This window comes from Actinia tenebrosa, unplaced genomic scaffold (genome assembly GCF_029948245.1).
Source record: "Actinia tenebrosa isolate PJP-AT-01 unplaced genomic scaffold, QUT_ActTen_1.0 PGA_scaffold2__45_contigs__length_23673736, whole genome shotgun sequence".
NCBI lineage: Eukaryota > Metazoa > Cnidaria > Anthozoa > Actiniaria > Actiniidae > Actinia > Actinia tenebrosa.
Window position 1 is genome coordinate 3,323,415 of NW_028292579.1, and position 61,632 is coordinate 3,385,046.

The window sequence follows — 61,632 nt, forward strand, 5'->3', positions numbered from 1 at the left end:
CAGTCAGGGCCACGACGCACAAACCTACCACAGCTTCTTTCGCTGGAATGGCCAAAAGTGGGTACCTGAAGCCATCCACGACATACCTCCGGTGATACTGTGGGACGAAATCTGTACCGTTCCTTTAGAAATCCTCAAAGAATTCGTAGAATTCCTCCGTGGAAAGTGTCAAGTAATATTCGCCGGAGATCCCTGCCAGCCTTCTCCAATAGCCGGAGAGATGCCCCACGAATGGCTAAAAGAAATGGTAGACCATGCGGAGGAAATTAACGCAGATTACCGCAGTAAGGATCAAATAAGAAACCTGAAAGCAGAATTAAGGGGCCTTAGCGACGCCGAACAATCTAAGGTGTTACGTAAGAGGGTACGAGCAAAGTCTTACGAAGACTTCCTTTACACATGGCACCCAAAGGATCTGGTGCTAAGCAGCAAACGCGCAGCACAGTCTCGCATACAAAAGGATTTGCTAAATATACACCGAGAGCGCTTCCCTACGCATTTGGTACCTGTTTGCTACAAGCCGCGTGACACCCGCATGCAAAAAAGAGACGTCTGGGTACCTGGTACCGACATCCAACTGCAGAACGCAGTAACGCATGATAAAGCCTGGGTACCCATAGAAAAGGTGGAAAAAATAACCTCCCATCCAGACTGGCGCTTGGGCTATTGCATGACAGTCCACAGCGCGCAAGGGCTTACCATAAAAGAAACCTTATGGATCATAGACCAGCGGCTGTGTTGGAGCAACCTTATCTACACCGCCGTAAGCCGTGTGGAGTATGCCAAACAGTTGAAAAGAGCCTGGGGTCCGCAACTGCGTTACGATAAGACGCCAGAAGACATAGCCAAAGAGAACATTGCTAAGAAACTCCTTCGCTACAAGCGGCACGACGAAGAAAAAAATATGACGTTCGACCTATGCGTGGACGACGTCTATAAGAAAGGGGCGCGGTGTGCCAAATGTAACATACCTCTACTATGGAGGTTCGACCCAAATGACGATCAGCAGTTCTCCGTGGATCGCATAAATAATAAACGCGGGCATTGCAGAGGCAACGTAAGACTGACATGCCTAGAGTGCAATCGGGCGCGCGGTGCAGCGCTACTCTGAGTCTTTAGGGACTATGAGCAGCTCTTCCATGACAAATCCGCGACTTGGGCCATTTAGGTAATACAACACAGATTGCCCTTCCTTGGTGACGGACTTTGAAATCTCATACGTTTCCAAAGACCAGTTAGGATCCGTGGCTCTCTTACTGCCACCTTCGAGTTCCCCCGGCTGATAGAGGTATCTGACCACTATGTCGCGGGGTAGCTTTTTTTCCTTCAGTCCGACCGCCCTTGAACTTCTGACGTAGGACTTGTGTTCCACGTGTTTCTTCTTCATAGCATCCTTGGGTTTCATTCCCGTAGCCCTGGCCGCCTCGTTGTTCAAAGCCACAATGACCTGGGGGAGCCTCTGTGTCCATTCCCTGTTGCGTTTGGAGGGATCTTCCAGCTCTTTCCAATACTGGTATCCAAAGAGGCGCTCGGCCAAGGTCTTATTGAATCTTTCAACAATGCTCTGACCCCTGTGGTACTCTGCTTCGGCTCTCCTAATTTTGGTGTCGTGGTCTTTCAGGGTTTTGGTAACCACGCCCATGAACTCTGTCCCCGCATCCACTTGCAGCAGCTTAGGCCATTTCAAGACGCGCTTATAAATCCTACCTAGGGCTTCTGCGACTTCTGCAGAATCCTTGCTGGTTATGGGTTCGGCGTCCTTGTATCTGCTTGCGATATCAACTACGGTCAAAGCGTACCTATAGGTCTTTTTTCTCACCTTATCGTGCGGCAAGAAAAGCAAATCCGCCTGATGAACTTCATTGGGGACATTTACGGTAAAGCTGGGCCTGGGAATGTACTTAGGCACGGGAAGATAAACCTGCCAGATGGTTTGTTTTCTTAGCCAGTTCTTAGCCGTTTCTTCTGATACCCTGGCCGCGGTCGCGAGTTTCTTGATAGCTGACGCTCCTTTCCAATAGCCTTCAGGTCCATAGTAAATCCTTTTGAGTTTGTCCTCCAGGCGGCCCATTATATGAATTCCAAAACAAGATTGATATTGCGTCCGTTGAAATCCACCGTCTCTCCGTCCACTTTAATGGTGACGTTTATGCTTTCTACCAAATTAGACAAGTCATAGCTTAAAGAAATGGGAGTGTATTCTACTGGGTCAAATGGATTACCTTTGGGCAGGAACTTGGACATAAGAGAAGACTTTTCTCCATTGTTGTAACTATGAACCAAGTCGCAATAGACTTCGTAAGAGGATGCGACTTTCCATTTTACGTCAAGTTGACCATTGATCGTGGTACTAGTAAGGCCCAGGAGTTCTACCAATGGACTGCCCTTTAAATTAGCGCTCCCATTATTTTTCTTGAATTTCATTTCATGGGGTAATCCTGTGGTAAGAGTATATCCATGCTTTGCTAGCTCCTTAGCCAGTGTTATGGGGGTGTAATGGGAATCTGGTAACTTTGGCTTTTGGGAAGTCACGACGACAAAGCCGCCAATCAAATTATACCAAGAATTGTACAAAGAGCAACTAACCAGCCGGACCCTTTCCGCGCGGATGGGAGGATTCAAATAAGTGGTAAAGTTATTCTTGTCGCTTTCCAAAAAGACGATCATTATATTAGATACGCCAAAGCCACGCCTCCCGCCAGCCCTGCAAGTCCTACAAATACCAATTCGCTATCTTTTTGTTTCTTAGAAGGCTGGTAGTAATTCTTAAACTGAGGCTTTCTTAACCCCGTTAATGCCGCGGGGTGCGCCTGCGCATAAAGCTTAAAGGCGTAGTCTGTATTTTCAAAGTTCTTATCCGCCTGCATCTTGTCTTGGTAGTTCTTATCCAACCAATCCCTGTAAGCTTGTCTTTTTTCATTCCAAGCCGCCACGTCCCTTTGATATTTCTCCAGCGCTAAATCGTGTCTCTTCCTCTCAGCGGCCAAATCTCCGCTTTTGTCGCCTCTGACTAATCTATCCAAATACTGACCGCCATAATTAGCTCCAGTGAATGCTAAAGCTGCAACAATTCCGCCTACGACCACGCTAGCCATTATATATTAGAAAATCACAGGGATTTTCATGAGTTACACCGTAGGCAGGTACTTTTCCTTTCGTAGGTAATCCTTTAGCATGATAGCCCCGCCTACGGCAGCGGTCATCTTAGCAAAATTAGCGAAGCTCTTGCTTGGGTCTTCAGTAAAGTCTTCTTTGAGCACTTTCTTACCTACCCAACCAATACCCGCAACGATAGAAGTAATAATAGCTGCTTCTTCAACAGTATTCAACAACGCGGTCGACATTATATTACAAAGCGAGAAGGTTATTCCATTTCAGGGATCTTACTCTTTCTAACAGCTGGTTCTTGCACGGGTGCGTGATATGTTGCGGCCTCCCACTTTACTTTTGGCTTCGTAGCCCGCCATTGTAAGTAGAGGCTGCCTGCTGCTATAGCAATTCCTATCGCGCCGATGACGTAGCCAGGATTCCAAAAGGATTCGCTTTCGTCCTCTACCTTTTCCTCCTTTTTTGCCTTGTTCTTTTTATTCATCTCTGCGAGCTTCTTTCCCGCGGCAACTCTGCCTGGAGATTTAGCCTTGGTAATCTTGGTATCTTCTACGGGTGGTTCTTCGGTGCCACTCATCTTATATCTAAGGACTTGAAGGACTTGACAATGACTTAAGGACGACTTGACAATGACTTGAGAATGACTTAAGTAAGTACTTGATGACGACTTGAGAATGACTTAAGTAAGTACTTACGAATGACCTGACTAAGTACTTACGAATGACTTAACTAAGTACTTGAGGTGACCTGACTAAGTACTTAAGGACGACTTGACTAAGTACTTGACAACGACTTGACTAAGTACTTGAGGCGACTTGATCAGGTACCTCAGCAAGTGCTGCCTGGAAGACCTTTTCGACTTCTCTGTCCTTCTTGAAGTCCTTCCAAGATGTTCCGAAGGAACCTAGTACCTCCTTCAAGTCGACGTGCTGAGCTACGTGCAAAGCCGCAGAGGCGACTGCCATTAACTTACCGCACTTCAAGGACAACCAGCCGCAGGTTATCTTAAGTTCTTGAGCGATAACATAGTCCTCGCTTATGTCCTTCCGCAGTTGCTCCACGTCGTCTATGGGCAGCGCAAGTCCAAGCAATTTAGTTGCAAGTCGGATAGCGGAGTCTGCTACGGCGTCCGTGGTTTTGCTTGCAAGGGCGGCCTCGTACCTCTTATGGAACTTTTTGACTTCCTCTTCTGACAACTTATTAACCTGCTCATGGGTTAGTTCCTTGCCTATCATTTCTTTACACTTCCCCAAAGACACCAGGATGTTAAGTTGTTCCTTGAGGTTACTTTCGTCTAACTGTGTGGGGACTTCATCTAAGAGCTGCTCAATATCCATATATGTTAACGGAATACGGAAACCTCAAAGAGAAGATCATCTTGGAATGTTGGTGCGTTTTTAAATGCCGCATGTATTCATGCAACTGTTCCTTGGATATCTCACCGCCGTAGTCAGAAAGGATGGTTTCCAGGTCAGACTTGCTGGGCGTGTAAAATACGACCAGGGAGCCTATGTTTTCCCTAAAGGGCTTAGAGACGCTGGTAAGCTGCTGCGAGAGCAACCAAACGCTGATATTGTCATGCCTGCCGCTAAAGGCAAGCTTCACCAACTCCGAAGTGCGTCTTTTTACGTCGTCCCCGCAGGCAATGTCATCCAGTATGAGGAGTGTCTGAGTATCTTTAGGGAATTGTTTGTGCCAGAACTTAAGATGCCCAGATAACTCGTTAGGATCTAAGATATCCACAAAGAAGTCGTCATCTTTCACTCCTATGCCTTCCCAGGTGCGGTTATTCACGTAGGTGGGACAAAGCAGCACTATGTAGTCGAAACGGTATCTAAAGGGTCCTAATAGCTGCTCCACGATGAACTGCGTTTTGCCGCAGCCGGTGGGTCCTACGATCAGAGCATTGCAGGGAATATGGTTCGGATCCATTATATATACGATGGACCCAGTGGACGCAGTAAGAAGGATTGCCGGCGACGCAAAAGATAAAAGAGACACCATAGAAATGCAAAGGGAGGAGATCGACCGCCTTAAAGAGCGCGTGCAGGAATTGTACGATGAAATGTGCAGTCTGAAGCGCGCGGAGAGGTTTGGTGCCTTGTTGACGATGGCCGGTTGGGCAAAAGAAAGCGTGCAGGACTTTATGCGATATCCCCTGTAGAGCTGCTTTAAAAGATGTCTTAGAATGTTAAGTGTAAGGTTGTTAAATTGTTAAAGATGTGTGCGTGTGCTGTTTAAAAGACACCTTAGAATGTTAAAGATAAGGTTGTTAAATTGTTAAAGATATACACATGAGTCATTTAAAAGACACCTCAGAATGTTAAAGATAAGGTTGTTAAATTGTTAAGGATGTCTGCATGAGTCATTTAAAAGACACCTCAGAATGTTAAAGATAAGGTTGTTAAATCGTTAAGGATGTCTGCATGAGTCATTTAAAAGACACTTCAGAATGTTAAGTATAAGGTCGTTAAATTGTAAATTGTTAAAGATGTGCTGATTTCATTAAGAATGGGATTTACACAAACCTTATTCTGAGACATCTCTTAAGATAGTAGTCTTAACAATATAACAACCTCATACTCAACATTCTAAGACATCTTTTAAATGACTCATGCGCGATATCCTATGTAAATTGTGTAAGTCATTTAAAAGACACCTAAGAATGTTAAGGATAAGGTTGTTATATTGTTAAAGATACTACTTTCCTTAAAGAAAGAAATAACCTTATTCTTAGGTATCTTCTTAAAAAAGTAATAGTCTTTAACAATATGATAACCATATACTCAACATTCTGAAGTGTCTTTTAAAAGTAGCATGCATATATCTTTAACAATATGATAACCTTATCTTTAACATTCTTAGGTGTCTTTTAAATGACTCATACACACATCCTTAACAATATGATAACCTTATCTTTAACATTCTTAGGTGTCTTTTAAAAGTAGCATGCATATATCTTTAACAATATAACAACCTTATACTTAACATTCTAAGACATCTTTTTTTTCTTTTAAACAGCATCCTTAACAATTTAACAACCATACACTTAACATTCTTAGGTGTCTTTTAAATGACTCATACGCATATCTTTAACAATTTAACAACCTCATACTCAACATTCTGAAGTGTCTTTTAAACAGCACACGCATATGCTCCCGTAGACCTATTTTAAAAGACACTTCATAATGTTAACAATAAAGTTAAAAATACGTTATATTGTGCTTAAGGTACACTTAAGTATAAATGAACTGTTCGATGTGTAAAAAGGTGTTCAGCACCAAACAAAGACTACAATACCACGTTCGTCGTGGCGTTTGCACAAAGAAACCAATTAGTAAAGTTTGTAAGGATTGTGGTAAAGAATTCAGCACCGTTCAAAAGATGCGACAACATCAAGACAAACGCATTTGTGGGCTTTGCAAGGGCTGTAATAAGGAATTTCCTAACACCTCCGAGCACCTGAAAAGGGGCGCCTGTGAACAAAGCAGACAGTGTAGTTTCTGTAATAAGATACTAAGCAGTCGTCAACGTTTACAAACGCATCGGAAAACACATGAAGTCAACTATCGATTTCTCTTTGGGAGCTACGACTTGGAAGGCGTGGATTGCTACCAATGTGCGGATATGATGAGTCGCTGCCCGCATAAAGAGGATTACTTAAGGAATCGCATAGATTACCATAAGAAGATAGTCCGTACTTTCCCCTCTTTTGAACGCGCCGAAGGCGTTCCGTGGACTAAAAGGGAGTACTGGAGGCAGGAGTGCGACCGCTGTGGTTGCATCAGAGAAGAGGAACATATCTTCAACTGTCTTAACAAATAAACGTCCTTAACAATATAACAACCTTATACTCAACATTCTGAGACCCTTTTAGAATGGGGTTTGTGCAAAGAGTCTCAAATCCCATTCTTATTTTTATTTATTATTATTAAGAATAATGAATTAAGGATGTTTAATAATAATAAATAAAAATAAGGACCCCCTTTAAAGGTATATGCTAGCCTACGCAGCAGCCTTCTTAGGAGGATTCCTAATCACCCTTTCAATATATGGACTGTATTACGTGCGAACTACCAGCCGACTGCATTACGCCCACTCCTGCACCGCGTAAAAAATACACCTGCCTTCATTGCGGCAAGGTATTCCTTGAAGGATCCTTTGTGGGGCATTGGTGCTCGGCGGATCCTAAAGCGCAGCGGACTTTAGCAGACATTACGAATGCAGAGGACTCTCAGGCTCCCAATTAACCACGTCAAATACCCACCTGCCATCCTTTTTACCATGACTCATAACATGGGTAACATCCTGCCCTTCGATGGCGTACCTTATCCTATCGGGCGCCCAAAGGGTGTATGTTCTTTTTTTATTCTTTAAGACCAAGCGCAGGCGGTCCAAGTCTTCAAAGACCACATAATTCTTTATCTCATAAATCTCCCCCACCTGCAAATCCCTCCAGTATGTTTGTATAAACTTTAACTCGTTAAATTTATCCTTGTCCATATATTCTATGAAATATCTTTAAGTGTGTTGCCAAAGTCTCCGAGGTTTTAAAGCCCTTACAACACCACCTGCAGGGAATTCGTAGGTGTTCAGCATACGCAGTGATCTCTCTGCAAATGACATCGTAGTCGCTGCTTATGAGCACCTTATAGCCGTTTTCTTCATACCTCTGTAAGAGTAGTTGCTGATCCTCAGATAACCTGCCATTGCCTTTTGGGGTCTTTAGCTCTATGCAGAATCCACAGTAATGCGTATGCGCGTTTAAAATCATTAAGTCGGGTTGACCGCGTTGATATCCTTTCTGCCAGCACTTTATGCGTTTGCCGTTCGAATCCTGCAGTTCACCTAGACCAGGGGCTAAAAGTATCTTAGGATAAAACCTGCGGATGTAGTCCACCACCTTTTTATGTAGGTCAAACTCATTTTCTATTTTGAATACCAACTTGTTTGGACCGTCAAACCGCCTTTCTATTTCGTACTTACCTGTCTTCCTTAATGCGGGAAGGACTTCCTCCAAAACCCAATCCTGGAATGTCTCTGCCGTTGGCATCTTAGAGCTAAATATCAACTGATACAACCCGGATTCGGTTACGTACAGGGAATCTGGGTGTAAGTTGGAAGGGAGGCGATTCACCTCCCTTCTAAGTTCACTAAGCCTTTTCTTATACTTTTCGCGAACGTGCACCTTAATTGCATCCTTAGGGTCTGCGTAACCCAGCGCTAGCGCCACTTCCTTTGCTTTGAAGTACAAAGTTTCGCCTTGCACTATGCATTGCAGTTTCGTACCGTTGTTTTCAAATATTTGCAGCATTGTATATCTAATGAATATTTAACCCTAATATGCAACACTTTTAAGTTGATTCATTTCCACACTCAGTTGCGCGTCAGACACGACGAAGATGTACGCGTTTACTTTGAAGTCAGTAGCGGTTCCTTTAGTGCGTTTGATTTCCAATGTGATGCCGTCCTGCGTATTTACCAGCCGCAGACCTTGCCCGTGCATGGTTTCATCATTCGTCGTGCGCATGTCAATCCACAGCGCGTACTTATCCTTAAAGAATTCCTCGGGGCTAATTTGATCGCCAAACTTACGCGCAACTTCCTGGTACATATCCGCGGGTTTTATTCCCTGGGAGTAAACCTTGTTTGGAACACCGTTTATGCTAATACCCACGTTGGTGATGTTAGGATTAAAGAACGCTTCGGAGTCGCGCTTACCGGCTTCGTATGTCTTCGCAAACACCAGCATTATACCAGTGAGACTTCTTCGGGGAATGTTAATGCTTTGGTTAATGACCTCGTCGCCGTTGTTTTGAAAGCTAAACGTCTTATACATCACCACGTGGTCGTAAAGGAATGCCTTTCCGGCGCTATATTCCATACCCGCACTTCGAGCCAGCTCCTCAGAGTAGACTGTCTCGTACTGTAATTCCAAGTTAGTTATCTTGTAGGGATCGACAGTCCCGCTAATTGCGCTGTCCATTCCTCCAATGACGTTCGTAGTGTCCGCCAAGGTTACTTCAAACTGTAACTCGGATAACTGCCTGGGGTAATACACGCCATGGTTCGTAATCACTTCAAAGTCCAAAGGGATAACGTACTTGCTACCATAGGCGGTCTTTACCCTTGTTGCGTCTGCTACTGCGGTCGATCCGCTAGCTTCCATAGGCGCCGGGTCGGTGTCGCTGCGAAGCTGACGTAGGATAACGCTTCCAATTCCCTGCTCTATCTTTTGTGCACGATCAAAGGCTGTTAGCCATAGGTCCTTATAGGTGGTGTACAGGTCGTACCTATTTAAGTCCAAGAGGGATTCCCCTGCGAACTTTACACGCAGCTTGGAAACCAAATTCCTGCCCACGTTATTGACGGTATAGCGCTTGTCCTTGGTCCTTGGTTGTATTGCTAGGTCAAACCTCAAAGCCAAGGTACCGGGAACCAATACTAGGTTATCCGTTAGGCGGGGCACGCCCACGTACAGCGTTTCTCCAGGTTTAGCGCTAGAAGGCGTAAAGGTGACCCAGTGAAAGGTGCGTTCTGCTTTCAGCCCGCCAACCTGCTTAGGTAATGCGTTGGGATTTAACTTTGAGCTTATCATATATAATGGAAGTAGAAGGAACAGATTTTGACCCCCTTACCGAAGAAGGCCAAGTTGATATTAATGACGAAGAATACGAGTCTTTACTTCCTAATGACAACGTAGACGGACGAAGTCTCTTTGAGAAATTAAGTAGTAAGTATGGCAGCAGGGCCCGCGATGCTATGTGTTCCTTGAGAGATAAATTCAAGTCTAAGAACCCCCACACGCCCATTCCAGAATACTTAGAAATGGAATCCCTTGGCGTGCGGTCGGACTTAATAGCGGACATCATCGAGGACCTAAGAGAGCGATTCCCAAGCCTAAACCTGGCTCTCTTAGACATCCAAATAGGAGATAAAGGGCAGGTTCAAGTTAGAGAATCGGGTAGGGGAAAATGGCACAACCTGTATCAAAGGAAGAATTCCAGCCTGCTTAACAACCAACTTCCAAAAGGAGTCACAAATGCGCTGGGAACGCCCAACTTGACCATGCTAAGCACTTTGACTCAAAGGGATACAGAAGTTGCCAGGGAGGCCTTTGTTAGTCGCCTTTCACCGCCGGGTAGCGAAGTTGCCCTCAGATCCGCAATCAGACTGCAAGAGGAGTGCCAGGAAGAACTTAAACGACTTGAAGAAAGCGATGCGGCCGGAGGCTCAATGAGTTACTTGCAGAGAATAAGTGCACTTAAGAAGGAAATACAGGAAAATAACATAACCATCGATGACCTTACGCGACAACTCGACTACGTAACCAAGGAAGAAGGCGGTATCACTAAGCTACTTGACGATTTTAAGGAGGATAACATAGCATTGCAGGAACGTATAAGAGAATTGGAAGACGAATTCATTAAACAAAATGAACTAACTACTAAAAGCCATGCAGACGAAATCGTAGACTTTAGGAATAGACTTTCTAAGGCGTTGGACGAAAAAAGCGACGCAAGGAATAAGTTAAGGGCTGCTTTGAATGAAGCGGCGGGAAAAGACACGGAACTACAGCGCTTGGGACAAGAATTAATGGAGTCCATCGACAGAGAAAGGCAAGTAATGCTGGACAAGGCAGTGGCGGAGGAACAAATGCGGCAACTTCAACAGGCCGTCGAAGACTTGGAGTACGAAATAGACCGACAACGGGAAATAATCGAAGATCAAACTCACCCTGAAGAAGAAAGGGAGGCAGCCCAAAAGGAAGTAGAAACCCTTCAGGAAAAACTGGCGGAATTACAAACGCAAATAGAAGGTAAGGAAAAGGAGCTGGGGCTTACCACCAAGGAAAAGATAAAAAGAGCCCTTTTGAAGTATGGCGTGCCGCTGGCATTTGCGATCGCTATTTCGAGCGTAGTAGGAGTTATCCTTAGCACGCTTAAGGCTACAGGCGCTGGCGTAAATCCTGGCTAGGTTTCTTAGACCTTTTCCTTTCATTAACACGAACGGATCCCAAGTGCCGGGGTAGTTCGTTTGAATTCTAGTAATTAATGAATTATTGCCCTTATCACCACCCATATCGCTAAACTCTAACTCATCACTTGGATATTCCTGATGCCCGTAGTCGGCTGGCTTCTCACCATTGGCACCCCAAACGTAAACTATACCCAGCCCATGCGTTTTTCCCTCCTTATAACGAAAATCTTTTTGTTGTGGTTTGAACTCATTAATTAACCTTTCCAGGGCTGCGGAGTCATAGCGGTTATTCATTGGATCAAATGCCTTATCTCCCGGTAGGGGTACGTTAAGCTCCTTCAACAACCTCCTTACCGTAAAGGCAACGTGAAACCGCATAAATGAAATATGAAACATGTCCGCGGCAACACCGCATCCTTTAGTGGCAGCCCAAATAGCAAAGTTTAACTGCTGTGGCCAATACCGCATGTTGGGTCCTGCTAACCATTCCCTGGCCTCTTTACCTGACGTATGCTTCAACATCATCTCTTTAAAGATATTCCTTACTACTACGTTAAATGATTGCTTACCCACTAAAATCTCTAGATGCGTTACCAATTTTTCAAAGTTGTTTACACCACCTTCAGCATCGTAAAATGGGTAATCTTCCGTGGTTAACAATAAGTTTCTAGGAAAATTGGGTGCTTCATGCTCGGGTTTTGGTGGTTTATGAACGGGGTGTACAATTGTCAATTGCTGCACCTGATCACCTACTTGCTCCAAGTCTGCATTGCTGTACATTCTGGAGCCGTTAAAGTAAATCCCATCGGATCTTCTTTCGAACTTACTAGGGTCTGCATGCGGAAACATCTTCCTAAATGCTCTCCAGTTGGCATAATCCCTGTTGTCGTGATGTGGCTGCTCCTGTATATCATTCCCAAAAGCGTCGTACATTAGTATATATAATGGATGTCATGCCTTCAGCACCTCCACTTTATCCTGAACTTCCTAAGGAACCTAACGAATTAAACGCCGAGAACTTCCGTTTGAATAAGGCAAATCTAATCCTGGCTTACTTAGAGGGGCAGACAAAACACTATGAGGAGGTCAGGAAAAAGTATGCTAGAGCCCGAAGCATATTACATAAAATCGCGATAACTTCCGGCTCCATGTCCGTGGCGTTAACAGGCACTGGCGTTGCTACCTCACTTACCGGGCCTGGAATAGTCGTTGGCGTTCCTTTGGCCGGTGTCGGGGCCGTCTGCAGCATTGTTTCCGCTGTTACGACAGGCATTATAAAGCAATTGTCCGGTAAGATATCCAAGCACGATACACATATAGCCCTAGCAAGAGCAAAGGCCAACACCATCGCCGACTTAGTCTCCCAAGCTTTGCGGGACCGCCGCATAGACGACACGGAGTTCTCTTTGATCCTCGCGGAGGAAAAGAAATACGGGGAGCTAAAGTCGGGCAATAAAAAAACCATCGTGAAAGATCTTTCCGAGGAATCTCGCAAAAAGATCTACCAGGAGGCAAAAGAGGAGCTACAAAGAAAACTCGCTCAGTAGACATTTGCTTTGAAAAAAGCGTAGGTGGATTTCGGCTGCACATTTCATCTTCTCGGAATCCATTCTAACAGCGGGTGCTGGGGGTCTATTTTGTAAAATATTTCGTAAATTACGTCAGGGTAATAAGGAATATCCTTATTCAGCCGACAAAACATCCACTCGGCTCTGCTCATATCAGAAACCTCAGGAATAGACTTACCGGTAATTTCAGACAAAAGATAGGGAATAGCTTCGTAATATTTCCCTAGTTTTAATTTTTTCAATGTCTTCCGCAGACTTTGCGGGGTTGGTTCTTCTAAGTGGTCTATGATTTTCTCCTTTACTTCATCGTCTAAATATACCGGATGCAAACCTTGGATATGACTCATCCAGTCTCGGAAGTATTTTATTCTTTTGTATGGGGTCTTCGTACGACCTCCATTGGCATAATACTGCTCTTTGGTAGCATTTGGTACGGCATTACGAATATTCTTACCACACTCGTAACACTGTGCTGACGTGTCGTCTTCTATTTGCATTTTTTTACCACAACACCAAAAGGGTTCTGGCTTAGGTACGATAACTTTGAATCTTAGACAAATCACACAGAGGTCATTGGCGAACTTCTTACATTCGTGCATCGTATATTTATAAGATATTTTAACCTCCGTTTGCGGTACCCCAAATACAGCAGCAGTAAGGACTTATCGCGCTGCCCCCGGATCGCGCAAGACCCCCTGTAGGGCCTTTAACCTACCTCCGAAACCCCAGGGGGGGCTGGGGTTTTTCGATATGTCATTTTTTCAAATGCCGGCGCTACGCGAGTCCCCCTTACTGCTGCTAGATGAATCATTACTTACTCTAAGTTTTACCTGTTTAAATGGTTGCAACAATACATGGAAATCTCAACCTTGTGACATTTCTCACTGTAAAGGAATTGGTAATATAATGCTGGTTTCTGCAATAGCACTGAGTGGACTGCCATTTGCTAAATTTAAACAGTTTGCCTACTTACTAAATCTAAACAATATATCTGAGAACTCTTTCTATCGTATAAGAAAGGAATATATTTTCCCAGAGATTCATAGAGCATGGAAAGAAGAGCAAGCAGTAGTAATTGAACAGCTGAAACAAAGGCAAGAGCCAGTAATGTTGGCAGGAGATGGACGGGCAGATTCACCTGTCCACAGTGCTAAATATGGTGTATATACAGCAATGGATTCTGAAACAGAAAAGATTGTTGATTTTGAGGTTGTTCAGGTAACAGAGGTACAAAATTCCAATGCCATGGAACTTGAAGGTTTTAAAAGAGTGATTACTCGAATTGAAGAAGAACATTGTGTCAGTGTAAAGGGGGTTTCAACAGATCGTCACCTTCAAATAAAGAAATTCATGAGGGAGAAAAAACCAGAAAAAGTGCATCAGTTGGACCCATGGCATCTTATAAAGAATGTTAGTAAAAAAATAAATAAGGCTGCAAAAAAGAAAAGCCATGCAATACTGAGTGATTGGAATCAATCAATCGTAAATCACTTTTGGTGGTGTATACAAACTTGTGATGGCAAAGCTGACATTCTGGTAGAGAAATGGACATCCATTGTACATCATTCTATTAATAAACATTCATGGCCAGGGTCAAAACACTTTAAAAAGTGTGCACATGGAAGACTATCACAACAAGCCTCTAGGAAAAAGAAGTGGTTAAAGCCAGGCTCCCCACCACATGTGTTTCTTCGCAAACTTGTGACAAATACCAGACTTGTCAATGATCTGAGGCTTTGTACACAATGTGTTTCAACTTCAATGTTAGAGGTGTATCACTCTTTATATTTGAAGTACTTACCAAAGCTACAGCATTTCACTTATCATGCCATGATTGCTGGAACTGAATTGGCAGCTCTTGATCACAACCATAATGCTAATAGGAAACAGGTACATAGTTTCTTTTTTTGCTTTTAGTACTTATAATTAAATATTTACTACTAATAAATGTATTGTCAGACAAAAGTATGAATAAAGAAAACAAAACAAATCAATTGCTGCCACTCTCATACACTATCACTACAATAAATACTCTGTGCATACATACTCTCTCCTCACAATTTTTACAAACATCTTTTTGTGGAGGGAGGAGATTAAACTATGTAATCTGCAAAAAACACTCGTGGCACAGGAGAGAACACATCAAACAAACTCCACTCACATGCTGGGCAGCTGGTGAGGCTCCAACCCTGAGTGTGAACTCCATATTGGCAAAAGAACAACATTAAGTGGTTTCCATTAACCCATGAAATAAATAGTACTAATAATTAGAGTGTAATACATTCAGATATACATGCAAAATTAATTTGAAGTAGTGCTAAATATTCTGAAGTGTATTAAATTTCATGGATTTCATTAGGATTGTAGACCTCATAAAAACACATATTTTTAGTATTGATTAACAGTTAAGGATTTTTCTAAATGCATGTGTAGGCTACAGGTCAGGGAGAAGAAGAAGAAGTCATTTTCCGGTACAGAATTGGATGGAGTAAGGTTTTCAAGAAATACACAGCCAAACCAGTACTTCAAAACAAAGATTACAGCTATCTTAAAGATATAACTGCAAAGGTATTAGTCCGAGTGGACAAAGGTGAATGTGGCCTTGAAAACACTGTTGTACCTCCACAAACCTTGGCACCAGCTGAAAAGCCTTCAAGAGAGGAAGTCATCGAGAAGAGGAAGCTATTTGCAAGATTCAAATAATTTAATTACTTCAATAAATTTTTCATAATTTGTGTTCAAAGTATTGCAAAAGGTTGATCAAAATTCCCATGCAAGATTCACTTCAGCCACTTCACTTCCATCTTCTTTAAAACCAGTATATTCCTCATTTGGGTTGGGGAAGGTAGATCTTATCTTGGATACCACACATGCTGGGATTACCCTTCTGATCTTCTTGCCAAGATAACCATGCACCCACCATGTAAATTGGCGATAACTAGCATAACGCAGAGAGCTGAAAAACATTTCAGCGAAATGAATATGTATTGAATGCAATTCAAAATAATAAAAAAAAACCTCACTTATTTGGAATATATGTATGGAACGTAATAGAAAATACCGAAAAAAACTCACTTATTTGGAATATTTGTTCGAGTTGGAAGAGATGAGCCTTCTCTGTCATGAAGAGAAACTAATGCAGTCCAAAGCACATCTCGATTTAGACACACACATTGGAAGCCTTCACTAGTTGTGATACATGTCGAGTCTAAAAACATTATTTTCAACATTAGAAAATTATGAAGTCCTGCGTGAAATAAATTGTTTCATTTACTTAATTACCTTGTGTATTGTCGTATTTTCGTGATTCAAGCTCATTACAACATAAACACATATCAGCTGTTTCCATCACGACACATTGTTGACAAGTACACCACTTATCGATACCTTGACGCCTTTCCTCGTTCGCCAATTCTTCTTGCTCACTTTCCTCGCTCATGCTTTCATCTTGTGTGTTATCCTCTTCTCCAGAAGCAATTTCCGGTTCAAATTGATAGGGAACAGCCATACTTCTATATTGAAATTTTGCTGAATCAACTCCGGCTAACCAACATGTTCCACTATCTGACGTCATCACACCACAGGCATCCCAAGCCATCAAATCCGCGATATTCCACAGGGAGCCCAGCTTAAGTTATTTCGCAACTTTGACGGACGATATCACCCCAAAAAACGCATTTCATGGAATCTTTATTTCGATTTTCAAAATCAACAAGATTTGATGTACATTTTAAGCTATGATGTGTCTGGCACCTCAGAGTCCCTTTAACTACCAATTTGCAAAGCAAATCAATACCAGATGCAATTTTTATACAGAATTAGTCTAATTAGAATAAAATTGAAATTCAATTGCCTTGTCACAAATACCAAAATGATTCCGTTTTCTTGAAACAAAATTCTTCCATTGTTTTGGAAAAATATTCAAGTTTAAGCAAGGATCCGTCCAAGAACTAGGAATACATCAATACAGCCGCGGCATAGGAAACCCTTAAAATGTTTATCAGTTAATCCCTTAATTCAATTACAGCTGGATATTTCATAGGCTACCTTAGCTAAAAGCGTGAAAGTCAAACTTCTAAGACTTTTTTTCATCGGAAAAACCATTCAACGCTTTTTAAATTTAAAAATTTCAATCAAAACGGATTGCTGGATACTTCATTAATAAAATACAAGAATTATAAAGAAATTCAAATTAGCATCGCGCAATACAAATAATAGATGTCAAAGTGATGGCAAACAGAACATGGACACATGGACACATGGACACTACCAAGAAAAGTTTATAAGCTCGGTCATCCATACTTATTACAAAATCGTGAGTCTAAAAGATGGCTAATTCAGAACTACAGATCTAAAGTAAAATATACCAATATCGATTTACGGATTACAAGTATAAGAAATAGTGAAAAAAAGAAACATGTTGTAAGATAAACTTGATGTAAGATCCGTGTATCTATTCACGGTCAGCGGTATACCACTGCATGCATATCATTATAAGTTTTCATTCTGGGCATCGTTCAGATTGGGTTGGAGAATTTACCACGAGGTATGTAGAGAATTAGCGTTTAATTTCGTTATGTTTGTAGCGAATGTATTGTAAAGTGATTGTAAATGTTTCAGAACCGTAGATGAGCTGTTATTGAAGTGTATATGAATCGCAGATGAATGTAGAGAAGTATTATTGTAAACGATCAGGAGTATTACAAGTAAACAACCACGTGAGTTCATCACGAGTGTCCGTGTTTCTCGCGCAAAGCAGTACGATGCCACACTTGATTCCTATTGACAACTCGGACAGAAAAATCGGAACAAGGTATGATTCATCTCCAGACGATTGTAGATGCAACTAGGTTCGACATCGGCGGCGTTTGTTACAATCAGGCTAATGCAAGCCGTTCTAGTTTTACTTTCTTTCTCAGGAAGTTCTCAGGCAAAAATTAAACAAGCACCTGTTCCGCAGTCACCAAGAAAAAAGAGTGAAACCACGACTTGTGCAGTGTAAAAGTGAACTCAGACCAACAAGAAATAACACGAAAATAAATCTGTGTGATGACGATCCCAAAACCACTGTTAGGGCAGTGTGTTTCACAGAGGACATGTTGAAACTAGACAACACCTACCACTTTCAAGACTACAAAGTCAAGATAGCTTTCAATGTACCAAACTCAGTAGAAATACGAATCAATCAAAACACTGTTTTCACTGAAGCTAAAGAACAGTTCTTAACAGAGCATCATACATTTACAATCTCACAGTTTGTAAGAGAACAAGCAGATGGTATGAGGACGATTAACCTGAAGGCCAAAGTCACAGCAATCGAGGATCCATTCCAAGCAGGTACATACCCAGACCACAAATTCAAAAGAGAAATTCGTCTAGCAGATTCAGAGATCTTCACAAAGCAGGCTATCCCACTTACCGGGCTGGCTTGCCTCCATATACACAGCCCCTAATTAACCAAATTATAAAGTACATAATGGTTGCTAAATCTAATGTGAGCTTGTAAGCTCCAATGTTAGGTACAAGCAGCTGGACACACCGTAATAAACTTCCTCTAAATGAAAAGAAGACTAAGACATTAATATTAACTGGTAAACGACTTGCAAAGAAACTACCCAATAGCTATAAACTATCTCTGAAAACAAGTAGTGGCGTAATGTTGGAGCAAGTGTCGTCTGCTAAACTTCTTGGACTTCACATTGACCATGATTTATCCTTTAACACTTACATCGATAGGCTGTGCAAGAACATCAAACTCTGTTTACCGTTAAACCAAAGACTTTCATTTTATAACGCTTTGATTAAGCCTATCTTTAATTATGCCACTGAAGCTTGGCAATTGTTAATTTCAAACGAATCACTTCTGAGAATTTTAAGGTTACTAAAAGGGCAGCTAGGGCTATTTTAGATGCCGAGCCGAGGAGCTCATCAGTTGAGCTTTTTAATCGTTTATATTGGATCCCTTTCTACAATTGCAGGTTCGGGATGCCTTCACTACAGCATTACGAATGGTATTGCGGAAAGTCTACGCAAGAAAAGTAGCAAAACATCTGCGCTACTACTGAATGATGTTCTCTTGATGCCGGAAGAATATATGTCCAGCCACATAAAAAGCTAAAACAGCTCCTCCGTCACACCAGGAAAACACTGGACATCGATTTACATAGATCTAGCCGTGAATAAATGCGTTTATTTCTGGATCAAGCCTTTAAGAAATTTTCAAGCCAATTGTAGCAGCCGTTTATCAAGAAGTGGACACCCCAACTATGTGGATACCTCGATATCATTCGTATAGAACTACGAGAGGTAGCGCAAGGAAAGATCTAGATGAATGATATAAAATTTTACACGTAAAGAAAGGCCATGCAAAGTCAGTAGATCAGTGGAGAGAGGAGATAGAGAAGTGGGAGAACACTGCTGAAGAGTGGAGAAAAAGTTATAATAGTTTAGAACAGTCTAAGAGAGATCTGTACTGTCGTCTAGTCGAAGAGTAAACAACTGTAAATTGTAAATAGAAATATAACTGTTAAAATCATATTCAACATCGTAGTTAATATTTACAGTGTCACCTGCCACAAGCTACGGAGCACCACCCAAACCCAGAAGATGGCAGATCTCCCCAAAGACAGACTGGAACCTGCACCACCGTTCACGTACGCCGCCGTTGGCTACTTCGGTCCATTCATCGTCCAAGAAGGACGTCGTTAGCTTAAACGATACGGCGCGCTCTTTAAGTGTATGGCGTCACGCGCGATTCACATCGAAGTAAGTAACAACCTTGACACAGATTCATTCTTTAATGCATACCGCAGATTTGTTGGACGTCGAGGGCCGATAAGGCAGCTGAGATCTGCTCAAGGCACCAATTTCATCGCAGCGAAGAACAAGTTACAGAAGGCACTCGCAGAGAGTTCATACCGAACTCCTCAAGGACGACTATGATTGGGTGACCTTCAAGACCAATGTTCCTCACGCAAGCCACATGGACGGCGTGTGGGAACGACAGATCAGAACAGTCTGCAGCATCTTGAATGCCATCCTCAAGAAGCAAGGTAGCCAATTTGACGACGAGTTGCTGAGGACATTGATGGTGGAAGCTGAGGAAATCGTAAACTGCCGACCGCTGACTGCAGAGAATGTGAGTTCCGCAGTGATGTTCAGAAGGAGCTCAACCTGATTACTTACTGTTGAAACAAATTGATGTAGGTCATATTTACAATTTAGTCAAATATAAAGTCAGATCAACAGAGATAAGCTTAAAATTTTGATATTTTACTCATTAATATCTGTTCTAAGTAACTGCAAATGGCCATTGAATTTGAAGTTCGGCCGTGCTAGATTTTCCCTTTCAAAGTAATAAAATATTCGAAGTTAGACATATTAATAGTACAGTCAACTATTGCTTGCTCAAATCGGACAATTATAATCTATATTAGATTTTAACATAAATTTATTTCATTGGAATTGTTCAGATGTAGTTATTACTACTTGAAAAATAAAATTCTTCATGATAAAAGTTATTCGTGGACGAGGAGACACCTGTTTCGAAGAGCTGGTTTAAAGGAGCGCTAAGACTAAGGATAAAAGCTTTCCTCAATGATGAAATATTGTGATAGGAAGGATAAATATCTTCTTTTACTTTGGAAATCATTTTTATGTATCTCTGATCCTCGAGCTAACCAAGTTCAATTCTTTAGTTAAAGGGTATTATACCAAAAACTCGGAAAAGACATTGGAAGATTGTCTTTAAGTTTGTTCTGAATAGGCTTCACATTTTCCTACAAAATATCAAAACTGACGTTTTTGTTCTGGTGTTTTTTTAAAATCTAAATTTAAAGTTTGTTTATTGAATTATTTTTGAGTGATATACTAGATCTGAAATGTCAGAAAATATTGATGGTGACTTTCTTTCCTGGTTCTGCCAATCTTGTTGATTCAAAAACTAGGTTTTGGTTTACCAATTTTCATAATAAAACTTTAAACCAGTTTTCATTATGAAACTATTTAGGCCCTTTTTGTATCATCTTGTCACAAGTGGGTGTTGGGTTATTCTACTATAGCTTTAACCTAGCTATTCTGCATCTATCTTGAGGGTGTTAGACAGAAGAAATTGTTTCAATAAATGTATATAGAAAAATCATAACCTGAAAGTGGTCATCATTAATTTTAATAAATACATACAATAAAATAAATAAACTATTTCTTTTTTATATTTTCAAAATATTTTCACAACAAAGATCTCACCCTCAGTATCACTCATAAGGAACATTTCAGTCCTAGGTTTAGAAATTGAAAACTGATTTAATACAAAAGGAATTAATGATGAACCAATTACCAGGAAGGTATACCCAGAGTGATGTAATCATTTTATGGGTGGGATACAAGTATACTCCAACCATCTTATAATTTAGTACTTTAGTGTTAGATCTGAAAAGTCTTTAATGAGTTTTTAGTGTAGTTCTCTTGTTCTCTTTGTCTTAGGTTTGTTTATAAGTGTTCTATAGCTTTTGTTTCACTCGTTTCAGTCTAAGTATTTTCGTCATTGTTTCGTCATTTAGTCTTGTCCCTTAGGAGTTTTTGTACGCCATATATACGCCCTCTATGTAAATACTTAGTTAGTTGGTGCTCGCAGTTTCGTCCCTTCGTACACAAATGTAAGTTATTCGTTTCTATAGTTCTTATCGTTTTGCAGTTTAATGTTTCGTAGTTTTTCCTATTTGTCATACGTACTAAGTTATTTATCTATTTAATGTGTTTATTCAGTCTTTACCGTACGTTTTACGTATGTGTAAGAAATAAAATCAAGAGTATGGGACAAGCAGTGTATCAAAACAGTTGAAAATTGAAAGATGAGGTATATATTTATGAAGCAATGCGAGAGGGAAATAACTGCTAGTAAAAAAAGAACATGAAAAACCCCAACATTGTCTTTAGTAATTTTTCCAAGACCCTTTAATTAAAATCTGCAATTGCGTATCATAAGGGTACTTATGGTATATTCCTTTACTTTATTAAAACAATTGTATCTTGGTAGATGGAAAATCCATCTACTTTGGTTTTTAACTTTGGTAATATCATAATTCTCAATTCTCAGAAAGGAACAAATGTATTTTAATTATGATCTATAACAAACAACACAAGCCACTAGGTGTGCTAAATATACAAGAACCTCCTTTTGTACCATGTGCGTGGGTAAAAACAGGACAAAACGGCTGATTAAAACTAACTAGAAGACTGCTATAAAAGTTTACTGAATGCAAATATAATGCTGAGGTCACTTACCCTTTGCAACCATAATGTTGCAACCAACAACATGTGATTGAATCAACTAACAAAAACAAGGAATATGATGTATACATTAAACACTACTACACTGACTGAGGGAATTAGCATTTTGGATGAATCCAATGTAAAGCAAGTGCAAATTATACCATATGGAAAGGGCTTCTAGTTAGTATCACAATGATGAAAAATTTCATTATATCTAAACTAATCAAAGAGGTAATAAAACCAAAGATTCTTAATATTGTTTCACCGTACTTAACTAGAAGAGTACCTGATTATAACATGTTTTTGATAAAACTCGGAACCTTGACAACTTTTGCTTTAGAATTAGGTGGATTACACTTTTAAAAGTTTTTATTTGTTTTTATTTGTTTTAATATTCTCCTGTGCATAAATCTTATGTTTGCACTACATTGTTTTTTTGTTGGTTTTTTTTTTTTTTCCACTTAGGAGACAACTCAAATCTCACCACCACCCCCAGGGGCTAGTTTTGTTCTTGGAAGATTCTTCTTCCAAGGCCGGCAGTTTTATGCTTTGAATCTCTTTGATTAAAAAAAAACAAAAGATAACTACAGATAATCCAATACAATATCAAGTTTAGTGAAATTTACCTCGGATGCCTTTAATTTAAATCGAAAATATGGAGATTTAGGACAAATCAAAACTAAAAAACAGACTTGAAAACTGGTAAGGTGAGCAAAAAATAAGGTTTACTTAATTAGGTCTTTTACAGTTTTCCAAAAACAAAGCTTACATTCATTTAAACTTGACAAGAACAACTGAAACAAAATCGAAAATAATGCAAAAGGCAAGCAAAAGGCAAAATACAAAATGACTAATTTCTTTGTCAGTAAATTGGCTTTTGCAAATGTTTTTGAATATTTTTTAGCTTTTTAAAGTGAAAGTCTAGGTCTTTATACAATAACATCTTTATACAATTTAAGCTCACTTTTATAATCATACTTCCTCGAAGAGCTTAATAAACAGTTGAATATTTGGTAAAAATTTATATTTCAGTCAAAAATTAAATAAGTTATCTGTAAAAGGATATAAAATTATTGAATGAAAGTCTTCTTTGTTTTGCCGATGAGACCCCGCGATAGGAAGCTTTTTTGAACGAAAAACATACGATAGTTGGTTAAAAACAACCGAATATTTAAAGATTTACAAAGCTAAATAAAGGACGAATATTTGTTGCCGTAATATGCTCTCCGTGTTATATTTCCTCCAGCATTAAAATAAATTAAGCTTAAAAGTGCTAAAAGTAAGCTCTCAAATAAAAAAGCTGTAGTCTGCAGTTTGTACATATAATAAAAATCTGTGTTTCGAAATGATATTGAATGACAAATGGTTAATTTACAGAATCCACCTCAAAATACATTGAAGCAAGCTTTAGCAACAATCCCTTTTGGTTCAATTGATGCGTCATGTTTGAAAACAATGAAAGCTGTTGCGGTTTACTCATAGAATGTCGTTCGCCACTTCTTCTAGCTCACTTTCCTCGCTCACACTTTCATATGGTGTATTATATTCTTCTCCTCAAGCAATTTCCGGCTCAAATTTATAGGAAACAGCCATACTTCAATAGCGAAATTTGCCTGATTCAACTCCAGCTATTCAACATGTTCCATCCCAAGCCATCAAATTCCGTGATATTCCACAGGGAGCCCTTTGACGGACGATATCACCCCAAAAAACGAATTTCTTGGAATATTTATTTCGATTTTCAAAACCGACAAGGTTTGATGTACATTTTAGCTATGATCTGTCAGGTACCTCAGAGTCCCTTTAAATTCTAAGATAAATTAAATTCTAAAATATGCATTAGTGAACAAAGAAGAACAATAGGCCATGTTTGAGATATTAAAATTCAAGCACTATACCTAGGTGTAGTCTCTCAGGAATAAAACGTCTAAAATTGTATGAAAGCTTAGTAGACATAGTGGGTGCGTTTCCACTAGGACATTTTAAACTAGTTTAACGAAAAAATACCGGAAACGCCAGTGGAAACGACTCCGAACTAACTTAAGCCGAGTTTAGTTGCTTCAACTCCGGAAATGACACCTTTGATAAGCGACCTAAAAAGATGGCTTAAGTTGGACTACCGCCGGCCGTGACCAATCAGAGCTCACCATTTGACAGTTTGCTGTCAAAATGTTTATCTAGATTAACTTGAAAAGCACCAGAGAGAAGAACGTGGGCTCTGTCTCTTTCTGACTATTTCTGTGCTATTGTGGGTACGTTTCTCTTGTTTTTTTAATATGGACAACGGCAATAGAAGCAATGATTTTACTCCTTCTTCGACTCCAAGGTACGTAAAAAAATGTCCTAAATTGTTACATCTGACTGTTGATTTTAATACATATTTGACTCTGATTTATAGAACTCGCTTCGTCATACCACCTCCGCGTGAAACACAACCAGTATCTACACGTGGACCGATTTTATTCCCCATGTACCAACAATGGACCCACCAAGCATTACCAAACCAGCTCGGCACAAATGCCGCATTGAATTTCCCTGGTATCCAACTATTGCCAAACCATACCAGCGCAACTGCAACATTGAATTTTCCTGGCTGACAACCATCATTGCCAAACCAGTCTGGAACAGCATTCAACTTGGAGTTTCCAAGCGAATATTCGGCTCGACCACCAGCTTCCACCGATATCTCAACAACGAGCAGTCAGCGCCTACGTAGCCCCAACTGGTCTGACGCCGAGACAAGATTTCTTCTTGAATTGTGGCGTGATAGTTTCCCTGTAAGCAAAAGGCGAAACAGCGTTGTTTGGGATGACATTTCGAGGAAATTAAACAAAATATTAAAAGATCAAGGTCTCAGCAACTTCAGGACTGGACCCCAGTGCAAATCCCGAATCAAATCACTCGAAGAGGAATACAAAAAAGTAAAGGACCATAATAAACGAAGTGGCAACAACAGGGAGACGTTCGAATATTATGACGATATGGATGTTGTCCTGGGGTGCAAACCCAACATTACACCGAAGTTGGTGATCGAAACCGGCCTCAGTGAGTCCTCTGCCTCCTCTTCAGAAACCAATACGTCATTTGATGATGGTGATTCTGAAATCATAACAGACATGGATGCAGCAGAAGAGGAAGAGAGTGCCAATGAAGATCAAGGTCAAGGAAAGACCACTGCCAAGAAAAAAAACACATCAAAGGGGAAAACTCCAGCTAAAAAAAGGGAAAGGAAGAGAAAGGCAAGTTCTCCTGACTCTTCTTCAGAGTTGATTAGTTATTTACAGGAGTCAACAAAAAGATCACGACTTTTTTGAGCGCCTTTCAGAGGCTGAAGGCGAACGAGAACTTAGAAGCCAAAAAATTATGATGGACACCATCACCCAAATAGCCAAAATTTTCAAAGGTGACAGCAAGAAGTGATTTTGTTATTTCATTAACTTTAATAATTTTGTTACTGTTCATTAACAATGATTTATGCTACTAGCAGTATAATTTGAAATGTTTTTGATTTATACTATGGAAGTTTATGCAAACAAAAATAATTTTCATAAATTTACATTCATGAGTTCTCTTGTATATAAATTAGTTACCCTTTTTGAAAACAGTCAGTATCAAAATAAAGCATTTTTTATATGATTTCTTAGACCTGCTCCATCTTGATTTATGACATGGCCTGGGAGTGGGTTAGCTTGATTGCCATTTCCATCATTCACAATGTTAACTTCCGTGTCATCATCTACATCTAAACATATGTTATATAAAATGCAACAGGCGGTGATGGTGTAAGCAGCCTTCTCCTCAGATTCGTCAAGATTATCTAGAAGGCATCTCCATCTCCCTTTTAAAAGACCAAAAGCTTGCTCAATCACAACCCTGGCACTACTAAGTGATCTATTAAAAGCTGTTTGTCTCGCCGTGATCCCTCTTGCCTCTGGGTATGGCTTCATGCACCAAGTAGTCAGTTTGTAGGCTGGATCGGCAACTAATAGAGGTTTTACTTCTCTACCTGCAATTCTGTTCGAGGGGGTGTTTAAAATGGAATTATGTTCAACTGCAGTGTAGAGGGAGCTCATTCTTAAGACTCTTGCATCATGGATGCTTCCCGCATACCCAGTGCTGACATGTAAGAATTTCTTATTGCTATCGGCAACTCCTTGCAGAATAATACTGTGAAATGGCTTTCTGTTGTAATACGCGTTTGGGTTTTCCCTTGGAGTGGCTATTGGGATATGCGATCCATCAAGAGCACCGACAACTTGTGGAAATGTGCTGATGTTTTGGAACCCCTGGATACATTTTCTTGTCTCTTCCTCTGTTTTTGGAAACTTGATAAAATCATTGGCTCTACGCATGAGGGCAGAGCAGAATGAATCCTTGATTTTCATTGCCGTGGCACGTCCAATTCCACATGTTTGTCCTATCGTTCTATAAGAGTTGCCAGTAGCTAGCCGCCATAAAGCAATTGCTACTCGCTTCTCTACTGATATTGCTTGACGAAAAATTGTGTCCTGCTTGCTCATATCTGGACCGACAATACCACAAATGAAATTAAACGTGTTTCTGTTAATTCTGAAGTGTTCCCGCCAAATATGATCTTGATTCTGGCCGTTTAGAAGTTGTTCAAACCAGAATTGAGGACGAGTGTAGACCCATGCTCTTGGTCGTCTGCGATTACGAACTCCTCTATTTTGGAGTTGATTTGTCAGAAGAATTGATAATTGACGTCTTCTTCTTCTTTGCAAAGCAGCTAACCTCAGATTGCGAAGAAATCGATTTCGCTTTCTCAAGAATAAAGCAAATGTTAAAAGCAGTGTTGTAAACACAAGCGCTTCTTCTCCCGCCATTTTTTTAATCTCGCGCTCTATGGTAATGTGATCTATCTAGTTTAAAATCACCTCAAATTACATAATGGAAACAAGCTGCACATTTATTCTAGTATAAGCTAGTATGTAAACAAACACCTAGAGGAATTTTAAACTACTAAAAATGTCCTAGTGGAAACGCACCCAGTGCCGTAAATTCGATTATAACGTTGTTGAGAAGTGAAAGCACTAGCACAGGTTGACAAATAAGAGAAATGGACGTCCACGCAAGATAACAAAGCGTGTAGAAAGACGCCTAATAAGAGTTTTCAAGGCAAAAAGGGAAGAGAAAAGTAACGTAACGGCAGAAGAAGTCATGGCTGAAAGTGATCTGGGACAAACGGTGTCGGTAAGAACTGTATCCAGGACTTTGAATTGGAATGGCTACTATTTCTTGCAAGCAAGAAAAAAAGGGCTGCTGAGTAGCCAGGATAAGAAAAAGAGACTGAGATATGCCAGACGCATGTATAAGGTTTTAAAGGAACATCCTACAGTTTTTTAAGTGGACAACTGTAATGACATTGTATGTACTTATTTAATTTTTTTTTTTTTTTTAATTTATCAAAGCATAGTCTAGGGTTACGAATCTAAGCAGAGGGCGCACGCATGCTTATCTACGAAACCGTAAGACTGACGATTGTAAGTACATTTTCTACATCCCTGATAATGGGCGCTCAGTCCAAAAGATCGTAATAAAACTCATACAAAAACTGTTGAAGAATCCTCGTTTTAATAAATATGAAACCATTACCTTTTAAGAATACAACACTAGAAAAGTATAAACTTTTAATACTATTTCATAATGTCCCAATTATGACCACCAATCATGACTGCAGTGACATAAAGTAATTAGAAAGCAATGCAATATATTTAATTTATTCAATGGCAATTTGATATCATTAATGAGAAGAGGGAAAACAACATTTGATTAATAGTAGAGGTCTGCAATCAATTAGTGATTCTGTTTTGATGCAGGCAAAATGTAACAAAGTAAGATTTTAAACATTTATCTAAAGAGAACATGTTGCCATGATTTGGTTCAATTTTTTGTTGACACTTTTTTCCTACAATGAGACTCCATGGATAACCAATCATTTTGACTAAAATTCTCTCACTAACTTTTATGAGGGTTCACAATAGGTTTCGCAGGATGCGGGATTTGAGCTAAAATCCGAGCGGGATGCGAGATTCGAAATCAGTGGCGGGAGCGGGAATTTGTGATTTTTAGGCGTCGGGATACGGGAAATCGGAAGGATTTGCGAAGGGTTACATGATTTAACTTCGCCTCGTGACCCGACTGATGTGATCTGATTGACATAAAAAAGCCGTCAAACATCTATTAACACTTAAGTGTGTTTACCTATTTCACTATGAGACCTTTGTTTGGTCTTTCGTGCTTATTTCCAGTTAAATGGTCTTAATCTGTACACGTCACGAGAAAAGAATATTGCCATATCAGATATCAAACATCACACAACGTTTTGCTAAGGCACAACACATGTTAGCGTGGTCCGCGACCTTTGTGACTACTTTGTGACCTTCGTTTTAAACGCTGTTTATCTCTCTACATAATTGACCTCAATGACTTCAAGAGCCTCGATAATTATTATCGACCCATCTACGACATCTACTCAGAATACTCAGGCAGTGGTTCAAGTCGTTCAAGGAGCAGAATTAGATGTCTTAGATGTCATAAACTGTGTGGTGGCGATATATTACGAAAAGGGGGTAAGCGGGAAAAATTTAGAGCACAAATATCCAGAAATATAAAAACCATAAAAGCTCTAAAAACAACAGTCAGGTATGTATAAATAATATTTGTTATCTTGAGTTTATCGCGTATTATTTTACCAACTTGACCCGCTTTGACTCAATGACGTCAATATAACAAAAGGGTTTCTGAAGATGCTAGAATTAGCTAGAATTACTACCAATTGCTTTAAACTGCTTTACTCAGATTTTCACATAAAGACCATAAAGACTGAACAGGTCTGAACATATGCCATCATTACATAACATAACAAAGTGTATTCCTTTTATAGTAATTTTGGAGGGATTTATGTTGCAAAAAATATTGGACTTGGGAACCAATTGAACATCAAACTTGCAAGACTGGATAAAAGCGATAACAAGGGGGCCCATTGCTTTGCAATAAATACGGATGACCAAATTGCACTAGAGATGCCTTCCATCAGAACCGGGTTTGATATGCTGCAGTGTAAGTATGCAATATTTTAATTTTATTTCATTTTATGGTTGGTATTGTTGCCTTGTATTTTGTATCCTTTTCGTTTACTTGTTTCTGTTCTATATTTCTTTCATTCGTTTTTCTTTTCTTTCATTCATCCAATCTTTCTTTCATTCCTCCTTTCTTTCTTTTTTCTACTTCTTTCACAGACTTTACGCCTTTCTTTCTTTCTCTCTTTCCTTTCTAAATTCTTCCTTTCTTTCCTCCTGTTTTTACAAGTCATTCTTTATTTATCAATTTTCTCATCTTTCATCTATTCTGGTAGAAGAACTTGGACGTTAAGTTTAATAGTGTCAATAGGATCTTAACAATTACTTTTACTTAATTTGTAGTAATTGTATATCCTATGGACATTGCCTTTGTATCCGGCTCCCAGAGAATTGTTGTAGAGTTAAAACAAGCGAACGGGACTGCAAAAACAACTACACCACTAAACCTTCCAGATAATGCTGTCAGCCTCACAGAAAAGAAACAAACCAAATTGAACGAAGGTAAAACAATACCATGTTTATACATTAGAATAACATTAATAATTAAAATAGTAGCTTAATAATAATAATTATGATGAGGAGGATGAGAACGACGATGAGTATAAATATTACATTAACCCTTTAGAGCTGAAAGGCCTTGGTGAAAGATATCTAGTTGAAGGGTCTCCCCAAACAGTTAAGATCAAAAAGAAGAAAGCGACTTGGTCATGGAAGATCAAGTGTGGCAAGCCGGCCGTATAGCCTACTTTAAAAATCGTAAGTGCAACTTCAGAAGTAACCAAGTGTTTATAAATTATCGATTTAAACCAAACGCAATGTAATTTTGCATGTTTTGATATTTTACGATCATTTTAAGTCTTGCCCAAGAAACAAAACCGCGATGAAAAGACCACAACGTCCAACAAGAGATTTCGTCTTTATTTGCACCAAAGCAATCAAAGACATCAAAGGATTCTGACATACAAGCCTGTGCGCCCGATTCCAATGTCGACTTGTCAGATGTGGAGATACAGTGTCTGGCCCAGTATCCTGCCGGCACCAGTATCCTGCCAAAAAAAATTCAACTTAAAATATCTCGTCGGCTTTATTTTTCTTCTTAATCCGAAGCTATCCAATGATTAGCCGAACACTTCCGGTTTCTGAAGACAGTTTTGACGGGATTTTTGGACAACGCATTCGGGAACGAGGAGAAGAAAAGAGCAGTTAGGTAAACTTTATCATGGCTAAAATTAGGCTTTTTACTGCGCAGTGAAATTACCAATGATTATAAATGAACTCAAAACATGCGAAACGCGACTGGGATCGCTATGATTTTTCATGTGATGAAAGAATAATGATGAAAACATTCATAAACTTAGCGAAAGGTCCATTAAATACGTTTTTGTTTGAATACTACGCTCTAGAAACAATTACAAAGGTTAGGCTTGGGGGGCCCTTTTTCCTGCCAGCTCATCGTTCGACTTCTTCTTTGTCTTAGAAATTGAATAAAGATCTGTATTCCTTTGCCTAGGAAGTTCTTATAACTATGTACTGATATTGATAAAGCAGTAGAAGGGCTGTATGATGCTTTGGCTGTTTTATTTCTTCAATTCTACGACCGAAGAGCAGGAGATGAATGAATTAAAACAAGATAGAAACCCCAATAAGCTAGTGCTTGACAAGTCATTCTCATCGTTTTGTATAGTAAATGAACAGCGAAATATATTCGTAATAAGTTGATAATGGCTATGTGAATAATGTATGCGATATATTAGCAGGATATGAAGTGTGTTTTAAATGAAGTAAATGTAATTTATCTAGTTGTTACCAAGCGAGACATTTGTGCATTTCGCGCGCGTTCGTGTTAATTATGCATTAATGTGTTCGTGCTGTTTATGCAGTAAATAGATAAATAAAGCGGACTCCTAACGCGCTTAATTTCTTAAATTTACAATTTTAAAATTAGAAATAATAATTTAGGAGTATTAAATTGATAAGAACTTTATTTCAAACTGGGATCTATTTGTTTGTGTCTCAGATTGTAATATCAATAAGCGGATCTTATAACATGAAAATTTTGTATTGCGAGTGAAAGTCACAAGAGCCGTTTGGAATTATTGCTCAAGGCGATGAATGATATCTAACTTGTTTTGCAATTTTTAATGAAAGAAACTATTTAGCGCGTATTTAGAAAGTGCCTTTTTGCTATTTAGCACCTAAACAACTCAGGGATCTCAATAAACCGCACGGTTGTTGGCAGTGGCAGGATTCTAGACCAGGTGGCAGGATACTGGACCTCCAAACCACTTTGTTAAAACTGCGATGCAAACCAAAGACAAAGGATACAAATGAAAAATTTGTTCTTATTGTGTTGCAGGATAATTGATTCATAATTTGATCGGGTTTCAATGCAGTAGCTTTTAATAAAAGGGAGTTACGGTGATTTTTAGCTGAAGTGGCAGGATACTGGGCCACACACTGTATTGGAAACCGCTGAGTAAGTTAACTGTTCGAATTTTTGATTGAAAGCCTTTTACAAAAATAATAGATTTCGTGATAAAAGCCCTAAAACTACAATTCTTTAAACATGCGCAAAACTGTGCGCAGTGCACAACTACGGAATTATCTTAACAACACGTGAAAGCTCAAGCCTATACTTTGATTTAAAAGCAGGTATGTACGGCCGCAAAAATGATCCCTGCCGCAAAAATGATCCCAAAATGTGGCAAAAATGATCCCCAGCGCAAAAAAGATCCCCACGTCACTGCAAAAATGATCCCCTGGAAATCGCGGAACCTGGACTGAATAGAGTTGTTATGACTCATGCATATTTGCCCAGAATCGCCGATGGCAAACATGACCATGTTTTCATCACTTTCTTGCATTTCACTTTAGCTTTGGCAAACCTTCTCACCAAAGACAAATATTCTTTTATTTATTTACCACTCGGACTTGCCAAGTCTTTTTCACTTCACAAAGAATTGGTGAGCTGACGATTTTCGTTTGCCGTAAAGGTTATTCCTGTTTTGTTTTGTTTTTTTTTTGTTTTTTTTTTTAATGTAAACTCGGAGAAAAAAATTCTTTCTTTCTTTCTTTCTTTCTTATCTATTTATTTTTTAATTTACAAAAGTATAATGATAATCTTTCAAAAATTGATAGCCTCTATAGCAACGAGAACAAGGTGTGACGTGATTTTGAATTGGGCAATTCCTTTACTGATAATCTCTTTACCTCGTGGTTTAGTTCCAAAGTATTTCATAATGAATCTCTTAAAATTTTACTGTCTTTTCATGGTCATTTTATGCACTCTTGCCGTTACCGCCTCGTTCAGTGATAACGAAGCATCAAATTCAGATGATGATTTTGTGGAAAATAAGGTAAGAATCTATGTATCATATTTTTAAGCCTAGTTTTGTGAACTGTTTATGTTCATTACATGCGTCCGCCTTATCATCATTGTCAAAACAAAAGTCATAGCATTAAATGGTATTGAATTTAACTGAAAGATAGATATTTGCTTATATTAATGTATTGTTTAGAAACTTTTACGTCAGCTTCAACCGTAAACAGTATGCTTATTCAATTCTACAACAATGTTCTTTAAGAGCAAGATATTTGACCTCTAGTACTAAGACATGGATTATAGCTAGTTTATTTTTAACGTTGTTAATTGACTGACTGACAGACGGATGAACGGACTGACTTACTGACTGAGTCAGGAATTTGCCAGAGCTATGGCTACATATGCAATGATTATCATCGGTTATTTTATCGTTGGCATATCTTATATCCTAAATATTTGTATAAATTTTCAAGCCGCGTCTAGAAAGAAAGGAATAAGAAGTAGTCTTCCTGATGAAGTATATGACAAACTTAAAGATATTTTAGAGGAGAAACAGGGATTTTCCGATTGGCCAAAGAAAGAACATCCATCCCTAGTGATTACGTCATCATGGCGGATGGCCACGTTTTATCAAGCTCTGTGATTTTAAGTTTTTTTATCCTGTTCTATCCTATTAATATTTCAAACAGAGGCCTAAATGCTTACTTATCAATGTCCTTAGTACAACTAAATGCTTTATTTGACTGTTATCCTGTACGAAGCCACCTGAGTAGCGTCTCACCGAATATTCCATTACTTTTGGATGGCGGCCAAATTGGCTGTCTATCAACACGGGCTTCGACTACTACAAGGAGCTTTCTAAATTCAAGAATCGCCAAATATACGTCTTCTTCTTCGACAGTTACTTTCCAACTTTTAAAGGAATCGTCTGTTCGGAAAATCTTGCTATCTGGTGATATCAAACTCAATCCTGGTCCCACGTGTAATCGGCAAGATGATTTACTTGACTTGCTATCTTCCCTCAGAAATAATAGAAACTGTTCTGCTATAGTTGGACATTCAAACATTCGTGGTCTTTACTGCATTCTTAACCAAGTTAGACTTCTCCTCAAGTATTCGAAATTGGATGTTCTTGCTATTACAGAAACTCATCTGAATGAGTCTACTGACGATTCTGAACTTTTCATCGAAGGCTACAGCCTCTGGAGGCTCGATAGAAGAGACACGAAAGGTGGTGGTGTCGCCTTCTATGTTAAACGGAATATTGACTGTGAAATAATCTCTAAATACGAAAGAGAAGATGTCGAGGCCCTCTGGTTAGAAGTAAAAGCTCGCTCACAAAGACTCCTTGTTGGTTGTGTTTACAGACCACCTGGCTACGATGGTTTTTTTGAAAAATTCAACCCAACTCTTGAATGTATTTGGAGATCACGTAAGAACGTTCTTATTACCGGAGACTTTAATGCAAATTTGCCATTAAACTCAGGCACCTATGGAAAAAAGCTCCGTCAGATTATGAATTACTACAATTATAAGAATCTGATAAAGAAACCAACTCGTACAACTGAAACCACAAACACTTTGTTGGACTTGATACTTGTTAGTGACACCTCTAAAGTTAAAGACGCTGATGTTATGGATTTTGTAATTGCCGTCCACAAATTTATTTATGCTGTTTATAACCTAATTCCAAAGAAACAAAATCCTTTGATACTGAAATCCCAAAGCTTCAAAAATATCAACTTAGATCAACTTCAAAAAGATATTGAGGATTTTCCTTGGTGGAGTTGCTCTACATATGAAGATATAAATGATACAACTTGGGCTTGGGAACAGTCATTTAAGAACATTGTTAATTCTCATGCTCCCTTCCGTGAAATCAAGAACAAACAAGATTCTTTACCATGGGTAAATAGGGACATCTGGAAGGAAATGAATACAAGATTTAAGTTACTGAAGTCCTATAAAGGCTCCCAATGCTCAACTCATCTTTGGAATAGATATAGAGAATCAAGAAATGAGTGACCTACCTCCTTAGAAAGGCTGAATCTAAGTATTGGAAAAATTAATTCTGTGAATCCAGAAATTCAAAATAATTCTGGAATATAGTAAAAGCCTGCACTAATAAAGTAAAGAAATCCTCTTCTGTCAGAACTCTTAAAGATAATAACAATACTGAAATATCAAATGACATTGACAAGGCAAATTTTATCAACTCATATTTTACATCTATTGGTGAAAATCTGTCACGGAATCACTCCATTCCTGACGATTTTAACATGCTGAATCACATTTATAGATTTCTCCTACCATTCAGTCTACGGAAATAAATGTTATCCAGATTGCTAAAGACCTTGAGAAGGTGAAAGCCAAGAAGGCCTCTGGTCCAGAAGGCATTTCATCTCAAGCCTTATCCCTGATAAAATCTTCTGCTGCTAATGGTCTATTTACAGTCTTCTACAAAAGCTCATGTTTGAACAAATTTCCTGATATATGGAAACAAGCCAAAATTACTCCAGTTCATAAAAAAGGTTCCTTCTCTGAAGTTTCAAATTACAGGCCAATTTCTTTACTCAGCATTCCTGGAAAGCTCCTAGAAAATCAAATTTGCTCTATCATTGATAGTCATCTACAAGATTGTGGCCTTCTAAGTAAGCACCAATGGGGCTTTAGAAAAGGACTCTCTTAAGAGGACTTACTTCTCACCATGACAGAAAAGTGGAAGCTAGCTATGGACAAAGGCCTAACTGTTGGAGCTATATTTATCGACTTTAAAAAAGCTTTTGACACTGTGTCACATGAAATCCTATCCTTAAAGCTCAATGCAGTTGGCATCTCTGGTCCATTACATCAGTGGCTAATGAACTACCTACTTGATAGATATCAATATACAGAAGTAAACAACAAAAGATCTGTCCTTCTTCCTATTAAATTTGGTGTCCCTCAGGGATCCTTGCTTGGCCCAAGACTGTATACTATCTATACTAATGACCTACCTGATCAAGTAAAAGATGGCTCTGTCATGATGTAAGCTGATGACACTACAATCTACTCAATCGGGTCAAGTGTTGCCCAAGTTATTTCATCTCTAAATGGTCTTATGGTACAGATATCTAAGTGGTGTTCTTTAAATAAATTGACAATCCACCCTTCCAAAACTGAAGCTATGATATTGAAAAAGCAACAGTTTATTGGTCCTTTGCAGCCTTTACACTTTGGCCCAGGCTTTGTGAAGTTTGTCAATTTCACAACCTGTCTTGGTGTTACAATTGATAACAGACTCTCTTGGCATGCACAAGTGGACGTAGTTAGAACTTCTTTTTCCAAAAAAGTTGGTGCTCTAAGAAAAATGTCACATTTACCTAAGTTAGCCCTAGTAGAAATATATTTTAAAACAATTATACCTAGTGTTACTTATGGAATATCGGTGTGGGGAAATTGTTCCCCATCACTACTTAATAGTTTAGATCATATACATGCTCGAGCATGTCGTATAATTAATCATCTTCCTTCTTCATTAGAAAGTAGTTTATGCTTGTCTCAATGTAACTGGCTTCCTATACATTATTTATATAAGAGACGCATATTACTTAAGATGCATCAAGTTTTCACAGGGGCTGCCCCTAGCCAAATTTTGGATTTATTTTCTAAATCATCTAGATCAACAAGATTCAGTAGTCAATTAAATATCATTCGGGTAAAGTCTGAATTAGGCAGGAGTTCTTTACAATATAGGGGTCCAAATATCTGGAATTTTATAAATAAGAAAGTCAAACTCACTAATACTATCAGTAAAGAAGGGTTTAAAGCAATCTTAAGAAAGCATTCTAAAGATATTCTCCAATTTTCATTTAACAAAGAAGCTATTGTTGTTTCAAATAAGAAGGATGATTTTATTTATTATTAAGCCTATTATTAAGTTTATTTTAGTATTTTATTTATTTATTATTTATTTAATTTACATATAATATGTACACCTGCTTGTGGGGGCTCTGTCATGGGGGGATGGTTGCCTGGATTGCTTGTGTCCCCTTTCTTCCTGTGGCGGCATTCTTCCAAGTAGGTGTATGTTCAGATTTTAATTATAATTAATTTAATCTTACACCAGTCCTTTACATTTTAAATTCTTTAGATTATAGTAGTGGTTATTATATTTTATCATATTGTTATATGTATATATATATAGCAGGTCCACATCAGCCGTTGGCTGTCGATGCAATATTTGTTTTAAAATTTTGTAAACCTAACCTGCTTTAACAAATAAAGTATTGATTGATTGATTGATTGATTGATTGATTGGTTTACCGAAAGTGGAAAAGCGGTCATTACGAGTTGAAAGAAGTTTATGATCCTAGAAGTGAAGGCAATGTCATTAAAATAGTCGAGAGGGTTTCAGAAAAAATAGCGCTTAAGAAATAAGAAATCGAAAGTCTGGTTAAGAGGTATTATAAAAAAAAAAAAGAAAGGGAGAGGGGACAAAGAAGATTCGAAGAAATATGCAGAACATTTATTCTGGCATTGCAGAAAAGAATGTGCACAAAATTTTGAACAAGATGAAAGAAAAACAAAAAATAAGGCCTCTCTTTAAAAACAAGGCTCCCTTTTGCCCTATAACCGCTAAAAAGGTGCAGGAGCGGAACCAGGTCGACCTTGTCGACATGAGTAATTTGCTGCTAACGACCGAGGGCAAAACCTACAAGTATATTCTATCTGTAATAGATATCTTTAGCAGGTACTTACACCTTTGCCCTCTCAAAAGCTGGAATCTCTGGTTGGTGCACGTGAGCTCATAAGTACTTATTATGATTATGGTGTACCTGAAATCCTTCAAAGCGACCAAGGGGCCGAGTTCAAGGGGACATTGGAAAATGTCTGTAAGGAAATGGGAGTGAAAATTATTCGCAGCTCCGCCTACATACCTACAACACAAGGCAAAGACTAGCGTTCTCATAGAACGTGGAAAGAGATATTGCGTTTTGACCTGATGAATTGTAACGATGAAGGTGTGAACTGGGTACAAAAATTACCTTTATATCAACAACTGTACAATGAATCTCCCCATCGCTCTCTTGGCTTAGCGTGCCCCTTTGAAATTTATTACGGCCGTATCCCTAACCGCTTAAAAAACCGACTTACATTAAATGCCAACGCTGCTACAAATATAGACATTGAGGATGAGACATTACAACAGGATATGCACTTTAAGGAGCCTACTTTGGAAGAAATAGAGCATTTGAGAAATATTCAAGAACTGATCAGAGCTAAAGCTTCAAAAGCTTCCGAGAAATCAGCGCAAATTATGACAAAAAGAAACTTCGCCCGCCTTCGATTTACCATACTGGAGAAACAGTTCTTGTAAGAGTAATCAAAAAGACTGCAGCAAAAAATACTGTTAAAAAGCTTACTCTAAAGACACATACTGAAGGTAAAATACAGAAGACGGGCAACGAGAAACATAGATATCATATAAAGTATACAGATCCAAACTCACAAAAAGTCCTAACGAAATGGTTCTCCGTAAATGATGTCACATCTCTAACAATCGAAGATGAATCGAGCAGGCAGAAGAAGTCAGAGGAAGCCGTTAAATTTGCGAAATCTGTACATAACAGAAGAAAGTCTCAAAACCATGGGTCAGTAAAAAAAGCAAAACATTTTAATAGAAGTGAAAGTGTTCTGGACAAGGCAATAACAGAGATCACCAATGTTAACAAATTAACAAACTGACAGGTGAGACCGTCAATCTATACACTAGCTATGTTAATGAATCTTTTCCATGTTCTAATACTGTTATAGCGAGCACATTCTTTACCCATCGTTAGATTGACTTGCTGAAAAGGAGAAAACTGTGCCTTATTGAAAATTCATTTCCAACAAAAAACTAAATGACGGCGCTGAGAAACTGCTGATTCCCGTGCACATTCAACAATTAGAACACTGGTTGCTGGCCATCATCTGTATGCTTAAACTTACGATCACTATCTTTGACTCTTTGGAATTAAACGCCAAAAGTTATGCCGATGTGTTTTCAAAGCTGAAATCGAGGTTCATCGCAAAGGAGAACCAATGCAATGATGACTCGGGTCAAATGGGAATCCTAAATCCTAATAACTTCAAGGAAATCATTGTGCAGGACTTACCAAAACAAACTAACGACTCGGATTGTGGAGTCTTTATGTGCTTGGCTATCAAAAAACTATGTCAGTCAAATTTTGGCAATGAAAATGTTATACAAATTAATGACACTCACGATTTGCGTAATGAAATGGCCAACGACTTGCTTGATCTCCCAAAGCTAGTATCTTCTCCACCTGACGACTGCCGCTTCCCTCGAGATGCATTTGAAATGAATGAGGCTTGCAGTAAGGCGAATACCAAGGCTCTTTTGGACGGCCAAGTGAAAGAAGCAGGATGCAGCTATCGAGGAGAAATTCCAATGGATGGAAAGTGTTTTTTCCATGCCATAAGTGACCAACTTAACAGGCTTGGTTTCGCTTCTCAGTCGCATGCCAGACTCAGAGAAAACGTAATTCAGTATCTGTGAGATCATCTCAATACGCCAGATGGCACTCACTTCTCCAAGTTTATCAAGCATAATGGATGGAATTCTTACTTGAAACGAATGCAAAGAGATGGTGAGTGGGCTGACTGGATTGTGGTGTGGGCAATGGCCAATATGCTGAATATTGACATCGCCATAATCTCATCAACCGGTAGTTCCGGCCTGCGGGTCATAAACCCACACACTGACAGCTCTGCGGTCTCCACCGCCATCAAGAAGAATGAGGGGATGATTCTTTTGGGGCATCAAGCAGAATTGCACTATTTCAGTTTGGAACCATGCCCGAAGACGAAAATCACAAGTAGCAACGGTGGTGATGAAAGCTCCAACCAACCTAACGTCGGCCACGAAATGAAGGCAAGGTATGGAGAAGGGAAGATCTCCGAGGAAATTTGCCCGAGGTGCAATAAAAAGTACCAAAACTATTCCAGTGGAGTTTACAAGCTTAGTAAATCGATGGTCTGCTATTCCATGGACCAAGAACTGTGTGACGAATTTGAACTTATTTTGCAGACAAGACAAGGAAAGGAAAAGCAAAGAAAGGATAGAAAAAAGGCAACCCAAACCAATAATCACCTAAAGTCGATTCGAACATTTTCGAGAATTTTTCCTCTGGATACAAAATCTTTTAAAATCCATTAAATATTTCTAATAATATCCACGGACTTCAAACCAAGTCAGATAGGTGGCCACAAAGGAACAGTTGAGTTCTTTTTACCGCTGAAGCTCATAAGTGGGCCTTTACAGAATCCAGAATAGCGGATCAGCTAATTCCAGTTAAAGGTTTGGACTAACATAAAGGAAATTCCAGATAAAGCTTGGAACTTGGAAAAGATTGAAACCCAGTTGGTTTTTAAGGTAGAAGTTTAATGGTGTGAAGCGACTTAGAGTGGTTAAATTCAAGAAGAATGGGAACGTAAGTGATAGCACACAAGAGACGACAAAGACGAAAGATCAACAAACTAAAAGGTTGGCAAAGGGCGTTAAAAAAAGTAAGAACACTGACTGCCTTATGAACTTTAAGTATTCAGTAAGATTAAATAAATAAATAATTTTTCTTGATAACTCACTAAATAATTAGAATTTTTTTCTATGACTAGAGGATTATTTAAAGGCTTCATCTTTGGCTATTTAGTTCGTAATAATTTGGTTAATAAAGGGAAACGAGAAAGAAGGAAGATTCACGATTGAGTGTTTTGTGACCTTGAGCCCGCGCAAATTCGTGCCAGGGGGACAAAAATCTTTAATAAACTATCAAATATCCATAATAATATCCATCGACTTCAAACTACTTCAGCTAGGTAGCCCAAGCACTGAGCTATCAATTCCAGGTGCTGGTTTGTGAAAATATTTGGGGATTGTCGTAGTCCTTGGGGCTTAACGGAGATATGTGAAAATGATGTTTGGAAAAGGTGGCCCTTTTTTAGGAAAACGGGGACAAAAGTTGGAAATGGGGGACAAAGTTGGAAAACGTGGACTTCATTTTTGGAACATGGGTACAAAATGTGTGGAATACGAGGACTATTTCTAACCCATGTTGGACAAAATTGTATTTCTGTTTAATTAAGTAGGTAAGATATGTTTTTATTCAGTAACCAATAAAGACTTTAATACAAGAAGAAAAAGTTAACAAGAATTTGGTACTAGACCATGTAATGTAACATGGTTATACTTTAACATAATTAGCATACATCACAAAGCACACTCTGATCTTGAAAAATAACAAATTGTTCATACATTGAATTATACAAAAAATTTATGGTAAATAATATTAATTTGAACGGGAACACTTTTAGTATAACTATCTTGTAAATTACTGTGAAATAAATACTAAACTGTAGTTTTTCATTGTCAGGTACTAAGATTTTTTGACCAGGATTGTCCCAAAAAATGAAACCTGCACTGACTTTCCATCGAGCGGATAAGAAAATATGTTTCCCAAGAAAGTGTAAAGAAACTAGTTCATGCGTAAGTATTATTTCAGGTCGACTATGCATGGCACAGAATGGCCGGTCACATACGGGACTTTTTCATTGTCAAAGCACCAAATTCAAACTGCTGCTCATCCAGGTGTAGCGCACTTAATGAGGCAATTACAAAGAAAATCGAGTAAAATCCGCCAACCTCAACAAGAAAATCTAAAATTTCACTGTTAAAGAGTTTTCTTTTTCCTTGTGCACATGGTGCATCAAAAAGATAAGAGAATTGTCTTTCATTTGCACCCTTTAAAATAAGGATTAATTTTGGTTTTAACACCCGAAATTGAAGCCAAACATAGCTGAATATGGGGTTTAAAATGTATGTACTGTAATTTTCACGGCTGTTTTTTAGGATTCTGTTCGAAATTTTTAGATTTGCACATGGTGCAAACCAAAGATACTAGTGTGCTTAACATTTTGCACCCTTTACATTTATGTTTTTACCTTCTTATGAGTACCGAAATCCATGTAAAAGTATTGGTCTCCCTCTCTCTCTTCCTGAGCGCGCCAAATTTTAAACACCTGGATCACTTAAGAACAAAGGCCTTTCGACGGTATTGTTTTCTGTTATCGAGACGGATAGCAGCCTTTTGTTTTACTCCTTTCAAGCGTTCTTCTAGCCTGAATGAAAGCCAAACCCTATTCAAACATTTTTGAATAAAGAGGCGTATTTCCAAACCAAGCGAATCCTTTTGTTTTCAATAAACATACAATGACCCAAAAGAATCAGAGCATGCGATCATCTGGCTCTAGTCATGCGTTAGGAACAAGTAACTGGACATAGATAGCGAAAAAATTCGTGCCAATCGGGAGCTCTTTTCAGAGCTCATAGAACCCCCGATCAAGCCTGTTAATCCCATTTTTAAAAATATTCGGCCTCCGTCCTCAACATCTCAAAATCCTGTTTTCATTTTGGAACTAAATGGTGAAGCGTTGTGGGAATGGAGAGCTTATCGTTGAAAGATCCATTTGCTATTCCAAGCACTTCAAGTAAGCATGGAAAAACATTCTTACCAACTGACTTCAATATCAAAGGGACGAGTTGGCAAGGCTCTTAAAGCCCAGGTTTGCCGTTTTCACGAAAAAATGACAAGAACCAAGAATACAAATTCCATGAATGCCATCAAGTCGTCCACTTGTCAAACGCTGGAAATCCAGCTACATGAAATCGAAAAAGGACCCAATGACGAGGTCGAAGAGTTAAAGAAAAAACTTGATGAAGCTAGAGAAGAATTAGATGCCGCATCAAGGAAGAAATCCTGGACTGTGGAAAACGGAAGGTGGTTCTCGGGCTCCCAAGTACTTTCCTCAATGTCCCAATCCTGCCATTTAACTAAAAACATGGTTTTGTTTCCTATTCTTTTTTTCGCTAGGATTTTCTCAACGTAGAATTCGCCGTTCAGAATCTCTCTCTTCTGAACCTTTTGCTTCCTAGGCAGTTTAACATGGAAGTAGTTCATCTGTGCAAAGTATCCTTTACTAGGTCTCGAGCGTTTATCCATAGTTTATACACAATCTAAACAATTAAACAGAAACTCTGTAGGAGTTTTTTAGAGCGAACAGGCGGATCGAAAACCACCAATAGAATTGTTTGTCTAGTTTCCCTTTGTGGTTCGCATGATAACGTTCATTCCAAATGTACCAACTAAATCCTGAATTTATCTTTGATAACTTATTCAGCTTAAACCATATCAGTTGGTTCAAAATATTAAAGTAAAATTAAAACTTTAATTATGAACTTGAATTCAGTAGCTTGATAGTGTCGTTTATGTTGGTTTCCTGGCCATTATGACGTTAACAACGCGCGCGCTCTTGCCTGCCGCATGCACTTCAGTGAATAAAGAAACTGTCCTCGGTACTCTCAGTTCTAAGCCTAAGGCATCATGTCTGAAAGTGTGAGATATACGGTAAGAAACCTTTCCTATGCCTAGAATTTTGACTCGTTTCTACTTCCAAAGAATTATTTTACCAGTGATTGTTTTAAAATTTGTTTGACGGATAGCTAACAATTGATGACCCTCAAGTCAAAGATTACTTGGAGGAGCTATCAAATTATTTGCATGGATACCTTCAAAAAATCGATCAGGTATAAAGGTCAAGAGATTAGTCACATCATATATTTTATTATCTCCCAACTAAAAAAAACGATATCTAAACTTTTTTGTCCTCGTTTTCTATTAAATTTGCAGCAAAACTCAGGCGGGCTTCACTCGTTCGAAAGATGGTTAGTGCCTAACATTTTTGATTTCAAGCTTTGATATGCATTTTGTAACAAGTAAAGTAACAGTTTATTTTTATCATACATAAGGGACAAAATAATCCTCATCAATGACAAATTTGTGAAAGAGCAGTTCCCTGATGGAAAAGGTACGTAGATATTCAAATTTGACAATTCGATGGTTTGTGTAGTGGTGTGTCTCATGAAAGTTCTGTCACTTCACAGTGCCAGATACACCAGTACTGCCAGAAGATGTTGATTGTGGAAAGATGGGGCCACCAACGGCGCCGCCACTAAGGAGAAAAAGAAATTAAGTGTATTTTTGTAGGCTTGTAATTATAATTTACTGTAATAAACAATTTTTTGCTTCGAAATAGTTCGTATCATGCGTTTTAAATTATCGTCATATGTCACTCGAACTCAAATCGCTTTCTTTGATTGCGGGCGAAATAATCTGGTATATTATAGCATAAGTTCACGACTTTCTATAAAGTTGTGGCTCCTAAAAGAGCCGTTGGTTGTTAGGTTTTGGTCTCAATACAGTGTATTCATTTTGGGTTTAGACATTTTTTCCTGTTCATGACACGAAGCAATTCTTCTCCACGAAGGGCATTCTGCCGGACCAACATTGGTACTTTTTCTTGAATAGTTTCGGAATTTTTAGAAATACTTTCGTGGTCTTGAGTCACTTCTAAGGCTTTTAGTTGTTCTGACAATTCGAAGTCATTTTCATATTTCTTGGATTCAGACATAATTTGGTAGAGTCGTACGAGCGGTCGTTAAAGCTACAGTACTCTAAATTTCTTGTTACGGCTTTCCGCGTGACCTGTAACCATACTCCGGGATATGAAAACTAATTGTCCAGAAAAACAATAGAGGTGACAAGTCAAGACCAGCTGTCTCAAATGGCGGGAAACCAAGTAAGAACGAGCCAATCAAAAGTGTTTTTAAGTCATTATGAATGCAGCGCATTAATTAGTAGGCCACCTTAAAAAAAAAGGCAACTGTAAGTAAATGTCCGGGAGAACAATAGCCATTCTGTGCCATGGCAAATAGTCTGCGATATGGAGTGTCTCGAACTGATCTCGATAAATTATAAAGAATCATAAACTCTGCTGCAAGAATGATTACGGGAATTAAAAAATATGAACATATTACTGGTGCATTACGTAATCTTCACTGACTGCCCATCGAGTTTAGGATTAAGTTCAAGATTCTACTACTCGTGTATAAATCTGTAAACGGTTTGGCACCTAACTACCTCTCTAAACTTATAGATTTCCGCAGACCTACACGATCTCTTAGATCTTCTAACAACTCCTTAATCTTCCCAAGACCAATACCGTCACCTATGGCCAGCGGGCCTACTCGTACGCGGCTGCTAAACTCTGGAACTCTATACCTGATAACATTAGAACTTCTCCATCAGTTGAAACATTTAAAACTAAACTCAAAACAATTTTCTTTGATTTAGCATATAATTCATGATAACATAATGTATTTAAACATTATTGTTATCATATATATTTTTTGATGTTCTATACATATTCTACTCTATTTTAAAAATTGTAAACGCATCAAGATTTTGAGATGCGTCTCTAAAAATGTATATATTATTATTATTATTGTATAGTACTTTCATTTTTATATATACATATATTTCTATGAAGATGACACCATGAATGTTTTAAGCTAAAGACCTACGTTATCTAAGTATCCACTTCATATTTATATTTTGTTACGCTCATTATTACTATAAATGTGTTATATTTATATTCATGTTATTAATTGGTCATTCTTTTGGAAATGGCGCTATATTAAGCATTAAAGTATTATTATTATTATTAGCAATAAGTATGCTGTTGAAGGTGCAAAAGTATGATCTTACTATCATATACGGGCCAGGCCAAGAGATGTATGCATCTTGCTGATACCCAAATTAAACAGAAAGTTGATCTAGTGCTTTGATACTGAAAATTCAATTTTTGGAACGTCTAAACAAACCAAAACGAAAAGAACCAAGAAAGGGAAATCTAAGGAGGAAGCTTCCTTTCTTCGCTCGTTGAGTTTAACCACGTCATCAGTTGTGCTAGGTGGCTAAACCACTTTATCCCTCCTTGCTACAACAAAACATCGACACTGAAGAAAACATGCCGTTGATTCCTAATCTTCCTTTAAGACGCATTCCTTGTGCATTTAGAGAACCACTGCTTCTCAAACTGCTGTGGCAGTACTTAATTTATTCTCAAAAGGAAACAATTAGGAAAAGAATGACAAAAATATCGCAGTATATAAAAGTTTTAAGCATTTTGAGAAGGAAGTACACTGGCTGAAGGTGATATTGCACGAGGCAATTTTGGTTAGTGGGACCCCAAAGAGGTGACAATTGCGGATGTGCCTTTTGCACAAAATATGTTTTGGAAATTATAGAACCTCTGAAGTTGCAGTAAAGCAGTTCCTACCGAGTGTTTCAGTTCGCGATAGTAAAACAAAGGCAGAGGAAAAATTATGTTGTGCGTAGAACATTCTAATGTGATCAAATTTTTTGAATTCCTTCCCCTACGTTGCGCTATTGTGACGGAATATGTCGAGAAAGTCATTACAATTGATTCGGAACAGATTATCGTAAATGATGTGCTTGGACTTCTGGACAACGTCGATGATGATTATGACTTGGCAGTAAGAAGAAGACAGGCGTTGAATAGTGCAAAAGGAATGGAGTACTTGTATGATATGATTCATGCCGACCTTAGAGCTGCCAATTTCTTTCTGGGTGGCGGAATGTCTTCAAATTTTATCGTTAAGTTAGGTGACTTCGTAGAATCCATAAGGCTCTCAAAAATAAAAACCTTGGCATCATCATCATCGTCAGTCAACACAAGTGGGGACAACAAACAAGATCAGAGGAGATTAGCTGGAACTCTTCCATTTATCGCCCCTAAAATTAATAACTTGGCGCTAAAACATCAAAACAAAGTGAAATATATAGTTTAGTGATGTGCTTAATTGAATTGTTGATTAGTTCCATCACGTGTGCATCTCTGGAGTGAAGATGTGTCAGTCACTAGATTTGGTTCCAACTTTTGTTCCAGATGGTAAATAAACCTTCTCTATCACAAGCGTCTGCAAATAGTTCTCAGGAAATGAACTTATTTATAGAAGTAATTAAAAATTACTGGCATTTTGAGTCCAACGAACATGCCAGTTTAAACAATTTTCTCGAAAATTTCCAGAAATTTGCAGTTACAATCCCGCCTTGCGAGGATTAAGTGGCTGATAATCCCGGATTTAATTACAATCAGTGGGCACAAGAGCATGATAGTATCATAGTTCAAATCATACATCTAGAGATCCACCAAAGTAGGGTTGTGTATATGACTTTACCTATTACGCATGTTCTGATATAGCTGGTGAGGTAACCAGTTCCGTCTTCATTGCCAACGAAGGTCATTTGCCAGAGGATTTACAGATGGATCTGGAGAAAGCTGTTGGCATTCTTGACGTAACAAATGCTTGCAATTTTACAACGCATATTTTGCAGCAGCAATGTTGACCAAAGACGAAAACTTTGTTAATGATCCATTAGCACTTTAGAGTTATATTGATAAAATGATCATTGATATTCCAAAGAAAGTAAACTCTAACTGAAACATAACTGAACACTAACTCCTTGATGAAGCCCTTGAACGTTATACTAAAATCAGGCGTTATGAACACTTATTTTGAATCAACTGATTTATTCTCTTTGGAAGCTGAAATAACAGAAAAGGTTTACTTTAAATGCAAAAAGCGAGAGATTTTACTACAGCATCGATAACCAAGGCCGTCGCTATTTACACTTGTCCTCCTGTTTCGTTTTTAATGTGTTCGTACAAAACCGGAGATAAGTGTATTTTTGTCATAATTGATTACTACAGAATACATCGCTGCTTTGGGGCAAACGATTCTGGAATAGTCATTTTGGTTTCGGAACCTGACAAAAGGAATGAATTAGCAATGGCAAGCTCAGCAGGTGGGTGAAAGAAAGAATCTTGACAAGTACCTGTAAAGGTTTGCAGAGTTTGATAAAGATGAAGCCAAAAGAGAATACAACTTCTGAAGTCATATTAGTGCTTGACTTTGATGAAATTATGGACATCACTAATGTGCAGCTAAACAACTCTGCAAATATCATGTAAATATTATTTTCCAAAAACAAGAATTTCGCCTTGTCAAAAAAATTTCAAAGTATGAGGAAAACTTCAAAATTCGGGTTACAAAGCATTGTTTTTTGGTATCGTTAATGTATTTAACAGTAAGTATCCCTAGTAGTCCAGCTGTTATCGACCAAAAAAAATGCTGAATTGTTCACTTTAATGATAAAAGCATGAAACTTGGCCAGATTACTAATAGCCCTAAGAGAAACAATTTTGGATATGGAGCCAACCCAAATTTGCGGTTATTGTAGAGTTCTGCGCATGCCTTAAATGTACAACATGAAAGCGAGGCTGCAATCTTAAAGCTCTCTTAAACTTCTTCATTTATCACTTTTTGACCAGACAACTACATGATAATAATAGACAATACATTTGATTCACTCTTGTTTGCAATTTATGTCACGTGACTGTGTTGAAGTAAATATCGGCTAAATGTGTGGGATCCCTGTGGTGAGTCATAATAAATTCACCAGTTTTTCGTGTTTTCATCTTTATATATGCTTTATATATAAGTCATATTCTATAAGTCGCAAATACACAAAAGGATCTTCTTAAATATTGTTTTAAAATTATTTTTTTAAATGAACAAATATTACATGGCATTGACTCCAAAAACTGTGTACTAGAACCTAGGCTACTCACGGTTTTCAAGATGGCAGCCACCATGAATACTTACAGTCTATAAAGATGAGCTCGTTTTTTCCAGTTTAAGTCTCTATTCTCCTCGACTGATTTAGCTGAAGTTTGATTTAGGTTTCAGTATATTAATAATGGATTGGAAAATTTGTATCATTTGCCAAAAAGGTGCAAAAGAAGATCTACAGTGCCCTGCAAATTCGAAGAGAAAAGATGCTGGTGCTGGATACACCTCGTTTGTAGCTAATGTTGAGGCATTTCAAAGCCTGGGATTTACCCCAAATAATTTAAATGTTTCCCTTCTAGATGAAGGTGAAGGAATAGAGGAAACTCTTCGTGAAAGGAAAGCAATGTGGCACAAGTCTTGCAGAGACATTTTCAGCAACATGAAGTTAGAGCGTGCAAAGAAAAGCAAACTCAGCGAAGTAGAGAAAGATGAAAAGGATGAAGGCGATATCATAAGCGGAGAAGCTAGTTCAAACCCGATCAAGTCCCGGAGATCTAGTATCCAGAGCTGTCTGTCACAGAGTCACTGCTTCTTTTGTGAACAACTGGACAGTCCTATAAATCTTCATGCTGCTTCCACACTTGAAGTTGACCAAAAAGTGCGAGACTGTGCCATTCTTTTGCAAGATACCAAACTTATTGCAAAGCTTTCTGTTGGTGACTTAATAGCAACTGATGCGATGTATCATGCAAAATGCCTAGTTGGTCTTTACAATCGAGCAAGAAAGTTGAAACTGTTAGCTACCAAACCTATCAACGTCAATTCAACAATAGAACCAGAAGAACTTGCCTTTGCAGAGCTCCTTGCTTACATCGACGAATATCTTGAATGCGAAGAATTTGCAGTGCTTAAGCTTTCTGATTTAGCAAAAGTTTATCATTTAAAAGCACAGGGGTTTGTAATTGCGCCAGGGAAAATAAATACGACCAGATTAAAAGAAAGGATTTTGGTGGCTTTTCCTGCTTTGACTGCACATAATGAAGGAAGAGAGGTGTTGTTGGTGCTGAAGCAGGACATCGCAGGAATTGTGAGAAAAGCAGAAAGAAAGGATTCTGAGGCTTGGCATCTGGCAAAAATAGCAAACATCATAAGGAAAGATATGCTACAGGTAAAGAACTCTTTTAACGGGACATTTGCTGCCGACTGCCAGAAATATTCTATTGCTGCATCTCTTATAACGTTGATAGGCATGATAATTAAAGGCCCAACCACAACCACAGAACCAGCTGACGGCCAAGCATGCCTTAATGTCGCCCAACTTATTCTTTTTAATAGTATCTCACAAGCTCGTGATCGACCAGGGTCTACAGGTAGTACTCATCATATAAGATCTAGAGAGTGTCCTCTACCTATTTATACTGCACTAAAAATTCATGGATCAACTAGAGACAAAGGTCTCATTGATACATTTTACAAACTGGGGATGTGTATATCATATGACAGACTGCTTTCAATCACTACTGAAATCACCAACAGTGTCATCGAAAGATATGAAAGTGAAGGAGCTGTATGTCCTGCGAATCTCAGGGAGGGACTTTTCATTACTGCGGCAGTCGACAACATTGACCATAACCCGAGCTCAACGAGCGCGCATGACTCCTTTCATGGTACCGCAATTTCGCTGGCGCAACATCCAACAACCGCGGAACAAGGATATTGTAGAACCATCGATACTTTTGACCCCACAACGTGTTCTAGTACCAAGAAGATAGTCCAACTACCATCATCGCACAGTGAAGTACAACCTGGCCCAACCTCCAGCTGCGTTTTTTGCCCCAGAAATTGCCGTACACTTAACTTCTGCAATTCAAGAAAGTGATTATGAAAACGACTGGCTAAGAAATACTAAAGAACTCCTCTCTAAGGAAGAACTTGATAAAGATGACTCAGTTTCCTGGGCTGCATACCGCGCAACACAATCAACGATGCCATGTTACGAACCTGCCATCATTTCACTTCTACCCATGTTTCTGGAAAATGCCCATTCACTGGCAATGATTGCACATTCTATGAAAGTGATCAAATCTGCTGTAGAACATGTTAACCCTACCCAAATTCCAGTTATTGCTTTAGATCAACCTCTCTTTGCTCTGGCCAAACAAATTCAGTGGACGCTTGGTCATGAATACAATGAAGATAAATTTGTTTTCATGTTTGGCGGGCTCCACATAGAAATGTCAGCCTTCAAGGTGCTTGGCAAGTGGTTGACTGGCAGTGGTTGGACACAAGCTCTTTGGAGTTGCTACGCAAGGTGTTACGGATTCTTTCATAGCGGTAAAACATCTCACCCGCACTCGATGTGCACATCAAGTAACCACAGCAAGTCTTTATATTCTAATGATCAAAGGATACAACGCCTTTACTGCCAATATTACAGGGAATGAAGTAGCTAAGCCAATGGAGGAGTGGAAAGAGGAAATGTCAAAGAAGAGCCCACAATTTTTATACTGGTCTAGAGTACTAGATTTACAACTCTGTTGTCTTTACCTCACGAGGTCATTTAGGCAAGCCAACTTTGCATCCTACATCAAGGTGGTAAAGGAGCTTTTACCTTGGATTTTTGCATTGGACCATCTTAACTACGCTTGGTGGCTTTCTGTGCATTATCGTGGCATGTCTGAACTTGCGATTAAGCATCCAGATGTGCATCAACAGTTTACAAACGGCTCTTTCGTGGTGCACAAGACAAAGAAGGTATTTTCATCAATAGCCCTAGACCATGCACACGAGCATTACACATTTATTAATGAATTGTGTACCAATAATTTCCACCTGGCTTTATGGCCCATGCACATTGTGCATGGGCCATAAAGCAGTGGAATGACATCATCTCTCTTTTAAAATTCTAGAAATAATTTAAAATAATTATATTAAGACCTTTTTCAGATTGCAAGTTTTTCACTGACAATATTTTTCATCCCCTTTAGCTGTAAATGCCATCCCACAAGGATAGTTCAGCTATCTTATGTTTAAAATAAATATTGTTCATGGATCTTTTCTGGGTTTTTCACCAGGTTTTTTCCTTTTTTTTCAAAAGATAATTTTGTCTTTCATATTATTTATCATGTGCTGCCTTGTGTTTTCTATTTTTGAAACAGATAAGTAAATTACAAGACTTGCAGGCTAGTAAACAGAAACAGAAAAGAAAGACAACCATAGCCAAATCAATTTCATTAAGGAAGGAGAATGCCAGGCAGCAAAATCCTAGCTTCTCTAAGATAGATAATTTAGGCAAGCTAGATTTAGATCAACAGCGGGCAACAGAGAGATTGTCTGAGACCATTGAGTGTCTGTCTTCTATACATGGGGCCACTAAACAGAATTTGAAACCAGCACTGGATGGTGCTTGGTGTGCCCTTGTAAATAATGCATCAGTTAAAGAGTTAGCTAATTATATAGAAAACAGCCCAAAAGTAATGACAAAATCTGTCCCTACTATAATGAAAAACAAAGTGAAACAATTTGAGCGAAGTGATGCAAATGCTGCTCGTAGCCTAAAGCTACTGTATAGTGGTGGCTTGATTAGTAAGTCAAAATACAAAGAACAGAGGAGTGACTCTGTTTTGACCAGCAATGAAGCCAATACTAGCCGCTCTAAAAAAAGTACCATAGAACTTATGGATGGGGTACCAATTCCAAAGGCACTGCCCTATGATAAGCTAATGCACTATATCAGTCAGTTGGACATTGGTGAGCTACATGATCTGTCTGTTTTTTGTACAGATCTCAATGACGATGACAGGGTTAATAGAAAATTCAGAAATCTCGAGAATTTTTTATTGAGATTGGCTAGGATGTATCTCAAAGTTAATGGCAGATTTTATACTGCAGATAATTCTTTATTGACATGGTTTGGCCAGGATGTTGGCACCTTTAAGGTGGCCATAGGGGCAGATGGTGCTCCTTTTGGTAAAGAATCCGAAGCCACAGCATGGCTGATCAGTTTCTTGAATGTCGGGAAACGGGTTGCCTGTCCATCAGATAATTTTTTAATTTGTGGGGCAAATTGCAAAGATCATGAGGTTATGATACGTTATGCCAAGGATGTAATGTGTCAGGTAGAGGAAATTGAGAAAAAGGAATATATAGTTGAAGGCCAAAAAGTTTCATTTACATCTGTGCTTGTCCCAGGAGACATGAAATGGGTGGCATCTTTTGGGGGTGAACTGAATAATGCTGCACATTATTTTTCAACTTTTGCAAATGTTTGTGACTTAGATAAAGGGAAAATGGGGGGAACTATTGGAACTGATCCTCATAACACATGGAGGCCATGGTCTTATGAAAAGAGAGTCAGGGTGGCGAAAAAAGTAAAAGAGTTGACTGATAAGCTTAAGACCTCCCCACTTGCAGAGTCAACAAAACATGCCAAAGTCTTAAACTTAATAAGGTCAGAAAAGTCTCGCCAACAAACAATGCCAGTTTTAGGCAAACTAATTGACAAAGCCTTGGCTGAGCCCTTGCACAACATGAATAATGCATGGCAATATTTTAATACTAATGCAATAAATCTTGCTCTAGACTTGTCATGTATTCCCCATAATATTAATTCTGTCTCTGAACTTCCAGAGAATGACCCATTTAGGCTCTACTTGACTGCTGTAAAGAAAAAGCTTAACTGTAACTTGCTCTATACGAAGATAAAAAAGTGGTTTTCGAGCAGAAAGACTCGTAAATTTGAGTACAGGTTTACTGGCAAAGAAAGCAAATCTTTTTGCCATGGTTTTATGTACCTGATTGCTTCCTTGTCCGTATGCAACAGTCAGAACCCATCTTATCTTATCAGACTTCATTCCCTTGCCCACCTTGGTCTAGCATTGAGAGATGCTGTTTCACTCTTCAGCAGGCAGAATATTGATGAGAACTACATTACTGACCTTACAGCTAAATGCACAACATTTTTCAACAATGCAAACATGTTCATAGGCCAAGTTAATCCAACTGTCTGGACCATTGGGTATGCCATACCGTACCATGCTGGCATTACCGCTACTAGGTTTGGCATGGGCCTCGGAATTAACACCATGCAAGGACGCGAGGCCAAACATGTTAGCATTGCAAAGTTTGCACAACATTCTTTGCCATCAAATAGATGGGACCTTGTTTTCAGGCATGAGTACATTACTACCTGTTACCTGAGAGAACATGATCCTCACTCAGCACTTTACAAGAGCAAAAAAGTTAGCTATGTCCCATCTTTGGCAAACACTGACATGGTGTGCTACTGTGTGTACCAAAAAGAAACCAGTGAGCAACAATGTAAATTTTGCAATGATCCACTAAGGGTGTCCATTGCGACAAGTGCTGCAAATGGCAGACTTGACCTTAGAGTTGCTCAGTTGCTCAGCACTTCCAATCTGTTACCAAATTTCTAAATTATACTTTCAACATCCTTAATTAATTTGTGTGTTGATTTTTGGTCGGGTTGAGATAAGAAATTGGGAATGTGTTTACACTTACTGAGTGACCTAAGAAAATTTATCATTAGTTTTAGGACTTAGTGCAGCCTATCAGCAGTTACCATCTTGCTTGCCGTCTAATGTACTGGTAACCTATACCTGTACCTAGACCATTTTACTTGCTTAGAATGTTAACAGATGGTAACTAGTGATGGCTTTACATTTAGTGTAACATTTTGTTACTGTATCAATTGGGGAGAATTCCCTATGAGTAGTCTTTCTTTTGTTAGGAGACAGGTTAGAAAGCATGAGATGCTACATTCAAGTAGATGATACTATTACAGAGAATTTCTCTTAATTGATACAGCAGCACTAGTTAAGGTAATAAGTATTTTAGTACTAAGAGATGGGTTATCAGTCCCTGGGGATTAGTAGTTATTTATCTTCACGAGCTGAGGTAAGCCCTCGGGGAATGACATAACTAAAGTAGGCATTAATAATAGGTAAATAATAATGTAGGTACATGTACTGTAGTAAACAGTTTCCCAAATATAGTCCTCCACTAACATAGCTATACTAAAATGTTCACCATCATACAAAGCATTTAAATGCACTTCATTGAGACAATATAGAGTGAACTTTTTCATAAATAGAATTAAATATATTTATATATCATTATATATTATATAAATATTTATATATTTAATTTTTTGATTAAGTACAATAAGTAGCTGTCATTTGTATAAACTGTACAAATATTCTTTAACAAAATAGGAATAAAATGGTGGACAGCATTATGTTTATTTACTCATCACAAAATTAAACATTATGGGTGGAAATATTACAAAAAGGTCTATACATTGGAGGGAATTTGGCTATGTAGAAATGCCAAAGGCATCTGAGAAAAAAAGTTGAGTCCATAGAACTTACATGAGCTGGTCTTTAAAAATATACTCTGGGGGATGAGAAACTTTTTTATCAGCTGTATGTTTTAGGGGATTATGGCATTGGAAATATGTTTTTCTGAGAAAAATGAGACAGAAAGCAAATGGAAGATTTCTTTCACATGCCATTTTGAAATGTTTGATGTCCTGGAAGTGAAGCACAGAACTTCAAATGCTACAATTATTAAGACTAAAAGAAGGTGTAAAATTAAGTTCACCAGTGCAGAAAATATTTAGTCTCTCTGGGGCAGACTTCCTGAGAAAGAGCCACTCCACACATTAGATATTCAAAAACAAGAAACTATGATAATAATATAAGACCTACTCCTTTGCAAAACAAATAATAAAAGTTTGGAATCCACAAGCTAATGCACAAAAAATCTAATATAATAAATAAATAAATAGAAAAATCTAGAAATAATTTATCTTGTACTTTTTATCTGGTAAAATTATAATCCAATTCAAATGTGCTTGGGAATTCCAAAATCATTAAAAACACCATAGAAAAAAGACACAGAAATGACTTCACGTGTAAAGGAGTAGGTGATGTTGAAAGGCCTGTCTTGCCTGTAGTTGACGATACCATAGTCCTTGTTCTTGAAGATCTTGTGCAAAGGGTGAGGTGACTCTACCTTAGGCTTGATCTTGCCATGCTCCAACAGAGACTCCACATCATCTGCACTTGTGAAATTAATTTTGCGCCTTCTGTTTGTCCCAGTAACTGTACCATTCGCTAGTCTGCACTTCACTTCAAGAACTTCAAATGGCATATTTCTTGAGAATGAAATTATCCAGGGGTTCCTTTCATTCGGGGTCTGCCTCATCCTTCTTAAAGCAATGGAGTTCCAATGCCTTATTTCCCTTTCAAGCATTCGGGATGGCTGGGCAAGAAAGTACTTTGTTTTTTCCTCATCCCTCAAAGTATATTTCTTAAGAGCAGCTCTGGTTAATACCAAGAGGTCACTTTTTATCTCGGCTGCTTTTTTCCTTTCTGGGTGGCTGGATTCCCTCTCGAATTCCTCTAACGCAGAAAAAACGCTCTCGTACGCTCTTCCAGCCGCCATTTTGGATTCAAGTTATTTGTGGTGAGTAACCGCTGAAATTACGCGGGCATTCCAGCCCACGGTGCGCCAATATTTGGTAGCACGACTTGCAAATATATTTGCTTTGTTGATTGCCAACAATTGACAGACTTCCAAACTCACATTTAACGTTGACCTTAGCCTTTCCATCTACAAGATACCGAATATTGTGGTTTGGTACTTCTCGAGCACATAAAATACAAAATATTTCCATTCAAAAGCACATAGATACAGTAGTTGATCGAGAAAGCCCTGCACACATGTGAAATGATCACAACAAACCGTTCTGACAACTGACACTTGAGTAGGACTGGGAACGATAATTAAAGCCAATCAGCGTAGTTGTAAGAAAGAGCCAATCGCATTGCATACTGAAATCCAGGTACGCAGTTGGGGGTTCCGGAACAAGATTTCCTGCGCTGTTTCGCAGACGGACTTTACGAGTAAACGTTCGGAGGCACGCAGGCTACTTAATTGTATAACTAATATTAACATTAATCCTTATATAGATTTTTATACTACTCACCATAATTCATATTCTCTTAGGCATTTTGATAGTTTATCTTTAAAAAAGAAACCTGCTAGAACAAATATGCTCAAATATTGTTTTTTCAATAGAATAGTTGATTCTTGGAATCAGCTGCCTAAGGACATTAGGAGTGAAACTAAAGTTCAGTCTTTAAAGTCAAAAATGAAGGATTTTTTATTGAAGCAATCAAATAAGGGGTTGGGAAATTAGATTGAATTATTTAATATTTTACTAGGTTAAGACAAATTTTAAATTTTATATATTTATTATTAATATTTTTTCTTTGCTAGGGGAGGGAGGATTAAATTGAATCATTTAATATATCACTAGGTTAAGACAAATTTCAAATTTTATTTATTTATTACTAATATTTTTCTTTGCTGGATTTGATAAATCGGTATATCAAGTTAGATTTATATTAATATATTTTTCTAGATTTTAACATATTTTTATAGATTTTATTTTTATTTCTATTTTATATCTTGCCTGGTGATCTGTTTCCATATGGGGTCTAGGACTCCTTTATGGATTATCCATATGGCTCTTTCTTCTCTCTATGTTCTCTTTCATTGCCATTAAATTGATTAAATCAATCAATCAATCAATGACTGATGCGAAGGTGCAAAGACGATCTTCCCGCGCTTTCCATTTGTGTTCATAATATCTCGATAAACAAAAATTAAAGCAAAAGTTTATGGAACTTTTCACATTATTAAATATTTTGATCATAGTTAATAGTTATATGCTGTAAATCAAGGTGAAATAAAGTAAATTTGCGGTTTCAAACCCCTCGTCTTCCGTTTGTTTGTTCGTATTGTTTGTTTCAGCTGTTTAAAAAATAGTCTTATATTTGCACACAAAATCACGATCTTTGAACGATCAACTACACAAATATCAAACTCATGATACTGAAAAACTGTTTATCAAAGACTCAAGCCTGTTGACAATTGAAAATAGTTGACAATTTTATCTCAAAGGACACAAAACGACTTCAACTAAAGTGAGTTCGTTCACGCCAACGGCCATCTTACCTGAATCACGCTGTCCTCGTCCAATAAATCCATCTTTCACGTTCCTGTGACCCAAAAAAATACCAAAATACTCTCGTTTGGTCTTTATTGTAGTCTTCTCTTTCCAAAATCAGTCATAAGTGATAGTTTGGGACAAGAAAACAGAGAATTTCAGGTACTTCTCACCCGCCATGTTCACTCGTGCGAAAAAAGCTGCCACGCGTCTCGGCACAGGCAACCCAATACACCGATCCCGCATTCATTGTTCTACCCCCTAGTTACAGTTGCTACGTCGGACAAGCTAAACTGTGTTTTTGATATACAGCATTGAACAGACACCTATTGCGAAAAAATGTCTGCCTTAGGACCGATGCATTCTAAAGGTAGATTAATAAATAAATTCTCACTACTGAAAAATACTATGAATTCGAGTTTGTTTGTCGGACCACAGGCAGCCCAATTTGGATAAAAATGAATTGTAAAAATAAAATTGGAAAAATTAAATAATTAATTATTATTTTTCAATTCGAGGTCAAGATAATGTCCTCCGTAATACTAAAAAGTAAAAACATCGATACAAAATGCATTAGAAAATTTTTTTCGCGCGCCTTTATTTTCCTATATAATTCCACTATGGATCTAATGTCGCTCTTATTTCTCACAGAGGACACGCTCACCAAAAGCACTCGCGAAAAAAAAAATTTCTAGTCAATTTTTTATCTACTGAATGGGTCAAACAATAAACTTTCAATAAATTCACTTTCAAACTATTCTCACTGAATAAATTAGCGCGGAGCAGTATAAATTAACCCGAAACACGTGCTTCGTCGCATTACCTCGCAAGACATCGGAAGGGCAAGTTCGCCCACCCCCCTCCCCTGGTGACGGTGGCGTACCTCTTTCCCCTTGCTGTTTACCTCATCGCGTCGCGGATCTTGCCCCATAACTTAATTACTGCGACGTGACAATGGTATTCAGTGAGGATATAGTGCTAAATTTATAGGGAGAAAATCTTCTCCGAATACGGCATACTTTGACCTTTCATATAGACTGAAGTACAAAATAGCCGAAGTGCAAACAGTCCTAAACCAAGATAGTAGCTTTGAGAGAGCACTAAAAAAACTAATTTTCCCAGAAAGATCAGTTATTCTAATAACTTTGCCTGACTGAAATTCCGCGGGCATTTGTTTGGTGTTGCGAGGGAGCTTCCTTCTTACTTAACTATTTTCACGTTTTCACCGGCTTGATCGTATACTGAATACATCCATGTAAGAAAAGCTAAATAAATTATACAAACTCAGGAGATCATTGAAATGTCACTAAAATGGACTTTGGAACTTGTGTGGACACATATTAGTACATTTTCCCTTTCTAGATTTACTTTTAGTCTAGTTTAGCAGCTTTTCATAGCTAACCTAGCATCTTGTGTTCTGATCGGATTATGCAAATGAGCCGCCTTGTTTTCATGCTCATTTCTTTCGGCTTTATCAAGAGCGAGCCGATCACAGATTAAAAAAACTATATAATAATAATAATAATAATTTAATCACTTAGTGTGAATACTAAAAAAACTATCAAAATGCTAATTTAAAAAGGTGGGTCTTAAGATGGCGCTTAAACAAACTAACATCTTTAATGGCGCGAAGGTCTGCGGGAAGTGCGTTCCAGAGAACGGGTGCCGCCACAGCAAATGACCTGTCCCCCAATGTTTTCCTGGTCTTGCGATTAAATGGGGCAAGTAATAAACCTTTACTAGATCTTAAGTTATAACTCCCCTTATCCTTTATGTTGATAAGCTCAGATATGTAAACAGGTGCGATACCATTAATAGCTTTGAAAACAAATAGCAAGATCTTAAATTGCGTACGTTCTTTCACTGGTAGCCAGTGTAGATCAACTAATAGTGGTGTAATGTGACAATAACGCGGTGCGCAACAAATAAGTCTCGCGGCAGCGTTAAAAACGCGGTGTATTTTATTAAGCTGGCACGCTGGAAGACCATACAATAGGCCGTTGCAGTAATCAAGATGTGATGTTATAAAAGCATGAATAAGCGTAATAGCATCATCTTTGCTTAAGAACTTACGTATTCGACTTATATTATGTAGATGGTAGAAAGCTGCGCCGCAGGTCTTGTTTATATGAGCAGACATACTTAGCGTTGAATCAAACCACGCGCCTAAGTTTCTTACGCACGATTTAGAATTGACTACTTCATTACCTACAGTAATACGGTCGATGTTAGCTTTTGAAAGTTGCTGTTTAGTTCCAATTAATAGAAACTCTGTCTTATCCTCGTTCAACTTTAAATGATAGTTAGCCATCCAGGTACGAAGGTCATCGATGCAGCTACGCATTGCATTGATTGCGTTGTCGTCCTCACCTGGTGTGAAAGCCAGATATAATTGCGTATCGTCAGCATAACAGTGAACGTTTGGAAGGTGTTTTTCCACTATATCAAACAGCTTGCTTGTGTATATTGTGAACGAGAGAGGTCCAAGACAGCTGCCTTGTGGTACCCCATGTTTGATTTTGAAGATATCTGAGATTCCTCCGTTAACAGCAATACGTTGACATCTGTTAGTTAGATACGAGGTGAACCATTTCAATGCATCTTCTACTACTCCAAACCTTCACATCAATCGATGTAAAAGAACATGATGTTGTACTGTATCAAATGCTGCACTTAAGTCTAATAGTACTAAGAGTGTGACCTTTTGTTCTTCCATATACATCAGTATGTCATTCTTCACTTTTATGAGAGCAGATTCAGTACTATGGTGCTGTTTGTATGCAGACTGGAGCTTCAGGTGCAGTCCATTTTTAGCTATGTGATTTTTCATTTGGTTACATGCGACTGACTCAGTTAGCTTGGAAACGTATCGTAAATTGCTTACCGGACGAAAATTCTTGAATTCCACTTCATGCTTGCCAGGTTTAAGTAGAGGCCGTACGAGTGCGAGCTTCCAGTCAGATGGAAAGGTTCCAGATAAAAGAGATAAATTTATATATATAATCGCTAATACTTTTACACTTTAACGATATACATATATATTTGTATCACCCTTTTTCTATTGTCTTACCTGGATTTTCAAGGAAAGAAAATAGGAAAAAGGGGATACATATATATGTATATATATCGCTAAATTGTCAAAGTTTTAGGGATTCGTTGTATATATGTACATATTCTTTTGAGTTTCAAAACATAATATTCTAAATAAATCTTATATGAAACAACAAATGAACAAACGAATATCCAGTAACCTTTGATGTTTCTTCAGATCAGTCTTTTCAGGTAACCTTCGACGATTCTTCGTTTCGATTTGATTGAGTTCGTGTCAGCTCGAGTTGGTTGCTTTTCGAATTTTCATCGATTGAAATATAGAGTGCATTCAGTCAAACTGTTGAATAAAAAGATAAATGTATCTAGATTAGATAACTATTTAGTTGACGTCACCTAAAATAGTAAAAGCGCGCCAAAAAACGGTCATGCTAATCCGGGGGGTTGTTTTACCAGAGAATGAGTGAATAGACATTTATTTGTATCATCGTTTCTCCGCCTGATCTCAGTAGCTGTTTACTCGTAGTTTCAAATTTATGTGAGGTCAGATAAAATAGTAACTAGCTCATCTAATTTAGGTAACGTCAACTATTCAACAGTTTGACTGAATGCACTCTAATACGTCGTTTCCTTTTCTCCATGTGCTTTCGAGTTGGCTGCAGCTACTGGTATGTGATATGTAGTGTATTTGCGTATTCTATTTTGCATCTGCAACCAGGCATCGCTTTTATCGGACGTGAACATTGAATTTGAAAAATATTAAATGAAAATAATGATAGTTAGGTTACAAAACTTCCAATAAGTGTTTGATATCTGTAGATCGTTTATGTGTTGCTTTTATTTCTTTAATCATTAGTGATTTTGCTCATACCGTAAAACAATTTCCAGAACAATGAATCAGTGATCACGAAGCTCTTTTATTTTATTTCACCATCTAAGCAATAACTGACAATAATTGATAATGTAGCCTTTCCAAACAACCACTTTCCGATTCCTCTTTCTATAATATTCAAACTACTACAATATCCATGTTTGTTATAGTCATTTTTTATAAATCTATGAGCAGTAGCCACGTGCAAGTCAGTCTATTTTTTATTGTAATTGCGACAATTGGAAAATAAGGTTGAGTTGACATTAGAAGAATTATAATTGGAAAAGTTTGAAGAGGTAAGAAGGGGATGGTAATGATTGGGAGATGATTAATGATGTGGGGATGATTAAGGTATTGTAGAGGATTTCTTCCGCCACTTGAACGTTAATTGGAACTTTATTTTTCCCATTTTCTCGTCATCGATGTGGGACAATGGACAAAGACCACGAAGACGATGACGATGATGATGGTGAGGGTGAAGATGATAATGATGACGGCGGTGGCGGCGTTGGAGTTGGAGCGGATGATGATGATGATTGTAATGTGGTGATGATGATTATGGTGCTTATGACAAATGATGATGATAGTCATAATCATAATCACATCATTTACGCCGCAAAAAGGCACATAAGATGGTCAAACAATAATCGTAAATAAGAATGTTTACTGTTTAACATGTCGTGCGTTAGTCGCATACCCCAAATTCACTGACTGTTTAATCGCTGTGTAATAAGAGATGACGAATCAAAAACCATGACTTATATATTCATAATTAAAGTCGATGTTTAAA

At 38.4% G+C, this 61,632-nt stretch overlaps 2 protein-coding genes and 1 long non-coding RNA gene across 5 annotated transcripts; 1 reads left to right on the top strand and 2 right to left on the bottom strand.

The window, feature by feature from the left end:
* Window positions 1-15,416: 15,416 nt before the first annotated feature.
* LOC116300462 (P2X purinoceptor 7-like) lies at window positions 15,417-16,164 on the bottom strand. The gene is made up of 3 exons (XM_031709339.1): window positions 15,939-16,164; window positions 15,732-15,864; window positions 15,417-15,612 (listed from the first exon to the last, which is right to left on the bottom strand). Exons 1-3 carry the CDS (start codon window positions 16,162-16,164, stop codon window positions 15,417-15,419), a joined length of 555 nt encoding a protein of 184 aa, XP_031565199.1.
* Window positions 16,165-33,059: 16,895 nt separating this feature from the next.
* Window positions 33,060-35,037, top strand: LOC148909021 (uncharacterized). The gene is made up of 2 exons (XM_089033697.1): window positions 33,060-34,256; window positions 34,648-35,037. The coding sequence occupies exons 1-2, from the start codon at window positions 33,060-33,062 to the stop codon at window positions 35,035-35,037; spliced, it is 1,587 nt and encodes a 528-aa protein (XP_088889823.1).
* Window positions 35,038-35,427: 390 nt separating this feature from the next.
* LOC148909022 (uncharacterized) lies at window positions 35,428-57,118 on the bottom strand. 3 transcript variants are annotated; one of them, XR_016120504.1, is made up of 2 exons: window positions 56,932-57,118; window positions 35,428-35,688 (listed from the first exon to the last, which is right to left on the bottom strand). It is a non-coding gene; the product is annotated as an uncharacterized LOC148909022 (long non-coding RNA). The 3 variants fall into 3 exon arrangements; XR_016120506.1 differs by lacking the exon at window positions 35,428-35,688 and adding an exon at window positions 43,033-43,400; XR_016120505.1 differs by lacking the exon at window positions 35,428-35,688 and adding an exon at window positions 56,188-56,564.
* Window positions 57,119-61,632: the final 4,514 nt, after the last annotated feature.

Excerpts from the sequence above, each read along its gene's own strand:
- LOC148909021 (XM_089033697.1), top strand. The coding sequence starts at position 33,060 with ATGTCCTTAGTACAACTAAATGCTTTATTTGACTGTTATCCTGTACGA. Across the intron at positions 34,257-34,647 it reads AACAAGATTCTTTACCATGG|ATTTCTCCTACCATTCAGTC; the intron begins GTAAATAGGGAC and ends TCACATTTATAG.
- LOC116300462 (XM_031709339.1), bottom strand. The coding sequence starts at position 16,164 with ATGGCTGTTCCCTATCAATTTGAACCGGAAATTGCTTCTGGAGAAGAG. Across the intron at positions 15,865-15,938 it reads AAAATACGACAATACACAAG|ACTCGACATGTATCACAACT; the intron begins GTAATTAAGTAA and ends TAATGTTTTTAG. Across the intron at positions 15,613-15,731 it reads CGAACAAATATTCCAAATAA|CTCTCTGCGTTATGCTAGTT; the intron begins GTGAGTTTTTTT and ends AATGTTTTTCAG.